Genomic DNA, 69,861 nt, shown 5'->3' on the forward strand with positions numbered 1-69,861 from the left:
CTTGCAAGGAAGCTTTGCTTGAGTGTGTATGTGTGCTGAGGACTCCAGAAAAGCCTTACAGTTGTAAAACTTCCTTATGGGAAATCTCCTTCTCCCAAGCAAAGGGAAGGACTAAGCAGGCAGGGTGTACCCAATATAGGAAGCTATACCACTTCCTGTAATGGTACTGGCCTTGTCTTAAAGGAATTCCTGGGGCCATGATCTAGAACCCACTGATGCATTACCAAAACAAATTATACCAATTCTTTAGGATCAACTTCAGAAGTAGGTGATTAAATCCCACTGGTTTATTATGGGGTAAAACTTCTCCAGCTGAGAGGGAAGAATAGGAAAAAACAAAAATCATGAAGAATGGGGAAATGTGGGTCTTTGGTTTTGGAAAGTTCACAGTATTACCATCTTGATGGCTTGCAAGGTTTTTACCTGGTTGTAGAAAGTTGACCACAGAAAGCCATCGTTTTTCTTTAGCTTTGTTTTTTTTTTCCTGGGGGAATTCTTTTTTCTTGGAGAGTAAACAGTGTCACTATATTCTGATGTGAGCAAATCTGACATTGTGAGAAAATCATCATTCGGTAACCATGTAAGAACTTTGCAAACTGTCAAGATGGTAACACGGTGAACTTTCCAGAACCAAAGACCCACATTTCCCCATCCTTTATGATTTTTGTTTTCCTTATAAAAAGTTCATCTCTCTTTTTTCCTATTCTTCCCTCTCAGCTGGAGAAGTTTTACCTCATAATAAACTAGTGGGATTTAATCACCTACCTCTGAAGTTGACCCTAAGGAATTGGATAATTTTTCTGGTGATTCAAATTATTTCTGGAGTCAGCAGCAGAACACTTGGGGGGGAAAAAATCTTAAAAGAATGGGAGATTGTGTTTGACAAACTATGTGCAATCTTATGAGGGAAAATTTTAAAAATAATGTCCAGAACAGGACAGTTCAATCCAATCTGAATGTGAAGGACCCAACAGCTGTCTAAAGTCTGCCTGTACTTAGCCTGCTTTGTACGCTGTAGGCCTGCTCGGCGTTATAACAAAACCATGCTATTTTTTTCAGTGTGAAATGAATTTTTGTGTAGTTTTACTCCCCTTTCTCCTCTGCCCATCCTCTCTACCCTCTTCCAAATCTATCCTGTTACATCAATCTCTGCAAACTAAATAACATAACCAATTTCTGTCCATCATTAACAAAACCTATTCACTTACTGCTCTCCTAACAACAAGAAGCCAGGCTAATATAAATAATAAATAAATAGTAACAAAACCCCATGCTAGCTCAGTCATTTTGAAAGACTAAAGAACAAAGAGTTTTCAATTATTCTCTTTAAAAAAAAAAAAATGTGGGGACACAAGTTGTTGATAAAGTATTTGGTGGCTCTAGTTTATTTGCCATTGATAGCATTTAAACATAAATTTGTGTGTGTGTATGTGTGCATACAGATATGCATCTGTGTGTGTGTGTGTGTGTGTGTGTGTGTGTGTGTGTGTGTATATGTATACTTAAAAATTGTAGGTAAAGAGTTTTGGTCTTGGGTACATGCTTTTCTTTCCTTTGCAAAGTATTGGTTGGTTAATGATGTTTGCGAAACAGTATAATGTTTTGAAAATGGTTTTTTCTATCTTTGACCAGAGATCACTTCTTTCCAAAATGTTTTAAGGCCCTGATCCTGCAACAACTTATGTACTTGCTTTACTTTAAGTAGTCCCATTAAGTTCAATGGGAACACTTACACACTTCATGCGTGAGAGCAACAGAGCCTAAATGTGCAAGCTACATTAATTTGGCTGCTGTGGGCCACCATAGCAGCATGTACACCCAGACGACATGCTCAGTGTTTAATCGTAAAGTAACCTTTGTTTTTAGCTTTGAAGTGTTTGAGTTCTCAGAGTAGTTAAAAATACTTTTAATTTTTTCTTGTCCACGGAAAAAGTGAGGGGTGAGGGAATGTGCAGGTTGTGAGAAAGGGATGGATATGTAGCGAAGAAATAAATTGTATGAGTGGTGGGAGTAGGGGAAAGTGATGTTGGTGAAGGCTGTGAACATTTTAAAACGTATTTTCTGTTCTGAAGATTGAGTCTCGGGGAGTAAAATATGGGTGATCTTTTAAAATGCTTTGGGTACATATCTGCCATAGTCTTTCCACTGTATGACAAAATATATTTGAAGGAGATTAAAATAACTGCCAGGTCTATTGTTATATCCTGTATTTTCAGTAGCAGGGATAATGATCAGTTTCGTCATGGCTTTTAAATCTGTTTTACTTTAGTGCATTTGAAATACTGTAGCTGTTTGAGACATTTTATGGACTAGCATATGCTAAATGAATTGTTGGGCTTGCTGAAAGAGGAGCTTAAGCGTTAAATGAAAGGCGTTCCCCTAGCCCAGCAGAACGACTAGTTTCTTTTTGATTTCATGCTGGTGGTGGGCATTCTCCCTCCCCTCCTCATCAACCAGATCTGTACAGCAGAACATGGTGGATTCATCCTAGCTATTCATCCTGCTAGATTCTGTTAGTTTGGGTGCAGCTGGCTGACTTCCTGTTTTAAATGTGGAGGCTTCGCTAGAATGATAGTCTGATGGCTGCCATCTCGACCAAGCCAACTCACTGGAGATTGAAGTGGGGATCTGCAGATTTAAAAGAATGAGCTGCTACAGCTTGAGCGAGAGCTCTCAAGCTGTGTTCCAGATTCATAAGGTGTACCAGATTCATATCCACCACAGATCAGGCATAGCGGGCACCTGTGAGGCACACTTACCAGTGGATAGCTGTCGGCGGGCGTTTCACGTCCAGTGCTGAAATATTCTCCTCCACTCCCGCCAGGAAGAGTTGTTAGAGCCAAGACTCTGAAACTGATAGCGCGAATGACTCCATCATAACCACTTGGCAAATAAGTGTGTGAACAGAACAGGTGCAGCCCCAATAACCAAGCTACTGTGCAGTCCACCTGGAAATGGGCTATGGATCAGACAGGACAGACTCTTGGGAATATATTGAAAGATTTCTCCATTTTTTCCCCAACCTCTTGGGCTAGTACCTCTTCACTGGTTCAATGCTGTAGATTTAGAGATGGGGTCAGGAGACTACTTTTCATCAGTTTCTGCTTGTGAATTATCTAACATGTTAAACCCTTGAGGGAAATCCTATATCTTTGTCCCTCCCAGGGGTTGTGTAAGAGGGAAAAGGAAGGTAGGCAGGCTAGGAAACGAAGCAGGGACAAACACCAGTCTCCCTGATTTAAGGAAATCCAACAGACACGGGGGGCATCAGCATTACAGCCATTTTAACAGAAATCTCCCCATCGCATGGGCCTAAAGTACTAGACGGTTGGTGATGTGACTATACAACAGCGAGGGCAAAGTTCCACTATGGGAGTTTCTGTGGTAGATGGGCCATTGGCCAATGTACTAAACAGTGTGTAGTGTGGAGGGGGGGAAAGGTGCATCTCTAGTTGACATATTTTTGGTGATCTCTGCTTTTCTTTTATTGCCCATGAAAATATCATGGGACCTGCAGGCTGGCATTTAGTCTGTGGGAACTTTTGCAAGGAGGGCAGGTCTCAGTTGATGAAGAAGAGTTGAGATTGCTGGTCAGTGTCAGGATTTATGACTGTGTCCTTCTGCACCATATTAATGGGAGTGTCTCTAATGCAAGTCAACTTGCTGGCTCTCTTTATGCGGGTAACTTTTGTCTCATTGATCTGGATGCATTTTAATTTAAAAGTTGAACTGCAGAGGAATAGAAGTAGTGCCCCTTTCTGCTTGTTTCTGAGTGAGAAACAAAACTAGGAAGTGTTCTTATTTCACCCCCCCCTTCCCTCCCAATTTTTTTTGGTCTTTACCCTGCATGGTGTTAATGTCAGAAATACCAGGTCTGGATTTCCCTGTTTTTGCTGTAGGACTGTAGAACTAGTGGGATTTTGACACCCCAAGAAACAAGACTGAGCAACTGAAAGGGGGAAGGAATTTTTAGTGATCTAAAATTCTTTGATTTGTTAGTAGCTATTTAACTCTAACTCCTAACACATGCTCTCTCCGAAAAATTCATCGGGCACATTCAACTGGTGAGTGACAGGATTCCAGTAAAAACAGGGAAGGCAAAACTGTTTTCTGGATTCCTGTTGTTTCTAAGGTTAAAAAGCAAGTCAAGGGGGAGGGGAAAATAACCTTTTGTTTTTTGGGGGGGGGGGAGTTTGGGGAGGAGGGGGACATTGAGACCATTTTTGTTTATATCATAGAGGGCACAAGTGGAAGGAAAAATGTTTTCCTGTTCAGTTCATCTTTGAAAGGGGATTATGGTTTGATTTCTAGGCTGGTAGTCTTTCAGAATGCAAAAACCTTAGCCTATAGCAGTGGTTCCCAAACTTCAACAACCTGTGAACCCCTTTCACTAAAATGTCAAGTCTCGCGAACCCCCTCCTAAAAATGAATATTTCCAGGGATTTTCTCCTTTATCTGAGTATAAATTATAAAAGCAGTGATCTGGGAAATATAAAATTTGTTTTTATGACATGCATATTACACACTATTTATTATTTATTATTATTTATCATTACAGTATTTTTATTACATTATGAAAATGGCGACACTCTTCCAATATCTCACTTTTGTAGCTTGTATCACTTTGAATAAGCCTGTTATAAGACAAGGCTCCTATGTTTCATCAAGGAGTATCAGATGTGAAACATCATGAAGGTATTTAAGAAGCCAACTCAAAGAGGTCCTCCTACACAAGCATTCAGGTCTTGAGCAGTCCAGGCAAACAATTCACATTACAACAAAGCTTAAACTTGTTCTTCATAATAATTAAAAAAAAAAAAAAAAAAAAACAATACTAGCTGCCTATTTAATTTTAAAAACAGCAAAAAATATCCACCTCCCTTTCCATTTCTTATAAGGAGTCTTGAAGTTTAAATCTCTTCAGTGTGATAGATATGCTTGCTTTGATCTGCTTAGCTCGTGGAAGTCCAGTGGCTCCAGGCTGCTGGCCCCATGCTGCCCGGGGTCCCTAGGGACAGCTCTGTCCGCCATTAGGGAATTTTTTTCCAAGAACCCCTTGTAACATTTCACGAACCCCCAGGGGTTCACGAACCCCAGTTTGGGAACCACTGGCCTATAGGGGAACTGAGAGCTAGACATTGATGGTGCAAATAACATTCCTACTACTGAAGGAAATTGGGCATTCTTGAGGATCCCAGTTCATTTCTCCTTTTAAACTAGAGCTCTTAAATAGGTTTACCAGATCCATTTTGTTGCAATTAACTATACAGAGAGATTCCTTTCTAACCAGTACCTACTGAATCACACATTCAATAACTAATCACCCTCAAGCTGCTTTACAGACTAACTAGCAAGAATGTGCTACAGGGAAGAGAGTGATGCACGCTTCTGAGTGTGCAATCTTCCCCTAATTTCCCCCCAACACACACCCCATCGAGTAAAAGATCAAAGCAAAATGCCCTCCACTTGTATCAGCCCAGGTGGTCTGTTTGCATAAGGATTTGTCCTGTTAAAGCTGGACTCATGCCCACTTGCAACTGATCCTGCATTACTGGGCTGGGCCTGAAGGGGCATATGTTGAAAGTTTTATGCCATGTGTTAGTGGAACACGGCTCATGCCCCATCTCCAAAGCAATCTGCTGAAAATATTACCCCTTAGGAACTGCCATTCTCTTCCCTTATGCCTCTCTCCATCCGCAATTATTTGTCTTAAGCATTCAAATTTCATTGCTCTTGATACCCCACCCCCATCCCTGCCTCCGTCTTGCCATCTCTGTCTTTGTCTCTGTCTTGCTCTGTGTGTTTCTTCCCTCCCTGCCAGGGCACGTGCTGATTTCTTGTATTCCCCTTCAGTGAAGGAGAGCTCTGTTGCCGTTACAGAGCCATTCCAGTGCAGTCACAAAGCAAAGGATTTCATTATGAAGAGGGAGAGGCAAAAAGTAATAATAAAATCTGAAAATCTTCGCCTAAGTCTCTCTTTCCCTCCTTTGCCCCATATGGGTTCAGTTGTGGGGTTTTTTTCTGTTTGTTTTTTTTGACCGCATGCTACCGTGTGCACCTGTTTGAACAAGGCTGGTATTACCAGGCAAGTCTTAGTAGGTGAGGAGTTATACGCTCCGTGACTACGAGCACTTTCTTGTTTTCCGTGGTCTAAGGTATCTAGCTCAGTTTGGGTGGCTCTGCAGCGTAAGAGAGGACGCCACAGGCTTACAGTGATAGAAACCCTGGCGCTCTGTTTGCTGGGAAGCTGCAACCTGATGCACCAGGGCTGAAGGATGGACAGTGGAAACCTGATTAGATTTGTAATGGGCTTCCTTTTTTCTGCGTGCTAGATTCTAGCTCCGAGGAAGAAGAGGAGGAAGAGGAAGAGGAGGAAGCAGAGGACTATGGGATGGACAGCAACGACAGGCTTTTGTCCCCGGCTCTGGATGAGAGCGGTTTGGGACTGCTAGCGAGGTTTGCTGCTAGTGCTATGCCGAGCCCCATTGTCCCCCCTCCTCTTTCCATCATCCAGCTGGAGGCCAAGCAAAAAGCGAAGAAGAAAGAAGAGCGGCAGAGTCTGATGGGTAAGTCCCATGGGGAGGGGGCTGTTGGGTACAAGATGAAGAGAACTCATGGGAGTGGAGGGTCCCCCCTGTGCTGAAGGTGCGGGGGGGGAGGGGGGGAGACCTGAGGAGCATGGATGGAAATATTGGTTCAAGGTTTTCATTCAGTGATGGCTTCTAAAGAGAGGGAGCAGAACCCCTCCTCCCACACACACACAACTCCCCACTCCTGCATCTCTCCCCCTATTTTAGGCCCATACTGAAGCACCCATGTTGAGGATACTGGGGTTGTCTTACAGGGCCACTGCCCCTGGAGAGGTGGGTGGGCTCCAGTCCATCTGGTGGTGGCTGCTGGGCCAGTGTGCCCAGACGTCATGGCTCTGCAGGGGGAGCACTAGCACAGAGGGATAGCAACCCACTGTGGTCAAGAGTAAACCTCACATTGCCTGGCAAAGTGCATCCAGTTGTTTGCTGCTGGTTGCCTGCATCAGTGGCTTTCCTTGGGGCTTCTAAACTGACACTGCCTGGCTTCTCTTTGTTGGGGCCCCAGGGTGTGTTGGATTGTCATCCTCTTCTCCCTCTTACCCCCCATCTCTGTGCTGAACACGTGAGTGAAATGGTGTTACATTCTGACAGCCCCTTGCCCCTTTGTATGACAGTGCGAGGGGCAGAGGAGGGGAAGCCCGTGTGGCTGTAATTAAGGATGGGTCGGTGAGGTTTCCTTCAGGGTGCACGTGGCAAGGAGCTGAGTTTGTGCCTGCTGGACAGGCCATGGTACCTTTGCTGTGTGCTGCAGTCTGCACCTGATCCACAGTCTACTGAAGTCAATGGAAAGGCTCCTCTTGACTTCCAGGGGTTGCGGAGAGCAGGTCCGCAGAGACAGGGCCCCCGGCGTGGCTGTGGGATCACTGGGATTCAGATGCACACATGCTACTCCACTAACTTTTGAGCCCAAAGTGCCACCTCCCTGGGCAAGCAGCAAAGGCAGCTGAAGGAAGCCCCATGGTGGCAGCAGACCTTCTAGGTAGCGTTTCGCTGCCTGGATAGTGGGTCCTTCAGGGTGCAAGACTGGTGCAGGGCAGAGGGGACATTGGAACAAGGAAAAGTGCTGAGCCACAGTTCACCTCCTCCCTGTTCCCGGGGAAGCTCTGAATGCAGTCAGCATGGGAGCAGCTCACGAATAATAGGACTGCGTCCCACCAGACAAAGGCTCTCTCCTCTTTTGCTTTTCGGCACCCAGCTCAGCCTTGAGAACGTGTGTTGCCCGTCTCCCTGAGCTCTCTCCTGTCACTTTCCTGTCCTGGGATGTAGGGAGGGAGAGCCACAAAACAAGAAAGGAGGGAGAGGGGGGGAAAAAAAACTAAAAAGAGAAAAATGAAACAAGGCCATTTTATAGATGAGGAAACTGAGGCAGAGAAGTTAGGTGATTTGTCCAAAGCCATAGAGGGAGTCGTTATCAGACTGGAACTCAGAAGCTCCTTACACTCTGTTGTGCACTCAGATTGGTGGACATGTGTCTCTCTGTCTGTCTGCTGCAGTCTCTGTCTTCCACGTTCGTCTTTTCCTCCCCATGCACCGTGCTGCCAAAGGTACCCCAGGGTGACATCTTTCTCAGGCAGCCAGATCTATAAAGGTTCCATTTATAAACTCTTTATTAATATTTATTAAATGATAATGGAATTTATGGCATGTTTCAGAATGGAAAATGATGTCTTCCCTGGGAGCCCCGCTTATTTTAGCACCATTTCCATGCTAGATTAGGCTTTTGCCAACTTGTTTCAGTAGCCTCCGTGAAGAATTTATCACAACTGCTTCTCGTAACCTGTCCCTCTTAAAACCCAGAGCGTCTAGAACTTGTTTAATCTGTATTAATAAAAAGGAGGGTTAATATCATAACTATGAATGGATCCTTCGTTTCAACCAGTGCCTGCTTTGACTGACTTTGCCTTGCACTCTTCCTAAGCATGTTTGGAATGTCTCATTGAGGGAGAGGGGGAAGCAAAACATTGGTTTTTAGCTAGTGAAGGAGAGAGAGAGAGAGAGAGTGTGCGTGTGACATTCTCTCACTCACACAAACATGGGGTAACTTTGATCCCAATTTCATGCCTTGGAGCATCTTCATTCATTGTTTGTGTGTTTGTCAGAGAAGGAGAACTGGAGGAATTGATGACACTTCACTTGGGACTAGAGGTAGGGTTGAACTGTTAATGTCAGGAAGGGGAGAAACGGTAGTCTCAAGGTTAGGATGTTATCTCAGGACTCAGGAAACCTGGGGTCAATTCCCTGCTCTGCCACAGCCTTCCTGTGTGACCTTGAGCCAGTCACCATAGTGTCTCCGTGCCTCAGTTCCCCATCTGTACAATGGGGATAATAGCACTGCCTTACGTCACAGGAGGATGAATGCCTCAAAGAGCATGAGCTGCTCGGATACTGCCGTAATGGGGGCCAGAAAGGACCTCAGCCAGATATTGTCTCAGATCTCTGCTGTGGTACAGGGAAGAGGACGGCGGGAGGGGATTTCCACTTGCTAAGTGCAAGAGATCATTTACCTCTTCTGAACTTTACAGTGAATACTGGAGCCAATAGAAGGGCCCCTCTGCTCTCACTGGCCAATCAGAAAGCATCGCTTGAAGCTGGGGGTTTTTAATTAATAAAACATTTCATCCTAACCCAACATAGCCAAGTGGATCTGTGTGAGGAGCCCGGCCATTAAGGGAGTCAGCCTTTGCCCCGCAGGAGGAGTTTCTGTTTTCTGTCAGCCGCCAAACCCTTTCATACTGGGCCCTGTCTGTAACTTGTTAAAATGAGTGCAGGCTTTTCTGTGACTGCGGGGAGAAGTTAGGGGTGGCGAGGCATACCCCACAGGCAGCAGGCTGGGAAATGTGGATTGATGTGGCTCTTGGGAGGTAAGGAAGGGGGAAGTGATGGGAATGGTCATTAATTCTGAGCGATGCTGCGTTGGTGGGTGCGGTGGGGGTTGTTCCTTACTCTTCGCTGCTCACAGCGCTCTCGGGGGAACGATGAGAAGGAGAGATCTCCTCTTGCCCCCTGTCCCCTCTGGGGAGTTCACTTCTATTTCCTGGTGTGGCTCTGTGCAATGAACTAGGGTGGATTTTCTTGGGGATTTTTGGCCATGCAAGTGTAAAGTCCGGCATCAAAGCCAGAGGACGCTGGGTCAGACCCAGCCCACCCTTATCAAAGTTGTGCATTGATGGTTTGACCTCCTTGTATTTAGGAACGGAGTTTGAATACACCGACTCGGAGAGTGAGATAAAGATCCGGAAGAAATCTCCCTCTGGGCTACTGCGTGGGAAAAAGGGGCTGATGGAACAAGGCAGCGCTACCCCCGTCCAGGCACCCAGCAGCATGGACCCCAGCCCCGGGAGCGCTGACAAAGCCAAAATGGGGGCAGAGAAAGGCCGGAAGCTGAAAAAATTCAAGTCCACCAAGGACCTGAGCTTCGAGTTCGGGCTGGAGGCGAGTGACGACGACCTGTGGAACCGGCGCCGGAGCGAGCGCATCTTCCTCCACGACGCCAACACTTCCTCATCCGTGCCAACGCCCAGCACGCCAACGAGCTCCACCCCTGTTTCCAAGCCCAGCCGCTGCGGGAAGGGGGCGCCGTTGAGCCCCAAAAAGGAGGGGAGCAAAGGGAAGGAAAGGAAAGAGCTGAGCAAGGTAGGAGCTGCTTTGCTGGGGTGGGGCACACAGCCGGGGGCATGACTGACTTGCAGGGGAGTGGGGCTAGGACGTTAATTCTGTTGATCCTGGCACCTGGAAGGAGGTGAGTTTAATGGCCATCTCATCTCAGCAGCCGGTCGCTGCTGCATGGAAACACCCTCCCCGCTGCCCAGAAAGGAGCTTCCTTTATCCACTACTGCCCAGTGTAACGTTGGAGCAGGCTAGCTGCTCTTGCCTGACTATACCGGACCTTGGTTTAGGGATTCTGGGGGAGGTCCTGTCCCTGCTGAAGTGGTGGTTAAACTCCCATTGACTTCAATGGGGCAGGATGTAACCCCCAGGCTAGCCGTGCAATCCTTTTTCTGCCCCATTGTAAAACTGGGGACTGGAAAATTTGCTCTGTCTCCACCACGGAAACCGTGTACTGCAGTCAGAGGGAAAACTCCTGTCTCGCCCCCAAGTCTTCCCCGGTCTGGTCCCCTCTGCCTCCCTCGCCCATCACATGGCCTTCGAGGCGCTTTGCCTTTAGCCCAGTGACGTCCTAGATCCTCACGTTCTCGGGGAATAGCTGTGCTCCCTTCCCAATCACGTGCTAACCAGTTTGCTGAAGCATTAGGTTCCTTTGGCTCCAATTTGGCCTATTTCCCGCTTACTGGGGAGATTGGCTTATGGGAAGAATTAGACAAGTTGTGACACGACATCAGGTGGGGTCCTTTTCCAGCCGTTCTGGAGGAAGAATTGGTCAGCGGGGGGGCGCAGGCTGGGGTAATGAAAAGCTCTCGCTGGAATGTCGATGTTGAACGCAGAGTGCCAGAGAGGCAGGGAGAGCCTCAATACAGTGCAAGAGTCTGGCAAGCTGCCCTCTTGGGCTCTGCCCCGTCGTGGCTGGAGTCTCTGTTTGAATACGAACTGCGGCTCTCCCCTTTGCGCCATCTTTCCCCTGTAACTGGCTAGTGAGCGTTACTGATCAAGCCTTTTTGTGGGCGGGGGTTGTTTTGTATTTGCTTTTAGCAGAGGAAGAAGGGTAAAGAGGCCCCTTGCTGCTCCTCCTCCTCTTCCATGTCTCCCCCTGGCATCTCCAGCTCCCCCTCCGATGCCCGGGTCAGCCTGGCCAACTCCCTGAGCGCCAACAAGAAGAGTAAAGCCAAGGTGAAAGCAAAGGAGGTGAAGAAAGAGGTGAGGGTTGACTCCACAGATTGAAGTCAGGTTGTAGCAAGACAGCTGGGTCTTTGCTTCCTTCCTGCCATATTGCATTGTGAGGGGGGAAGACAGACAGACACACCCTTTTGGGAGCTGGGACGTTGGTAGCACTATAAAGTGTTCTCGCTAACGAGGCTGGGGCAGGAAGGGTTGTACGGAAACACCCCTACAGGCAAGACAGACTTTATTTCTTTCAAGTTCTCCTCTTGCCAGGAAGCCTAAAGACTCAGATGAATGTAGAACACCACCATCTAGTGACTTTTCTCAGGCCCGAGGGAAGGTACATCCAGGTGACAGTTCAGGGAGCTCAGGACTGTGTGGGCTTGCCAACCAAATTCCACCTGTGCCCCGGAAGAACGTGGCCGCGTTAGGGCAGGGTTGAGGGGTATTGCTGGACCAGTGGGCAAGAGTTCAAGACTGAATGGGAGTGGTGACTGAACTGCCACCTTCCCCAGGGAGTCCCTCCTCACCAGTTCCAGGTTATAAGGGACCCCGTCGGACTCTGCCACAGCTGCCGAAACACTGTTCTTTCCGTTTCTCATCACAAGTATCTCAAGCCAGTCCTACGGCTGCCTGGTTCTGTTCGGACGGACCCTGCACGTCAACGTTTCTTTTAATGTCCAGGCAGGTCAAGAAATGCAGCTAGAATGTAGGAAAGGGCTCTCGGAGCCCTCATTCAGCTGACAACAGCAGTGGGGGATAAACACAGCAAATAAACAAAGCAAAGAACTCCGTGAGCTACCAAAAGGCAACTGTCATTTTGGGTACGGCATTGGCAGGGCCCGCTGACTGCGGTGGTTCACGCTGAGGCGGTCTGCGTCCTAATTACATTGTGTCCTGAATGGCCAGGTTACTTACCCCGGGAGGGAGAATGGCGGGCGTAGAGTCGGGGCTGGGGCAGGGATGTTGCATCTTGGCCTTCGGCATGGAACCTTCCACGTCTAATGGGGGTCACTTAGAAAGGAAACTGCAGAGCTGGGGAAGGAGGGTTTTTTAAATGGCTCCTGAGGCTCGATACCAGATGTGGCCGAGGTTTCTGATGTGCTCTTTTGTTTCCTTCTCCAGAACCGAGGGAAGGGCGGTGCAGTCAGCAAGCTGATGGAAAGCATGGCAGCCGAAGAGGACTTTGAGCCCAATCAAGACAGTAGCTTCTCGGAGGACGAGAATCTCCCCCTGAGCATGCTTGTAGAGCGGGCGCCTACCCCAGGTGAGAGCCGGAGGCTGTCGCTGTCGGGAGAGGGGAAGCTTTTCTAAACACGTCTGGTGTTTCGGCAGCAATGGATGGGGGAGTTGGATGAGCTTTTCCCAGCTGGATAAAGAGCAGCCTGCCCAGTGTTATACAGGGGATGCTGCTCCACTCTGATGAGGAGCACAGCTCTCATTCTATGTGCCCTGAATCCTCCACAGGCCAGACCTGCCTTGCCCAGCAGTCGCAGGAGCGCGCCCTCAGTCATTGGGGCGGGCTGTGCTTACAAGCAGTTGGAACAAAGGACTGGGTCCCAGGAGGGCTATGAGTTCTAATCCCCGTTTGAACCACTGACTAGTATTTTGGCCCCTAACAAGTCCCTTGACCTTCCTTGTGCCTCAGTCAGTGCAGCTGCAAAGCCGGCCCAATAGCAGGGCTGCCTGGAGAATCAGGCAGGGTCTCTGCGCTGCATTCACCTGGGAATGAGATGATCATAACTCAAAGAAAGGGGTTTGCATTATCTGCCTTTACCCTTCCCCCGACTAGAGCCCAGCGATGACTGGTTTTGTTCTGTGCGTTAGCCCCTAGTTAGGAACCATAAGCCAGTAAAGAGCCACCCACTTACTCCTTTAAAGCACCCCTACAGGTTTCTAGGTAAAGACCAATCTCTACGAGGTGCTGGGTTTTGGCTGGCCTATTGATATTATTACGGTATCACCGAAGTGCCTAGGGGCTCATTGTGCTAGGAGCTGTACAAAGAAAGACAGCCCTTGCCCCAAACAGCTGACAGTCTAACTGAGGCCAGTGGGAGTGGCGGGTGTTGTTGAAAGCTGTGGAATGGCCTATTTTGGTTCTTACCAGACCCTTGTCCCATGGGATCTGCCCCTTTCTGTTGTGTTGAATGGAGCCGCTCACTCCATGTCTTGCTCCGTGGTCCTGCAGCCCCCCGCTCCTGTATCATTGACAAAGATGAACTGAAGGACGGGCTGCGTGTCCTCATTCCCATGGATGACAAGCTGCTCTATGCCGGACACGTGAAGACCGTGCACTCACCTGACATGTGAGTAAAATGGCAGCCTCTCCCTGATGAACCCTGCTATGGCGGGGGGGACAGCGCATGCTTTGGGGGCTCCCCTGGACTGTATGTACGCACAGTATTGCTGCCCTGTCCTTCGGGCACAGTGGGGTTTTAGCCCTAGCTCCACCAGAGACCCAGCGGGGGGGTCTGCTCAGTGCTTTCTAGCACCTGGGGTGTGATCCAGCACAGCTGATTCTGCGCCAAGCAAGCTGGATACCGATGAGCTGCAGATGTTTCTTGAGAGCTGCAAAGCTGGGGGCAGTAGCTGTGTTTGGCTGGAAGGAGGAATTTTCCATAATGAGCTACCCTAGTTTACCAGTGAATTCCTCAAGCCTCCTGTTAAACAGCCTCGGCTAAACTGGGGATTTTGAGGTGGAAGATGATAGGGCTTGGAGAAGGCAGGACACTGGGGAAGGAACTAAGCCCAGGGAAGGGTTATTGGGGCACAGTGGGTCCTTCTTGTTAAGCTCTGATACCTTGTGATGCCATGGGGTCTTGTGCTTTCAGATACCGAGTCGTGGTGGAAGGAGAGAGGGGAAATCGTCCCCATATCTACTGTCTGGAGCAGCTTCTGCAGGAAGCAGTAAGTTGGGCCATTTTACTCGCCACATGTGCAATGTGATTTTCATATCAGGGATGGGGGAGGCAAAAGGAAAATCTCTCCTGGGCTGGTGGGTAGTTGCGGCTTGCAGCGGTGCCCCCAATCCTGCCCCGGGTGCCCCATCAGCATGCAGCAGGTGCCAGACAGATCGCTTTGTGTGCCTCGGCAAATGTAATTCCCTTCCCGGCATTGTGGATTCAGCTTCCCATCGCTGGCATTGGGCGAACACACACCAGGGCCTGTCCTGCCAGGGACTGTAAGACTTTGAGTCTTCCGCGCTGTCCTGCATTGTATCACATGGAGGAATGGGACCCTTTCCTATAGAGGCCACCCTTCTCCTGCTCTGCAGCCTTCAGCAGAGGCACCTTTGAATCCTGGTGGAGAAGGAAGTCCTCCCTGGGGAGGTCTTGGCAGTGTCCATTGACAGCCAGTCTCCTGAAACACTAGTGTGGAGGACAAAAGATCATGGAGGCCTGAGGCGGGTTAGTAACTTGCTGTCCCACCCCAAACAGATTATTGACGTGAAGCCGACCTCCGTGAGGTTCCTGCCTGAAGGAACAAGAATTGCCGCCTACTGGAGCCAGCAGTATCGCTGCCTCTACCCAGGGACCGTGGTCAGAGGTAAGAGCATATCATGGCTGTCCCTCTTATGCTCACAAGCCAGGAGTATTTTAGCACAAAACTTCAGGAGAATCAGTGGACTAGTACAGTGCAGCCCCAAAGCTTGTCGTGAAAGCCCTGCCAGGCCAGATTCCTTACTTGGCGTAGTGCCTGACTCTGCAAAGAGCCCCATTGTGGTATGTAATCATCACAGCTGCCTTGTGGGCCAATATTACTGTTCACTTATGCTGGGATTTTCAGAGGCCTAAAGGAGTTAGGTGCTTAAATACCATTGAAATTCAACAGAAGCCTAGGAGAGGGGGATAAAAAATTTCAAAAGCCCATAAGTGAGATAGGAGCCTAAGATCAGCTGACTTTCAATGGGGCATAGGCGCCTAAGTCACATAGGCACTTTTGAAAACTGTACCCTGAGTGCCTGACTCCATTCGGCCTCGGAAATCTTAGACGTAAAACGTGCCTGTAAAGAGAGCAGTAGGAAGGGCTGTGAGCTGACTGCAAAGCACTTCCTGCTTCCCCACAATGCCCTGGTCACGTGGTTTAATATTGACTGGCCTGGAAAGTGGCCACAAATGACAAAGTGGCCCTTGGAGTGCAAGGTGCACTAGCCGAAGGGAGCATAAGAGGGGATTGCACATGACTAACAGACTGGGGAGACTGATACAAGGAGAGAGGGATGAAACAGTGATTCTTTATCTGGGAGGGAAGATGAATAAGAGGTGGCCTACGATAGCCAAGGGTGGTGATAAAATCCAGTCCGAGATGGATCTGAGGCTATTGGACAGGCCATAACGAAGGGACATCAGTGCAAACGAAGAGTGAATAGGCGTGAGAAGCGATGGAATGGAATTGTGGGGTGGAATCATGTGGTTAAGCTATTGGGATGACTGTGTTGAAAGAGTAGTTTTGCGCTTGAGGGCGGGGTGTGTAATTGGATCACAGGTTGTTCGTCCCAAATGGGTCTGGCTTAGTAGCAGGTTCTGAAACTGGCCCTGCCTCCATCCGTCATAACTTCCAAGTGCCAGAGTCTGGTCCATTTCCTCTCTACTGCTCTAGCTGAGTGTGTTCCCAGTCCTCTCTTTCTAATCTCTTTCCCCTCAAACCACAGGGGCCCTTGATCTGGAGGAGGATGGGGATCTGATAACGGTGGAATTTGATGATGGGGACACTGGCCGGATCCCCCTGTCTCATATTCGGCTTCTACCACCTGACTACAAGATCCAGTGTAAGTCTGGACTCCTGAATTGTGTTCTTGCATGAGGTTTCCCCCAGAGCCCTGGTCTTTTTGCCCATGAGCAGCCTCCTTTTAAACCTGCTCAAAAGGGAGATTTCCCATGCTGGGGAACTATCCTGTAAGATTCCAGGGATAATTCACGACTGTTTTTGTTCCAGGATTGTGTCCTAAGCTCTGCGGATCAGGACTGAGTTTTCTAGGGCTGGGGTGTTGGAAGGGGTGATGGGGTGAATCCCTGTCTGCCTGGCGTTAGTAGGTGGCAGTTTCCCAATAGCACTTCATGTGCATCCCTCATAGGCATTGTGTGATGCCAGCGAAAATCTGGGGACAGCAACAAGCTCCTTTTTAATGGCTGCTGCTGAAAATTCAGACGTGCAGTTTTGGCGCGGTTTGGTTTTATTAGTGGGCAGGCATACACCAGGATTGCTCATCTGTGTGACTTGATGTTACAGGTGCGGAGCCCTCCCCTGCCCTCTTGGTGCCCAGCACCAAGCGCCGCAGCCGGAAGTCCAGCAAGGATGCTGGGGAAGGAAAAGAGGGCAGTACACTAGGGTCAGAGGAGCCAGTGGCCAAGGGCAAAGGTCGTGGGAGAAAGCCAAGCATCAAGCTGAAAGCTGGTATGTTGATTCACCCTGTTTTAACGTGCAATTCAGTGAGTCCTTGTGCCAACTGTTTAATCTGGTAATGTAGCATTTCTTTTCCTAGAGTAGCATCCCTTTGCCTAGGTGGTTCTGCAAACACCCAACCTGCACTAGTGCAGGTCTGCATCTGGTCTTTGCTGCTAAACTTCCTAATCCTTCCCTAGAAGACAGCTTCCATCCAGCACTGTAACCCAAAGTTCAGGAAAAGTCTTGAGCAGCTACTGAGTTTCTCTCCTTCTTGCAGGAGTTTGTTCATGGGATTTGGTTGGTTAGAGAGCTAGTTATTTACCAGCTGGGGTTCTTGAATTCAGTGCTGCAAACAAGATTTGGAAACTCCACTCCGTTTTCTCAGCGGCGCATCTGTGGGCATGAGTTGCAGACACGCTGGGAGGCTGCTCCCTTTCCTAGCTGCAGGGAGAGCGCTGCACCTGTAGGGAGGTGGAACAGGTCCAATGGCTGAGCTTGCAGAGGGAGGGAAAGGAGCTTCGACATTGCAGCTGCTCCACCACCCTATGGATGCAGCGCTCTGCCTACAGCTAGGAAAGCGAGCAGTCTGCAACTAGTGGCTGAGGTGAGGCCTCCAGAGGCTAAGGCTGCCCTCTCAGCACTGCTCCCAGGACATGGCTAGCATGAGAAGGGTCATGAGGTTGGCTCATGCTAAGTCTATTATGCTACTGAATGAGCCACCATCTCACCTTGTATTTCAAGGCACAGTATCTGGGCAGCGGTAAGTATCGCACAGAGCGGAGAGATCTAGATTGTGCTTTCTCAGCTTGGTTTGTGATAGAGGAAACTCATCGCGCGCCCTCTTTATAGCGGTCAGCAGTTCATGGGTGTTAGCCTCAGACATACTGGCCTGTATTATTTATTAAGTCCTCAAAAAGGGCCTTGCTAAGATGGTCGCTGGTTGGAGTGAACAGTATGGTAAAAAAGCAAGCCATGAAGGAAGAGCAGAAATCTTTCAATCACCCTCCCCACCCAGGGCCTCAGCTCCGGAGTTACGTGCAGGGAATATTCAGCAACTATTGTGACTTGAGGGAGTCCATCCTGGCTTACTGCAAATGTCATATGGGTGATATTTGCATCTCTCAGTCTATCTGCTTTCTGTTCCTTTCCAGAAGAAGCAGTCCTGCCGGAAGAGACAGACCAGGGAGATTCTTCAGCAAACCTCCCTTCTGCTCCAGAGAAGACCGTCTGCCTCGGCAAGCAAAGTGTGAAGGGGTCAAGGAAAAGCCAGCAGAATCCAGCAGGAGGATCTCCCCCACCTGCAGAGGAAAAACGGAATAAAGCCGGCAAAATGAAGATCTCTGCTAAACTCCATAGCCCACCTCCGCCTTCTTTTCAGCCTGCTGCGTTCAGCAATGTTCTTGGAACGGAACCCTACAGTGAGCTCCCGGGGGCGCTGGGGTCCTTCAGCTCCAACGACAACCCCTCTGGGAAAACCAAGGCCAAGAAGGGAAGGCCTGCCGAGGAGTCGCAGGAGTTTGGTTCGGCAGCCAAGGCTCAGAGAAAGCAATTGGACAATGAAATCCTCATCAAGCTGGACCATGAAGGGGTGATGTCTCCAAAGACCAAGAAAACAAAGGAGGCCATGAGGATGCTGGAGGGGTCCAACCTGACCAGCAGGAGGGACGGCAAGAGTGTCCTGGGGCTGGGCTACCCCGCTGCGTTGGGCAGTGAAGCCAAGCAGAAATCGTCAAGGGTTAAAGCAGCAGAGGGGGAATCTTCGACTTCTACTTTTGGAGGCAAGGATCAAGAAGTCAAAACCACCCCCGCGACGGCCGCGGAGGAGACTGAAAGCAACAGCAGCGGCAGCAGCTCGGAGTCCGAGGGCGAAGAGGAAGCCGAGAAGAACGGAGGTGAAGCTCAGGACAGCAGCTCAACCAGCTCCAGAGCTTCGACCCCTCTGTCTTCATCTAATTCCTCCTCCTCCTCCTCTTCCAGCAGTAGCAGCTCTTCTTCATCCTCTTCCTCCTCCTCGTCGTCAGCATCATCCACCTCATCTTCATCAAGCTCCAGTTCCTCCTCCTCTTCCACCACGGACGAAGACTCCTCGTGTAGCTCAGATGAGGAGGCGGCTGATGCCCAGCCAAGCTCCTCAGTCCAGCAGGCTGTCACTCCGAAGCAGACCAAGCAGGCAGGAAAATCCCGCGTGTCTTCTCACCCTCAAGGCCAGAAGCCGCCGCAGCAGCAGCAACAGCAGCAGAAGCAACCGCAGAGCAGCAACAAGAGCAGGCCCAAAAAGCGGGAGGGGATCCATCTGCCCACCACCAAGGAGCTTGCCAAACGGCAGAGGCTGCCTTCGGTAGAAAACAGACCCAAGATCGCTGCCTTCCTCCCTGCACGGCAGCTTTGGAAGTGGTTTGGCAAACCCACCCAGGTGAGCATAGCCCTCCGGCTCGTTCGTTTGGCCCTTGAGCTTTGTTTTCATAATCCCTGTCACCTTTCTATTCTGCCTCCTCCCCTGCCAAACCAGCCGTTTCATCCCCCCGCTCTTCCTGGCTGGCGAAGGCATCTCCCGGGGGTGAGGTTTGGTGCGTTCCCAACCTGGTTTGTTACCGGGGTTACTCCAGGCAGAAAGGAAGAAGATCAAAAACGTTTCAGGCAGATTTACAGCAGGACCCTCCCGGAGCAGTTGCAGTCCATCTGTTAGAACTGCCTGGCCCCTCTGTCCTGTACTGAAACCATAAACAGAGACACCATCTTTAGGTGCGTTGAGGCTTTTAGGTTTAGCGTTGTTGGTTTGTTTCTGGAGGAGCGGACACCCCACTGAAATCTGGTCACTCTATACTCCCCACTCCCTTCTCACTAAGGGGTTCTCCGTTCACCCTTTAACCATTCGATTTCTTTTGTGACATTTGCGGCTGTGTCACTGGCCCTCTGGACAGGAAGGGATAAATGCCTCCCATCAGTGCTGTTCTCTTCGTTAGCCAGCAGGGGGTGCTTAAAAGGGGCAACTCACCATATCTTCCAAGGTAACATGCTTTATCTGGACCCACTCACTGTTGAGATGTCCTCAGGTTGCTTTGCCATGCCATTGGGCTGACCCAACAAGAGAGCATAACTGTTGGTGCTCTAGTTATCCATAGTGGGATGCAGGCAGGGAGCACAAGCTATCCCAGAGTGGGGGGATGAGTGAGACTGGGTTTGTACGTAATATTCTGTTCACTCAGCTCTGCACTCCTAATTTCACAGAGACGAGGAATGAAAGGGAAGGCCAGGAAGCTGTTCTACAAGGCCATTGTCCGTGGCAAGGAGATCATCCGGATTGGAGACTGCGCGGTCTTCTTATCAGCTGGCCGGCCCAACCTACCCTACATCGGCCGGATCCAGAGTATGTGGGAGTCCTGGGGGAACAACATGGTTGTCAGGGTCAAGTGGTTTTACCACCCAGAAGAAACCAACCCTGGAAAAAAGCTCAACGAAGGCAAGGTATGTCGACCAAACGCTGCCCGCCCTGTTTAATGGCCACGCTGCAAAGCTTCCCTCACACCTTCATCCTGGCAGGGGAGGGGTGACTTTCATAGTTTTTGACTAAGTGCAAAATATAATTTGGTTCCATTTGTGACCAGTAAAGGGTGAACCTGGAGATTCTGTACGATCAAAGTCATTAGTGGGTAGACATGCCTGGGGTTTCTAAAGCCACTTGAGAGGGAGAGGTGGTTTTTATACTTCTAAGACACAACTTGGAAACACAACGAGCAGCCTTTTGCATGAGTCCATCAAACTTCTGTTTGTCCCCGGGGTGCACAGAGCAAAGTGATTTATTTCTGGCGTGTGAAGGGTGAGAGGAAGCCCTTGGTGTACGGGCAGGCTGTGTGGGCCTGATGTTCGGAGGTGCCGAGCACCCACAGCTCCCCTTGACATCACTGGGAGCTGCAGCTGCTTGGTCGCTCTAAAGATCGGGTTCTGTTTAAGCTGATGACTCAAGGTCAAGATGTAGGCTGTGGGAATGCACATCTTTATTTGGTGAGGGAGGCGCCTTTGAAAGGTACTAACTTGCCTGCTTTAACTTTTCTCCCTCTCCATTTTTCCTGGCTGACTGTTCTCGGCATAGCGTTGGGATCAGAAATCTGGGAGGAGCCTATCTACCACTCTGCAGGCATCCAACCAGAGGAAGGACTTCATGGAGGTAAGATGAGGGTGCGGATGGCAGAAGGCCAGGCCTTGGAGAAGGTTTTGTGATGTGTTGTTGACTGCTCTGATTTTATAAGCGGAGCAACAAATGTTAATGAGGTAAAGGCCATCTGATCTGGTTCAATTCTATGCTGAGATGAGTGTCAGCCCCAAGTCCATGGTTTTGGCAGAGCATCTTACAGGGGGGGAAGGTAGCCTGCAAAGATCCATATGTGAACATCCCCGGATTTCAGTGGTGTTTGGCACCAGCCCTGTCGTTCAGGCTCATCTTTGTTTTTACTTCATTTAAATTCTGGCAAAGTGTCGCCAGACTGATCCTGAGGTTCACAGAGAGGCTGAGAAACATGCAAGATGGCAACCGAGTCACCGGATTTGATTGAAACTGGGGGAAATATCAAACTGTAAAAGCCTTCACAAAGTTCCGTTTGATGGCCTGTCTCACTGTGGGGATGTAGCAAATAAACCTCAAGGTGTCACCTTCTCCATCCCACCATTTTCACTCCTTGTGTGTAGCTCTCAGGTCCTTCTGTGGCCTGGGGCACCTAACCTGTAGGGAAGGGGTGTGTTCTAAGTGGTGTGAAGTGTCCGCTAATGACTCGTTTCCTCTCTATCTTCCCCCCCCCCATTCCTCTAATACAGCGAGCACTGTACCAGTCCTCCCATGTGGATGAAAATGATGTCCAGACCATTTCTCATAAGTGTCTGGTGGTTGGTCTGGACCAGTACGAGCAGATGCTAAAGACTAAGAAATACCAGGACAGTGAGGATCTGTACTATCTAGCAGGGACGTACGAGCCCACGACAGGCATGATTTTCAATACAGATGGCGTCCCAGTCATCTGCTGACTGTCTAGGAAGAGGGAATTCAGGGACATGTGCCATCTACCTGGAGAGTTCCGATTTCCCTTCGGAAGAGGAGCGTGGCGAATCTGAGGACATGCTGTTCGGACAACATGATTTATTTCTTTCCTGCTCGTGACTTCTGTGTCGCACTACGGACAGGTCTTCAAAAGGAGAAGAGAGAAAGTTAGGGTGGGGAGGAAGCAACCATAGGACTTTCTGAAGATGCCTTTGGGATAGCATTGGAGATTGGACCCCATTGTTTTCTGGATGAACGGGGTGGTTTTAATTTAGACAAAATTAACCAGCTTCTTCCTTCCCCCTTCTGCTCTTGGAGCGTCGATGATTCTCAGATCCCTGCACCAGCAGAATAACATCAAAACAGAGGAGGCTTCTTTTGTGTTGCTTGACCCCCTGAAAAATTCAGAGGATGACCTTGTCTGGAAGAACACCTACTAGCCTTCAGGGTATCTGTACCTCCTTCCTTATAGCTCCTTCCTTGTTAACTGCACAGGACTTTCTGGAAAGTGTGAGGTGGAAGAGAAAGGAGCAGTGTCTCTCTAAGCGCCTCAGCTCAAGCAGTAGGTGCACCTTTAATCAGCTTCCCTTCCTCTAAGTCTGCTGTCTGGGACCTAATGGAGAGCTAATGCGAGTGGACAGCCAAGGAGGAATGGAGTCACTTGGACACAGAGACGTTGACTAATGTCCCTTCTGGGTTACGAGGAGTTGGGTAGAAGGAGAGAACAGAATCTCTCATTGAACAAATTGATTAACTCAGTAGATTCATCCAAAAAAAGAAAAAATGTCTGTGATGGGGGGGTAGGGAGGAAGGGAAAGGGGAGGGCTGTAATCCATGAGGGGGGGCACAGGGGTGGAGGGTAACGAACAAAAATCTCCCTTCAGGAGGTGAAATGAATGGGGAAGTTGCTGCAACCTGCTCACAAACAAGGAAGCCCCTTCTTGCGGCTCGAAGGAGGCCAAAGCCCATCACTGCTTTTTCACACAGGCGCAGCACCTCAGCTTTCCCATGGAGCTGAGGGGGGCTGCGCTCGCCCTGGGTGTGAGGCTCCTGCAGTTCAAGCAGAAGGACACACAGCTCCCTGAGATGAGAACTGCCCCCAGGAGTGTCCGTGCAGGAGACGCATGCTGCATATCCACAGTGGGAGCCAGAACCAAGCTGTCATCGGGAGCAGCCATTCAGCTTAATGGGTCCATGTGGACAGTCACCCCGGGGCTCATTGAGAGCAGTCAGTCTCCCTCCTCCAAGCAGCCGGCCCACCCATCTCGTTGATCTCTCACAGGCCTGAGCCTTCAGCTTTGGCCACTTGCCTTCAAGCAGCTGCTTCAGGAAGCCAGGTTTGCAACCCGGAACACCAATACACTCTCCGGGCAGCATGCAGGGAGCGTGGGGAGTGGAGCAGAACAAGGCCACGGCGCAATGTCCTTGCACTTAACTGAAATCTCACGAGATGCACTGATCTTTGCAGCTAACCGATTCGCACTACATATTTCTAGGGCACCGAGATTGTTCCAGCATGGATGGGAGCAGAGTGACCCACCCAAAGCTCCAGGGGAGAGATACTTACAAGGACAGATTTTTAGCTATCTGCCATGGTACTATCTGAGTACTAGAGACTTGCAGCCTCTATGGGAAGAGCAGAGGGGCACCCCCTAAAAGATGATCTCTCATACTTTAAAAGAACCACAATGGTGCTGAACCCCGGCCACCTCTGCTCCAGCCCGCGGCTCACCAAGACTTGGTGGATATTAATGTTTCTAAACTGTACAGTTTTAATGTACCAAAAGACTCTTTAAACCCTTCTGTATTATAAGTCTTTAAATGGATTCGACTTTTTAATTATAAATATAAATATATATATATAAAAATATAAACTTTTTAAAACTGTGAAAAAATTATGAAATTATAAAGAAGAACACAGTCTGACGTTTAGAATATTATTTTTTATTTCCAGTTGGATTGTGAATGTAAATGATCTGGGAACAGGCACACACAAACAGCCACACGCAAAGTGTACTGTACTTATAGAAGCAAATTGTGTGAGCAAATTTTAAAGAGAGAGAGAGAGAGATTTTATGCTAATGTTAAATAGAAAGCACTTACTGCCCAATGCCTTCTATGGAACACAAGGATTTTTCAGACAATCGAGAGGAAAGGAGAGCCAGGTTTTTGTCGTTTGTTTTCTGTTTTTGTTTTTAAATTTTTTTTTTTTTGGCATTATGTTTGTTGGAGAATTCCGTGTGACCGTTTTTCATAAAAAAGAAAAAAGTCTATTGGAAAAAACGAAGCATCTTTCTTTGTCCTGTTTTTTAGAGTTGTGTGTGGTTTGTTTGTTTTTTGTCGTCGTGGTCACCTATCGTCTGTGGATCAGCGACGCATACGGGGGGCATGTGAGGTCAAGTGCCTGCCTCCCTCTCCCCCGCCCCAAATGGCAGCCAGGCCCAGGCTGTGAGCGGAAGGGGTGGGACTGGCCACTGGGTCACTGCTCTGTTGCAGCAGGTACCTGAGAGAGCCTGGCTGGGGAGGTGGCAGCAGCGGGCCACCAAGTACATAAAAGGTTGTTAAAAGGATGGAGGAGAAAAATTGTTCTTCTTAACCTCTGAGGACAGGACAAGAAACAATGGGCTTAAATTGCAGCAAGGGTGGTTTAGGTTGGACATTAGGAAAAACTTCCTGACTGTCAAGGTGGTTAAACACTGGAATAAATTGCCTAGGGAGGTGGTGGAATCTCCATCATTGGGGATTTTTTAAGAGCAGGTTGGACAAATACCTGTCAGGGATGGTCTAGATAATACCTAGTCCTGCCTTGAGTGCAGAGGACTGGACTAGATGACCTCTCAAGGTCCCTTCCAGTTCTATGATCCCCGCCTGGCTGCCCGGGACCGGGGCAGAGCGAGCAAGAGTGCACCCTCCCTTTCCCCCCCCACCCCGCATGCTTGGCCCCTGTTCCCAGCAGCTGAGCCCAGGCAGGGAGCGGGTTGCTGCTGTCACCTCCCCAGCCAGGCTCTCTCAGGCAGCTGCTGTCCTGCACAGAGCAGCGACCCTGAGCAGACGGCTTGAGCCTGGGAGAGCAGCCGAACATGCGGCGGGGGTGGGGGGGCAGGCGCAGCAGGAGAAGGACAGAGCCCCTCCCCCTCCACAGGTAACATGGGGTGGGCAGAATGCGGCAGCCCCGGGCTGGGCACGGGGGGGTGTCACTGGGCAGAGGAGATACATGGGGCAGTCACGTGTCCTCCCCATTAGATTGTGCCCCCTCTACGCCCCCCCCCCCATGTGGGGAGGCAGGAGTTGTCTACTCTCTGCAATGCAGTGAAAGCCCTCCTACTCCAAACAGTCACTGTAAAAGTGGTACCCTCGGCCTGATTGCTTGTCTCTGACTTCTTGGTCCCATGTGCTCCGTTTGGTGCCACTCCAGGGAAGCGCGCACATATATTTGAATCCATCCCTGTTTAGGAAAATCCTTTATGTATGTGCTTAAGTCCCATGGGCTTCAATGAAAACTAAGCGCATGCTTAAGTGCTTTCCTGAGTCTTTGTGAACAGAGAGAGGGTCTCTTCCAACTGCAACCTCAGCCTCGGATCTCAGCCAAGCTGCACTCTTTCCTTCTCCTATAAACACCATTCATAAAGGTCCTGCAGGCCAAATCATGCCAAGAGTTACAGCCAGCCCACTCCTCTGCACAGGTGTGAATGACTCTGCATCAGTCTGACTGTTCCCTACATCTCAATATGGAATAGAATCCGCAGCTGGCGCCGAGCGGTGTTGGCTCGGCAGAGGTAAGAGGCAGCGAGCAGTTAGTTTATGCTCTGAATCAGTAAAGCAGGTGTCTTAACTGAGGCGTCAGTCCTATGTGCTGACTCTAATGCACACAGGAGGGCACGTCTGCTGAGTGAGAAGGTGCCGTTTTTACTGAGTCACTTGTCCGTGTAGACCTGTGCTTTTAACAGCTACTGAGGGACCAACACAGGTTGCTTTGCTTGATGGAGACGGCATTCTCATAAAGATGGCTAAAATTGTGCTCGTTGTCTTTGGGGAGATGGGGGTGTGGGCTCGACACAGAGTGTCTCCATGTCCGTGTATTTGCTTATACACTGAGATTTACCAAGGAGCAGCTGATAGACCAAGTGGTTCCTAAACACTGGTGTGTATACCTATATTGGGCCAGCTCAAGACCCGAAGGCACCCATGCTGTCTGCACTCTAACAGACAATGGAATTTGGGCTGCTCCCAACCTGGGCCCCATGTACTTGGACAGGGCCATGTTCTGGCAGCTACTGCCTGGTAAACGGGAATAGTTGTCCAGGACCCTTTGCCATTAGCTCCTCCTAGGGAGGATTTTTGCTCTGCCGTTGGCATTCCATCCCCATCCCTTACTCCCCATGCCAAGTGTTGGCTGCTTGCCGCAGGCGGCTGCCACCAGCTGGGTCATCACCATCAGGCACCTCTCGCTGGACTCAGCCATCTCAAACACCTCTGGGTGAAAATAGGACCATAGAGAACCCGTGAGGCCAGGCTCTCGGTTGGCTTCCTCTCTCCTCTGCATCTCCAAATGCTGCTGGGCAAGCTACCAGGCTTCACCCCCTTGCCATGAGCAGTGTCTTGATGGCAGTGGCACATGGAAATCTGTAGCAACTTGCCAAATTGGATATTTTTTTCTGTACATGGAAAACCAGCTTTGCCAATGTGTTGTGTGTGTAATTTATGGGGGAGGGGAGAGAACACTATGGATTCCATCCCCCCCCACACTATTACTTCACCCCCAGCATTCTCAAAGATGAGAGGTTGCTCTTAGCAACTGTTCTGCAGCACTAGCTTGTTGGAGAGGAGGGCTGGATTTTCCCTGTCATCTCCCTGTGTCTCAGCACAGACCAGGGTGTCCAACTCTGTTGGGGCTTGGGGGATGAAGTGAAAGTTGTCCTTCTGTTGCAGACCTCCACCAACGATCCTTCTTCAATATCTTATGGTCCTAATGCAAGTTCCTCCCCCCCGTCGTCCTGCCACTGTTCATCAGGTCCCACCTGCAGCACCTCGAGGTAGCCTCTTGGGTTCTGTCACCATTGCCAGAGGTGAAAGGTGGTACATGGAAGTTTAATGAACTAGCCCTGTTTCCACCACAGCCCTTGTTCAGCAGCTGGTGAGTCCCAATAGAACAGGGGCGGTGTTCTGCTATTCTGCTCTTTCCAACACTGAGGATAGGCCAATGGACAGTGGCTTCTGGGACTCGGAATGAATGTTTTCTAGAAGCAGTAAGACACACCACACTGACCTCCTCCCGTTCCCCTGGGCTCCCAGAAGCCACCCTATCAAGGAGCTGCACTAGCAAGTGAGATACCCAGAGGGCAATGTACCTTCAAGGGTGCAGCATAGCCCAAGGGTGGACACAGGGCAGAACCGCCCCTACTATGACATGGTTAGGATACTATCCCACACGGTGCTGTTACTCCGTACGTTGCTATCCTACTGCTTCAGTTGCCAATGGCTCAGGTGTCTAGGAGAGATGCAGTCTTAGTGCTAATGGTCCTGGGTTCAGTCCACGCTGTCTATTAAGTGTGCCGTCAAGCTTTGGTACACCCTTATGCTGGGTTAGCTGAGAGCGGCCAAACAGATCCGTTGTGGATTTGTGACAGCCAGACTTAGGTGATTGAGTTTGACACCCTCTCTGAGTGGCCCTCCCTAGGGCATCCATAGGGGTGCAATGGTCTAATTACACAGCACCCAACAAACCTGGCTCCGAGCACAAGTCTGATGAATACTCTGCCCTGCGTCTGGAGCACTCATTGCTCCCAGGGTGGGGAGCAGAGAGGAGGCACGTGCAGGTTTTGGGGGCGGCAGGTAGATGCCTGCAATGCAGCGGAAGGAGCAGTGCAATGAATGGGGTGTGGGCCACTGCAGGAGCATCAGTGCTAGGCTCCTGATGGGGGGAGGGATCGCACAGTGGTTTGAGCATTGGCCTGCTAAACCCAGGGTTGTGAGTTCAATCCTTGAGGGGGCCATTTAGGGAGCTGGGGCAAAAATCTGCTTTGAGCAGGGGGTTGGACTAGATGACCTTCTGAGGTCTTTTCCAACCCTGATATTCTATGATTCTATGGAACCATCTTCCTTGGTTGTTCTCAGCCAGAGGAGTAATCCAGGGCACCTCTGTAGCCAAGGAGATGGTGGCTGGAGCAAAGGGAACAAGAGTGACCTTCAGGCCTGGCTGCTTTGACCCCAGGTGGGGAAAGGAGTGAGTTAGCCTGGACATGTTGAGCCCCCCAAGCTAATATTTGGCTTGCTTGGAGCCTCTGCACTGGGCCGGGGGAACAAGGTGAAAGGGGTATTGGGGGAAATGTGCATCGGTCCTGCACTGCCCCCAGTCTGGGTTGGGGTGTCTGCTGCCTGGGCTGTTCCTGCAGAAACTGCAAGGCTGGATTGTGCTGGATGCTCTTCTACCAGAAAGCTGGGGAAAGCAGCGGTGCTGATGGAGAGCCATGCACCCCTGCTGAGCCCAACGACCTCCTGGCCAAGGCACATGTATTTTCAGTACCTGTGATGACACAGGGTGGCTGCACCTCACTGTCTCCTGGCTTTCCCAGTTCAGCATTGGAAAAGAACCATTAGCACAGTAACTTCCTAACAGGAGCCAGACATAGCCGTCTCTCAGAAGCTGCAAGTAACAGCCAGCGCTGCATGGATAGGGCGAGTCTGCCATTGGGAGCACGCAGCCTAGAATGAGACAGGACAGGGCACGGCCGAGGCGAGGCGGGGCGGGGCGGGGGGGGGGGCAGAGACAAGGACAGGAGACGTCTGTTAAAATGAGACTGGCCAGAAGGGAGGCAGTGGCTTTCCAATGTTGGCTGCCTGCAGCATGTAAGCAGCCCTGATTCCCACCCCAGCTGCTCTGGCCAGCTCAGCTAAGCTATGGCGTTTCACTCGCAGTCTCCCACGTCCCAGGGAATTCCCATCAGCTTGGCTAAGACGCCTGTTCCTATTTCAGGGGATTCGGGATTCAAACAAGCTAACCCAGCTGAGCCAGGAACCTGTCCACCTGGAGTTTAACCTCAAGCCCTTGTCTCCCAGCACTAGGTTTTTCTCTCGGGTCAGGTAAGCTTCCAAACAAATCCATCACTGGCCTCCGAGGTCCTGCTGGAGACAACTTAAAAAGGGCCTCTAATTAGGGCTGCCTTGGACGTTGAATGACCGACGCTAGAGACCTGCCTTTCAGGATGGCCATGCACCCACAGTGCCCATTGATTTTGACTTTGGATTGTAGCAACTAGCGAAGGCAGTAGACCATCTGTGGTTCTACGGTGCACTATGCTGCAACTTATTCCCTGCCTGGCCGCCTTCCCACACGTGAGCAGCCTGAGCTTTGAGCCAATGAGAAAATTGCACCATTAAATTGATTTAGTTACACTGGTGCAAAGCCCGTGTGTGGACACACCTAATCTGGTTTATTTTAACTAAATGGGGAAGAGGTATAAACTCAACCACGCTAGACTGCTCTTAGAGCGAAATGAGGTTCCTGCAGATCTAACTAGATCAGTTTAAATTCACACTGTTGCATTTGTCTCCGAGAGCTTAACCAACACGGCCAGGCTTACACAAAGGCGCTGAGTTAGAACTCAGCAGAGTGAGGTCAAGGCTCCCATTTTCCTTGCGCCACGACCCCACCTCCCCCCTTCAGGCCTGGGCACTGCAGAAGGAGACTTGGTTATTTAGTGTTTGAGTGTGTCTTGGCACTTGGCTTTGACAGGAGACGGCCTAATAACCATTTACCTCCTGCCCAGGCCTGGTTGTGCGGCGGGTGTGCAGCTGCCCCATGGCACTGGCGCTGAATGCCGGCTGAGGTGCTAGTTTTCAGATGGTGACTTCCTAGGGGCATCCTCTACCTTTTTCTCCAGCTTCCAGGCATCCCGTGGACTCAATGGGCCAGCACAACCTGTGGCGTGCCCGAGGCGCGTGCCTGTAATGGCAGGGCGGGGCTGCCGCTGCGTCGTGGATGGCTTTTATTGTTGGTGAACGCCAAAGGAAAGCAATTTCCCTCCTCTCTCGAGGCTGAGCCCATTTGTGGTGGCACTAGCCGTGGAAGGCTATTTTAGAGGCATATTTAGGCTTCTAGCAAGCTGCTAACAGCCCTCAAGGTGGCAAAGTCTGGCTGGCCCCAGCTATGATGTAGCAAAGAAGCAGGAGGCTTCTGCCCAGAGCCTCATGGTGGGCGCATGCAGAGGGAGCCTTTGCCTGACATCCCACCAGATGGGGGAGGAGGTTTTTTCCCAAGCCGTGACAAGGACTGCTCCCTTTGCCCCACTGACGGGCCTGACCCCACAATCCAATGCTCCTGTTCTTTTGGGAGCAAAGGCTCACAGGTTTAATTGTCTAATGGTGGGGCGTGAGTTACTGTTTTACTTTGTGATCTAAGCTGAATAAAATGTATTCCTAAACTGGGCTTTAAAAGCTTGAGTAGGGCAGTGTGAGTTAGGGCCATGCACGCAGGGCCAGGAGGCAGAAACTCTTGCGGTCTAGGCCCATCTCTGCCCTGACTCACACCCCCAGCCCCGTGAGGTAGGGCAGTGCTATTATCCCCATTTTACAGGTGGGGAAACTGAGGGACTGTAATAACAGACCCGAGGCTGCCCCAGGTCCACTGACTGGGGCTGGGGCTGTGGGGCTACCAAAGGGCTGTACAGACTGTGCTGGAAGGGATGGTGGGGCGAGGGCGGCACCCTGCTTTTGCCCTCTAGTCCCAGAGGGGCAAAACTATTCAGGTGCCTAACTCCCACTAAAATCAATAGGTGGTGGGCACCTAAATACCGCTGAGGCTCAGTGACTAGCAAATGGCTGCTGGCTGGCTGCTGACTGTCCCCTCTGGCCAGACCTCCCCCAGCAGAGAAAGGAAGTGACCCGGGGCCTGCTCTCTGGTGCCTTTTACAAAAAACAGAGTTTATTCATCAGCAAACACACAACAGCAAAGTGACAACTAAGACAGCGACACAGAGACTGGACGAGGCCTGAAACCCCTCCTGAGAGAGACGCGCATTAGAGTCTTTAGCTTAGCCCGGCCCGCAGCCCACGGCGCTACTGCCCTGTGGATGCAAACAAAGATGTTTCAGCAGCACTCTGGGATAAGGAGGCCGGCACATACGCACCCGCACGCCAAGAGGGGAGCCAACTCCAGAGCAAGCCAGGCTCCCTCACAAACCACCCTGTGTGTTCAAGGGAACCTGACAGCAGCTGGGCTGAGACATGATGCTGCTTCCATCCTGCTATGTAGTGAGTAGCCCCTTAATTGCCCGTCTAGCTGGGCCTGGGGGTATTTTCAGGGGCAGAAAAGAACATACTGAAAGGTGCCAACCTCGAAGTGTGGCTTGCAGTTAATGTTGCCCTAAGTTTATGGACACACACACTGGACAAGCTTAGATGGGAGGCTGCACGTGCCACTAAACAGTCATATTACACCTGTAAACCCTGCCGGTCAAACACACGTGATTTGGCTTTGATAAGCTGGTACAGGCTATAAAATGGCCCTGCTCAGCCGGCCCATACGATGTTTGCTTAGTCGCAAACCGCATGCTCGTGAATCAGCTTGTATTTGTCACACGACTGGCTCCTTCACACAATGCCACTTGATTTGTCTTTTCTGCAATTCCCAACGCTTCTGGGGGGAGCGGCTACGGAAATGGAGTGCCCAGTTCCCCTCGCTGACTGCAATTTTCAACCTGCTCTTGCAGGCGGCATCATGGACTTTAAATGCACCGCTGAGCTCAGTCGTAAAGCATTTTTTTATAATGGGTGTTGGTGTGGCGGACAGGCATAAATTGCACGCTAGGATTTTCCTGGAGGACTCTTTTAGCTGACCAGGGCCCATCATAGGGTGACCAGACAGCAAATGTGAAAAATCAGGACAGGGAGTGCAGGGTAATAGGAACCTATATAAGAAAAAGAACCCAAAATTGGGCCTGTCCCTATAAAATCGGGACATCTGATCACCCTAGCCCATCATCACTGAAAAGCTCACATGAGAGACCCAGACAGGTTCTACCACAGTTTAGGCTCCCTTCCATCAATGGGCCAAGCACTGAGCAAATCTCTCCAGACGTGACCAGTCACCCCAATTAAAAAAGAACAAAACAAAACTGGCATTTGCTTTGCCCATGCTCAGGCTGTGTTTTCCAGCTGCTTTCCATGCCACCCTAGCCAAGGAGTTTGCTGGCAGGCACATTTGTGTGGCCAGCCACTTTAAATCAAATGTTGGAGGCTAGTCAAAGGCAGTGGCTTTTTGAATGGGAAATGTGAGGATTGGACCCAAGTCATTCTCATCCCGGGGGGGGGGGGGGGACACCACAAACAATATCGTCTCCCTGGGTTGGCCAATCAGAATGAACCAAGATTACCACCCCTTCCCCCCCCCAATGTCACATACACACCAGCAATGGCTGCTGGACAAGCTACAGGACAGAGTGACTAATTTACAGTAGTGAATTGGTTTGAGAAAATGGCAGCAGGCGGCGAGGGTGGATGGCCCGATTAGCTCCTACCCACTCAGCTCTAGTTAGACCCATGCTCGCATTCTGTAACGACCCAGCACTGGCCAGGGTGAGCGCGCGGCCCACTGACATCTATGGTGTTGTAAGCGCTCCGCTGCCGTGACGGTACCTGCAGCGTAGGCGGGAACAAAGCCTGCCCGGACGCATGTCCAACAAGCCGTGTGTGTGGGTCCCGCCATTTGGAGTGACGCAAAGAGCTGAGGCTGGACGCCTGTGCTCATCGAGTATGGCCTTTCCCCAGGAAGAGGCAAGGGAAACCAGCAAGCCATTGGTCTCCAAATGTGGGGGGTGTGTGCAAGCAGTTTGACACAGGCTTGAACCTGCTGTGTGCAAATAAGGCTCTAGTACATGAGGCCTGGCCAAGCGCATCTTCAAAACTGTGGTCTAGCTCCGTTCCCGACCCGGGGTAGAGTATGGTGGCTCCGCCACAGTTTGGCCCCATCCACCCTGGCCACAAGATCAGCAGCCCATGTTGCCATGGCAGTTTAGGCTGTGCGCCAGCCTGTTGTTACAGCGCTGCAGCCACAGGTGTGTGTCACCTCCTGCCACCCATTAAAGCCCACGCCAGGTCCATAACTAGATTTCTTCTTTGTTGTGCCATAGGCGTCAGCTACGCTGTGCTGGCGCTCTTGTGTGCTGTGGTCACACCATAATTAAATCCCAGGTAGGTCGGGAAAGGCAGCTGGGAAAGCACAGGGGGCAACCAGCTTTGGCGTCGGCATGGCTTGGAGTTGTGCCACGTGGGCTGGCTGGCAGCAGATCTGTACAGTGGACGTTAACGGCTCAGAGGCCAGTAGCTGGCACTCAAGCTTACACAGCACCGGTCCTGGGGTTTGGCAAAACATGTTCGGCAAATACTTCCTCTGTCCAGGTCTTTAAGTAACACTCTTAGCAGCGAGCCCAGTTAAAATGCGTACTAGGCTTCTCTGCATTGCAAAAAAGCACCATGATGGGCATTAAACCTGCTATAACTGTGGCCTCTGTGTACGGTGGGGTGCAGACCTTCGGGTCCCTATACACCACAGTTGAACCTATGCTTAGCAACTACCCACGCTGTTCAATCCAAGCCGGTGCTTGCAGGTTCCCTGATCAGTGTACATCAACCCAGCCAACTGGGCTCCTCCCCATCGGACCTTCCACACGGTTGTGCACCAGAAGAGGAGCACATATTTCTGCACCCGTTCCCGCTAAGCACTAAGTGATGATTGGCCAATACTAACCTCCCTCTGCCACCAGCGTTCACAATCGTCTCAGCCAGTGCCCCTGAACAGCCCTGTGGATGAGCTCTTAAACCAGGGGTGGCCAACCTGAGCAGGAGCCAGACTTTACCAATGTACATTGCCAAAGAGCCAGTGGAATACGTCAGCAGCACCCTATCAGCTCCCCCGCACCCAACTTCCAACAACTCCTGCCCACCGGCAGCCCCACCGATCAGTGCCTCCTCCTCCCTCCCCCACCTCCTGATCAGCTGTTTCGTGGTGTGCAGGAGGCTCTGGGTGGGTGGGGGGAGGAGCGAGGGCATGGCAGGCTTGGGGGTGGGGAGGGGTGGAGTGGGGGCAGGACCTGTGGCCAAGCCAGGGGTTGAGCAGTGAGCACCCCCTGGCCCATTGGAAAGTTGGCACCTGTAGCTCCAGCCCCGGAGTCGGTGCCTATACAAGGAGCCGCATATTAACTTCTGACGAGCCGCATGTGGCTCCGGAGCTACAGGTGGGCCACCCCTGTAATTAAGCTATAGCCTTGGTGTCACGGCCCCCGCTCTTGCTGCTGACTGATGGAGCGTCGGCTTTGACGCCAACGGTTTGGAAGAAGGGAGATCTGGCGCCTCTCCCTGCTGTTGCTGTGAAGGGCTGATTGGCCAGGACCAGCAACCAAGATGTGTTGCCGGGGTCACGGATGTGCTACACTATTAAATCGCTCTCTCCATTGATATAAACCTGGTCCCACTGCATGGGGCAAGGACACACTGGCGGGAGCTAGGCACTTTCTGAAAGGGTTAGGTAGCACATGTAACTGCTCCTAATCAGGAGGGGTGGGATGGACGGGGCAGAATTAAGTAGTTGGGGTGCTCCCCCCCCCCCCGATCCTGAATAAAATCTGGTGGTGAGGGCTTCGTCACTGAGGCAAGCAACCACGTGATCCTGAACCCTTCACAAACACTGGTCCCATCACGTCTTCCCACGCACCAACCAGCAGGCCGTGGCCCTCACTGAGCTTGCCTTGGCCGGTGCAAGCGTCTGGGGGAGCTGTGGATGCTGAAGGCCACCGCTCTCGCTGACGTGCTATCAACACGGAACCCCAGCAGCAGGTATCGGCGCAGGGCAGATGATGGGGCCAGTGCCATGGGTGGGGCAGTGCCGCCTCCTCTCCTGCCCTGCCCTTCCTCAGCCATCTGCACAGAGCTCTGAAACCAGAGGGGCACATCCACATGCCGGCCCACTTGAGCTGATCTCCCAGAAATGGCTCCAAACTGCCTGGCCCTGGCAGACGAGGCCTAGCCCTGTTCTAGCTCGAGGCTGGTCAGCCCTGGCTTGGGAAGCTGTGCTAATCATGCTCTTGGCCCCTACAGCACCATCCAGCTGACGCTCTCAATGTGCTTTACAAATACTTCTGTGAATGACCCACCCCATCCCCAGTGAACGTACTATCATCAGCTCCGTTTTGCCCAGGGGACCAGTGGCAGAGCTGGGAAGGCCTCTGAGCTGACCATCCTCTGATGGCTAGACTGCTTTCCCTCTCCATCAGCCCCTTCCTGGGAAGAACGGTTTAAAACCAGCCCCGGCGAATTCATTTCCCTACTTACTTAGCCTGACTCCAACTCTCAGCTCCTCTGATTCACCAGCTGTCCCTGCAACAAAGCTGGGCCATTGGGAGTGCGAGGGAGTGTGTTTGGTGCCCTGTCCCTCCACTCAGCTTGTCTGCCCTGCTCTAGCGCACAGGCTGCCATGAGCCAACGTTCTTTTACAGCACGCCACTCTCCCGCCCAGGCCCAGCAGCGAAGCGGGTGATGGCGGGCGAGGCGGGAGATGGAGCCATGTGCTCGTATTCCCTACAAAGCCACGTACTTTTTGGCCGCATCGCTTCCCGTGTCGCTGCCTCTAGACAATTTACACTAGCTGAACTAGCTCTCCCAAATACTTTATTAATTCTTTAAAATGGATTGATTTCCTTCGCAGCACATAGGACAGCAAATGAGTCTGGAATGGCTGACACACAACTCTAGAGCTATTGGGGGCGGTACATTTGACAGCTCGGCCTTTCCTGTACCGTTTTCGGGGGCTAGCCTACAAAGTGACCTTATGTAGCAACCACTCCAGACCCAGCTGTGAAGTCTGGCTCCAGAGCCAAACTCCCTCAGCGTGTGGGGAAGGTGGCTTGGTTTGGGAGGCTCTCTGAAGACAAGCTAGGCCTCATCAATCCACTCTTCAGAGCACAACTCTCTTAAAACAAGGCAAGCACAGTCTGTGGCTGTTTTGCCACTAGCGCTCTTTTTAAAAACCATTCCTCCTCACTCATTGGCTCAGGGATAGTTGGCATAAAGTGCCTAGCTATAGCTCAGCAGTTTGAGCATTACCCTGTTAAACCCAGGGTTGTGAGTTCAATCCTTGAGGGGGCCATTTAGGGATCTGGGGCAAAAAAATTGGTCCTGGTAGTGAAGGCAGGGGACTGGACTTGATGACCTTTCAAGGTCCCTTCCAGCTCTATGAGATAGGTATATCTCCATATATTATATTATTATAAGGCAGCCTGGCTCCTGACCATGCCCCCGCCAGCTCACCCCAACAAAGCATCGAGCGGTTGGCTGGGAGGCAGTGTCGTCACTGCATTAGGAGTGGTTGACACGGCTCGTTTTCTGTCCATCAGCCAACTCAGCGCTGAGGACGTGTGTTCAATGTAGTGCTAGATTCTGTGTGAGCACACGATGCTGGCAGAAAAGTGTTGCTAGGTTACACAGAAGGGAGGACTAGGCCCCTCCACTGCAGGCGAAATTCTCTGGCCTGTGCTATGCAGCAGGTTGGCCGCCCAAGAATATGATGTTAATCCCCTCTGGCCTTACACTCTGTGACTCTGCATAGAAAGCAGGAAAGAGGCCAGGGAAGGATGGCAAGGAACCATTAGCTGAAGTGGTGCATGGAGCATTGTGCTGCAAAGGAAAAGGCTTTGTGCCATGACTAAAGTCACATGGCTTTGAGACTGCAGGCCCTGGCCACTTAGGGTATGTCTACACAGCAACTGCAATCCTACAGCTGCCCCATGCCAGCCGAAATGGGCTCGCAGGGCTCGGGCTGTGGGGCTGTTTAATTGGAGTGTAGACATCCACGTTTGGCCTGGAGCCCAGTCTCTAGGGACCTACAAAGTGGCAGGATCCCAGAGCTTGGAGTGCAGGATGAGCTGGAACGTCTACACTGCAATTAACCAGCCCCGCAGCCAGGGGCGGCTCTATGTTTTTTGCCGCCCCAAGCATGGCAGTCAGGCTGGTAACGCGGATTCAGCAGCGTTTCTGCGGGTGATCTGCCGGTCCCGCGCCTTCAGCGTACCCGCCGCCGAAGCTGCGGGCCGGCGGACCTCCCGCAGGTATGCCGCCAAAGGCTACCTGACTGCCGCCCCCCGCGGCTTGTCGCCCCAGGCACGCGCTTGCTGCGCTGGTGCCTGGCGCCGCCCCTGCCCGCAGGCCAAGCCCGTGAGCCCATGTCAGCTGGCAGGGGCCAGCCTCACGGTATGTCTAACTGCAGTGTACACCAGGGATCAGCAACCTTTGGCACGCAGCTCGCCAGGGTAAGTACCCTGGTGGGCCGGGCCGGTTTGTTTACCTGCCGCGTCCGCAGGTTCAGCCGATCGCGGCTCCCAGTGTTCGTGGTTTGCCGCTTCAGGCCAATGGGGGCTGCGGGAAGGGCGGCCAGCACATCTCTCGGCCCGCGTCGCTTCCCGCAGCCCCCATTGGCCTGGAGCAGCGAACCGCGGGCAGTGGGAGCCGCAATCAGCCAAAACTGCGGCCACGGCAGGTAAACAAACCGGCCCGGCCCGCCACGGTGCTTACCCTGGCGAGCCGCGTGCCATAGGTTGCAGATCCCTGGTGTAGACAGATGCAAATGCAGCCCGTGACCACCCTTGCACTGTAACTGCAGGGAATGGCCAAAGCTCACCACCATGACTGGATGACTTTGTTTAATCGTTGGTTTCACTGCCAGTGACAACTGATCAGGTATTTCTAGTCAACTGGCAGGATGACCCAGGTGCAAGCAGACACACCTGTGCTTGGTTTGATTCCCCTGAGGAAAAATCTATTGATTTCCCCATAAATAGCTTAGACAGCTGCTCTGTATTACAAAAAAAAAAAAAAAGGGGAAAAAAGAATATGACGTCCCCTAAAATATAGTTAAAATATTACAAAATGAGCTACGTGCACATATAAAATTTATGGAGCAAGCAGCTCGTCTCAGTATTTGTTATCATGTACTTTACGATCTAGTCCAAAGATCATAAAACTGGCCAGTGTCTCTCTACTTGATACAGTCATGCCTGTACTTTGCGGCTCTGTGCAATACATGCTCATCACGCAGATAAAAGAAACCAGTGGCACATACTATGCTCCCCCTGGACTCAGTGATACGTCACTGAAAGAGGAGACGGGGCACATCTGCAGCACCACTGAGCGTTTAAAACTCACGGCTCAGGCTCCTGAAACTCATGAGAAAGGTTTACAAATCATGAGATTTTTAAAAATATAGTAAGACTTGGGTGTTTTTTATTTGCCTTCAGGGATTTGGGGGTTCAGGTTTGTCTCTAGAACCAGGAGGGCTGGAAACGTATATTGTTTGAATTAAAGCTGAGGTTTTTAACTCCAGGCGCTGGGGCTTATGGAAAACGCCAACGACCAGGAGACTTGCAAGAGTATGCAACATGGAGCTGCAATTTACAAGGGGAAAAAAACCTACCCCCATGTCAAGTCACCTTAGTGGCTTATGCAGGACTGAAGCAAGCCTTGATTGTGGCACAACCTCTGGGCCTCTCTCTAGGGCCCTGCACATTCAATAGAGAGGCAGTTGTAGTTACTGGGATGTTCTTTTATGGGGAGGTGTCAACAGTGGGACTTGGGCATGTGGGCCCCACATGAGCTCTGTGCTAGCTGAGCTGAAGAAGCCGCTCCGTCCTACTCTCCAGTGATTGTTCTATTCTCCACCCCACCCTCCTTAACGCCTGCCACTGTCCCGGGGACCAGAGTGGAATGGTCACTGATCACGTGCCCTGCTCTGGGGGTGGACCGAAGAGGGGAATGGGAAAGCTAATCCCTTGGGTCTTTCAGGGTGGGTGACTGGTGGAGCTGCTGTGTCTCCACGGGCAGGAATTCCTAGTACAGCATCACTCTGGGGAGGCTGGAAAAGGAAGAACTGAACTTTCGAGAAGGCTCAGTCTGCACTAGCAAACTGCATAACCATCAATCCCTCCCCAGAGGTGATGGCAGTGGTGGAAGCTGCAGTGTGGAGAGGACACTGGGGCTTTTGCCTGCTTGTCACCCACCCCTACTTCAGCATTTGCCAGTGTAGACAAATCCCCGAGGCCAGCAGAGCAGCTGCTCCTAGGTTCCATTCAGCTCAGCTCACGACCCATTCTCTTGGGAAGGGGCACACCCCCTACAGCGTTACACTCCCAGGGCCACAGTAACAAACACCGGGCAGACCAGTTGTGGTGCCTGCTATTGATAACTCCTTCCCCACTCCTACCCCATCGAGGCCAGTGGGGGTTTGGCCAGTGATTACAATACAGTGTCTCATTCTAACGCCGCATCTTTCTGTCGCCGCAGGTCTTTTCCCCTCCTCCTGCCCTCTGTCAGGCTCTCTCTATCTCTCCCTCCCTCCTGCTTTCTTCCGCCCCTCTATCACTGCCCCCTCACCTTGCAATGTCTCCCCACTTTCCCATCATCTCCTCTTTGCATCTTCCCTGGCACGCACACTCAGTCTTGGGTTTACACCTGCCACGTGTCAGGAGCGCTCTGGGGAGCTGTGATAGTCGTGACGCAGCAGGACGGTGCTGGGCGGTAACGTGTACTGCAAAGCGGCTGCGTGCGGGTCTGACGACCAAGAGGCTGGACGGTAGGATGGTGGTGGGATATGCAGAGGTGGTATAGCCAAGGGGTCCATTTTATCTCAGAGCCAAAGAGCACCACAAACATCTGACACAAACGCCATCACATTCCCACCAGTCTCAGCACCCTGTCCTTTGTGTGCACACGCTCTCTGGGTCAGGGTGGGTGGGGACACCCCACGCCCTTGTACAAAATCGGGAAACTACACCTCAGGAGTCTCCTCCCCGCTCTCCCCTGCGGGGTGAAATGCTAAGGCAAGGGGTGCAGCGGATGGGCAAGCCCCACTGCTCTATCCCCCAAGGAGTGGAGTCATGAGAAACGGCTCCATGGCGGTGGCACATATCAGCTGGACTTCCACGATTCACCCGCCCCCTCACCTTTGTTTTTAATTTGTCACCTGGGAACAGCCAAGTGTCGATAGAGGATAACACCTCAGCCTAGACCCACAGCTGGCTGGGAAATCCCTGAGCCAAGCTTATCCCTGGTTTAACACCTTGGACTTCAGTGGCGTTACACCAGGCATGCGCTAGACCCACTATATCCCCTAATGGGTATCCAGCGTCTGTAAAGTTCTGCTCCACTAATCCAGCCCCCGCGAGGACCTGGCAGGGGTGGGGTGTGGGGGGGGGCGGGGAGATGAGGTCAGCCTAGAAGCACTGAGCTCGCCCACAAGAGCAAGCAGAGAGGAGGCTAAGTCGGGGATGGCCATTTCAGGGCGACACCCACTGTCATCCCCAAACTTCTGTGCCATTGCTGAAGCCAGTGACGACTCACTGCAAACACCTCTTGGCCCTGCCTGTAGCCAGCTCGCAGGCCTGAGGATCGGCTCCATCCTTTCAGTCCATCAGGCCAGGGGCCTGGAAGGGGGATTAATATTTCAGGGATCAGATTTTGGCGAGGGTGGGAACTGATTAATAAATACAGGACAGATCATTCCCATTCTCCTTGCCTCCCCAGCCCAACCCACCTGCCCCCTTCTCCTGCACCCCGTCCCGGCACAGAGCTTCTGCAGCCTCAGCCGCATCGCCCACTCAGTACCCCGCCGTGAAAGAGCTGTTGTAGGTTTCAGTGTGGAAACAGGTACTGTGAGACGTACTGGTGAGGCTATAGGCAAAGTAGGCCACGGCGGAGCCCAGCGTCAATCCAGTCATATAGGACACAGTCATGGTGTTACCTGCAGGAGAAGGGGAATGGGGAAGAGAAGCCAGGAGGTTAACCCTCATCTGCCAGACATGCGCTGATGGCTCAGACCCTAACAGGGTGCCAGGAGGTGTCTCCACTCATGCTCCTGGGCCCCGCTGGATTTGGGACAGAGTTGCCTGCTCTAGCTCTAATCCGTAACATACCCCCCAGAGCACATTGCTGGCAACCCAGCGCCAGTGGCGATGCTACCAGGCCAAGGGAGAGTGAGGGTGCGTCCGGTCACTGGTTTGTGCCCTGCAGTGGATAGGGGCGCATCACTCTGGCTCCACAGTGGTGTGAGCTGGGGTGGGGAGCCTTAGAGCAGGAATTGGATCAGCATGGGCAGGAGGCAGCCACCAGGAGGGGAGCTCTACTGGGGCCAAAATGGTGCCACCCTCCCCAAAGGGACAGCAGGATCCTCACACCTGCATTGATCTCCTGCCCCTCCGGTGGACCCCAAGCATAGGTGCTCTTAGAAATCGGGCTTCTGGGGAAGGACTCCCATACTGGGCTGGCACCACTGGGTAAGTCATGATCGGCGCCAGCGCTGCTTGCAAAACGACATGCAGGGCAGCCGGCACGTCGGTGCATAGCCAGGCTTCGGGCGGAGGCAGCACTCTCTGGCCTGCAGCCCTCTGAGCCTGGAGGCTATTGCCGGGATAACAAGGAACAGGAGAGGGACTCGACCACCCATCGAGGCCTGCTTCCCACCAGCACCCGTTTAATATTTGGGAGTGATCCAACCTCTTGCTCTCTCCCCACCTAGGCACAGCTGGTCTCTCCCTACTGCAGTAAGGGTCTCTCCACACTACAGAGAGCTGTGGAACATGTAACCAGGATGGGACCTGGTTCCATGCACACGGCATCTTTTCCTCCATTGGCCTGCCCACATCTACCACATCCCACAGCAATGTCTGCCGCAATGCATTCTGGGTACATCTGGGCAATCTCCCACCTGCTCAACTGCTGCTTCCAGGTGCACGTGGGAAGTTGAAACGCAGGTGCAGGTGCCAATAATGTTATAGGGTCATGAGCAATGGCAAACCACAGCGCATTATCTGGTTAGGAGCCACCTGCTAGCCATGGGGTGTGTGGCCATGTGTTAAGCCAGCTAAGAACTCGGCAGCACCTGTAGTGCAGATGGGCCCGAAGGCGGGAGCAGTGACAAGGGTGTGGCAGTACAGCCTGGTCCCCTTCTAACCGTGGGAAACACAAATGGAACTTGTGACGCTGTGGGTCCAGCCAGCACTGTCCCTGCCTCCCTACACGGCTCCTGTGAGCGGCTGGCATGTGTCAACACTTTATTCCTCCTACCTGCCAGTTCCCGCTGCTCCGGGCTCACTTTGCCAGCAGCCAGGATCATGGGTACGCTGCCAAAGTACCCATTGGTGATCCCCATGAGGAGGGAGAAGATGCAAGGCCAAGCGGGGTGGTTGAAGGTGGGTTTCCCACTGGGGTACACGCACATTATAAAGAGGGGAATGAAAATCACTCGCAGACAGGAGTAGATGAGAAGGTGGGTCCCTCTCCAGTCATAAGGCAAGGCAGCCAGGATCTAAAACACAGAGGTCACATTGTGTTGCAAAGTAAAGCGATTTTTGGAGTAAAATCTAGATCAATAAAACGCGGGGCTGTTCAGGAGGCCGGCCTAGACTCAGTGGTAGTTTCAGAGCAAAAAAGCCACTGGAAACAAACAGGTCTCTAATGTGGGATCTGAAGGAATCCAAATTTAGCCCATCCTCAGTAACAATCCAACCCCATTTAGACCAGACCCTCAGCCCAAACACACACCAACCACATCCTTAATAACACACCAGATCAGCAGACAACCCGGTTTTATCGGATTGGTTTTCTAATAGGAGAAGAGGGAAGACAAAGTCTGTAAAAATATGCACTGCAGGAAGTCACAAGACACTCCAAGCCCATGGCCTGAACCTGGGCAACTGACTCCCAGTTCTCTTCCACAGCAGGGTAGACTGGCCATCAGACGAGACCTGTTCCTTAGTAATCTACTGCCCATCTGGCACCTTAACGGCTACCCACCCTCCCCAAGGAAGCCTGCACAGGAAGTCTAGCCAGGACCCCTCCTACCTTGCCTACAAAGTCCGAGAGGTTGAAGACAGCCATGATTAAGATGGGGAGCCACTCCCCAAGAGTGCAGTTGCGGATCTCCGACTCCAGCCCAGGAAAGAGGCACAGTGTGATGAAGTAGGTCATGGCTATGGAAAGCATGTAGGCCCAGATCACCCTGGAGACAACGTAGCGATGGAGCATCATGTCTGGAGGAGGACACCAAAGCAACTCGTCAGCTTATTACTAAACCCACGCTCTTGCCCCCGCAGAGCCATGGCAGTGAGAGGTTCACCTCCACCAGCCTTCGCCCGGGTCTAGAGGCGCTCACAAAGGCGCTGATTAGTTCTGCACGTGAACGGATGCTTTCCCAGCATGTGGCAGAGACGTATCAATCCAGAAGACCACACTGGCTTCTGCCCTCAGAACTCTGACCCCATCTCCCACATTGGAAACCCATTTGCCCTTGCCAGACTCCATTCCTTGAACTGTGGCCCAGGTTCAGGACTGTAAGCAGGTGCTGTTCAAATGACTTCAGCAGAACTCAGGGCTGAATCCAGCAGGCTACCTAAGCAGTCTCTCTGATTTCCATCGGACACTAGAGCTGTATGAATGCTGTAATTCCAACTCCAGGGAATAGCTAATTTACACTAGCTGTGACCTCCCTTTCCTCCCCTGCCCCCTGTGAGGGCAAAAAAGTGAGAGAGACTGCGATAGCTGGCAGTGTTGTTTTATGTCCAGTGCTTGGCAGAAATGTTGCCTCAGACTCCCTGTGATGTGCATCATGAGATTACCTCACTTTGGCCTAAAAGTTTCTCTGTCTCTACTGCTGTTCAGCGCGATGTGTTGGATAGATTCCACCTCCCACACCAGAGGCAGCTGCATCTCAGAGATGCTGTGTGTATCTAGAGGGCGACGCATTTAGGGGTGGAAGGTCTATCCTAGGGATAGACGTCTATGGCTGCCATCACAGTAACCTCTGAGTGCCTCGCAGATATTGATGAACTAGGAGTGTGTTTTCATCCCCTTTGTGCAGATGGGGAGCCGAGGCATACAGAGAATAAGTGACTTGCCCAAGGTCACATGAAAATGCTGTGGCAAAGGAGGAGCTGACCCCAGATGTCCTGAGCCTTCAGTAAGGGAATATCCTTCCTCCCCCAACGGCACGACAGAAATGCTCAAGCAGACGCAGGACTATAAAAAGGGGACAGTTCCACTTTAAATGGCAGCCTCCGAAAGCCCCTTTAAGTGAGCGTGTTGTCCCTGCCAGCTAGAGCAAAAGACAAGCGCGCACGTCACAGCGAGTGCCGGGGAGGGTCTGGACAGCCCGGCTAGCGGGTCCCTGCAGCTGGACGCTGGTGTCCTACCTCGGAAGCTGGGCCAGCTCCTTTTGATTCTTGGTCGAGGGACGCCAAACCTGACGTAGGTGCCGCTGCCAGCCAGCTCAGCTTCATGCCCCAGGCTGCCCGGAGGGGAGCCCACCTGCCCACAAGGCCGATTTTCCTGGGGAAAACACAAGAGGGATCAGGGTAGCGTTGAGCCAGGGGGTATTTTGCAAAGAAAAGCTCAGTGGGAGGAGGGGGAAAGACTCCGGGAACTTATCCGGCTTGATGGAAGACCGTCCTGCTGTCACTAGCAAAGCCAGAATGGATGAGGTCAGTGGCTCTAATACACTCCATCCAGGAAGGGCAGAGGGAAATATGGGTTAGATTGAGCTATCAGTTTATGTGCCATGCTAGGACACCCACCTTTATTGTAGAGATTTATATACAATACTTCAGTTCTCTCTGCACCAATGCACCAGTAGAGGGCGCCACATACCTCCTAAAAGAGGGGCTCTCGCATTTTTCCACAGTGTGCACAACAATGGAAAGCAGGTTGTCTTGTAGGCCCATCTCCTCTCCCATTCCGGGCTGCACAGCCCACCTCCCCTCCCAGGCCCAATCGCGTACCGTCCCTATGGCAACCTCAGCAATTGTTTGCACAGGATAGTAATGGTAGGAAAATCTTAAAGGTCTAATGTCACAGCTACAAGCAAAGAGCAGGGGCCAGCGTGCAGAGATCTGGCGGCCTACCAGAAAGGGCTGAACCGGCGACAGGGTAGCAACCCTTGTCCTACAGCCAATGAGATGCAGGCCAATTATCACACTCATTCATGAACATCGTCTGTGAGGGGCTGGAGCGCGGAGCATTGCATTTCTAGCCCACCACTCTGCCTGCGAAGCTGAAGGAGCAGCCCTGCTAATGCCCTTCGGCAGGGACTTATGTGGCAGACAGACCGTGATGAGAAGCAAAGCATGGTTCTCATGCCAAACAACTGACACCACTGGTTGGAGCTGCTCCCATGGGCCCAGCTTGCCGCCTTCCTGGGTCTGGGGGCAGATGCTGTGCTCCAAGTTCTAACCCAACTCTGGGTTCTGCGCCAAAAGGCTGCCTGGACCAAACCGGTGCATCTTTGTACACCTTTGTCGGTCCTTCCCATTTTCCTAGGAGATAGCTTCCCCAGCACATCAGCCTCAGGCCAGCATCAGGAGGCCCAGGTCAGAGGCAGCAGAACCCCAGCGGGATCTAAAAGCTCTGGCACACCCGCCCACATAACACAGAAAGGGAGACTTACGAATCTGACGTCCTCTGCAGTGACGTCGTGGTGAACCCTGTATCCGGTGCCGTGGTCTGGGACCCCTTTGCCCTCAAGTGCGCCCTCCCGGGAGCAGGCGGTGTAGTACCGGACGAAATGGGTGCGCTTCACCAGCAGGTGGAGAATGAAGCACATGAGCTCGATGCCGATGGAGATGAAGAAGAAGATGATGGTGTTCTCCTTCTCGTCCGACAGGAGGAGTTTGGTGAAAATGCGGCTGAGGGAGATGATCACCCCCGCGGTGCCTGAGGGGAAGAGAGCACAAGAAGGCCCGTCGGCACAGGGGGTCCAGGGACAGCACGCCGCTTAATGGCCGGGGCTGCAGAGCCATTCTGGAGCGGGTTTGAAACCCATTGACAAGGACAGAACCCAAGATATGACTCGGTGGCCAGCCCGGGCCTGTCTTGGCCTGGCCCCAGAGAGGGGCACTACCACGTAGTGAGTGGGCTGGATGGAATGAGAACTGAGAACTGCTGTGAGCCAGTGGCTACTCTGTGAGCTGAGATGATTTCTGTCAGTAAAGCTGATTCCCTAGTACTTCCCCCAGCAACACAGGAGAACAGGCACCTGGTCCCGGCCTTGTTTGCTTTGGAGTTAGCTGCAATGGGGGAAAGTGAGTGGAGAAGCCAGTGGCGCAGCACTTTTATCTCCTCGACAAAGGGATGAGGCACAGGAACTGTCTGTTCTCTCTCCCTGCTGTGAGACGGCTCATCTCCTGCTGGGGGAAATACAGGGGAATCGGCTCACACCACACAGACCTGGCGCTGCCCCGTCGGCTGGCAGTCCCTGGCAATGCTCGTGCTTTGCTCTCTTGGGGGTTAGCAGCAGCCGCATACGTGCAGAGCAAAGGGAAACCGCGTCAGATCAGCGCATGCACCCCTCTGCCAGTCAGTGTATTTCCCCGAGGAACCCAGGAGCTAGCACTAGGCAGAGTTACAATGCCAGAGTTTTCATGCCCCTCCGTGTAAGCGGGACAGGCCAACCACACTGAGTTCTGTTCATTACCCCAGCCCATGGGAGGGGGCAGCCTTTCTTTCTGGCCTGCATGCCCACTATAATTACAGTTTTTCTCTGTCTGGCGTAGGGACATCTGGCCACTGACTGATGAAAACACCAACCAAAGACCAACGAATTTCCCCATCAGTCAAAATATCAGTGAGAGCACCCCAGCTGTCGTCAGTTAGCGCATCTGCCAATGGTAGGTGGTGAGCGTGCCCACCACCTGCTAGTGTGTGCCAAGGCCAACGGGTCTGAGCACAGCAGGATGTCAAATCCATTATCCCGGCCAATGGCTGTTGACTTTACCAGGAAAAGACTAACGCCTCTTCTGGACAGCAGCACCTGCGGAGTGAGCAGCATGCCGGTCAGTTTCCAGCGAGCCATCTCAGGGAGCAGGGCTGGAGACTGAGCGATTGCTGGGCTGGCTGGGCCAACGTACGCTGGCAATGGGGGATGGAGCGGTCTTCTAAAGAAGACTCAGCTAATAATGAATGAAGGCCTTTGCTGTGTACATTGAAAGATGGGCTGCAATCTAACTGGGATGGAGGTGACCCCTACCCCTGGTCACGGCAGAGACTCTATCCTCTGTTCTACTCGCTGTAAAATGCCCTGGGACATGAGTGTGCTGTCTGCATGCTGCTCATGCTGTCCTCCCCTCTACAGAGCCAGAGAGACAGCTGTAGAAACACGGCGGGTACATCAACACTGCAACAGTGACTGCAGCACGTGGAGACATACCCGAGCTAGCTACCAACCGCAGTGAAGCACAGGCTTCAGCATGGACTAGTCACCCGAGTAAGTGCCCCGGGTCCCAGGCGGGCTTGTACAGGCCGCACTGAAGTCCAGGCCACCACAGCTTCACAGCTATGAGCACTCGGGTGAGCTAGACTCCAGCTAGCTCAGGTATGTCTACATACGCTGCAATCACACCTCTGACCTCAGCGACTTTGCTCTGGGCGTAACGTTACCAGATTGCTAAAGGCGGGCTCTGCCTAGACCTCTTAGTGTGTAGAAGTCACATCTCTCAGCAGCATCTTCCCCAAGAACCTGACATTGTGGTGGATGGACCATTGCAACCCGCCTCTGCCTAGGTCTACCCTGTCAGCTAGGGATGCTTCCAGCTCCCGCAGCCAAACCCGTGTGAGCTTGAGAGCACGGGTAGCAGCAGCACGAGCTAGCCACTCCAAGCACAAACCGCCTGAACCCTGTGGGTATGTACTCAGGGGGGCCAGCCCATGACGCTGATCACGGCTGCCCGTGCTACCGTGGCTAGCACAGTAGCTTGATGAGAGCTAGCATGAGTATGTCTGCGCGAGCTGGGAATCACATCTGAGCTCCAAGCGTAGACGTCGTCTCTGTGTCAAGCCGGGGGTCTTTATTACACGTGCCAACTAATGATTACATCCAGGAGAATGGGCCAACTAAGGACGCACTGGCCAATGTGCCAGCCAGCAGCTGGCTAATGAGCCTATTATCTAATCCGAACTGCGAGTCGCTCTGCCAGCTAGCAAGCTTTGAGACTCCAGGGTTAGGAGGATACTCACTCTCGCCAGTCATCACCCCCTGGGTGTACCGCTTGGGCAGCATCCCGGTGTAGCCGTAGAAACTGGATTGCTGCACTTAAAGAGAGAGGCGCGCCGAAAAAAGAGAGGAGAAGAGGTATTATTCCCTACCCACAATTCCGCGGGGATCTAGCCCAAATATATTGCTAGGAGTCCTACCGAGGCCCCTGGAGCGGTTGAAGCAGGAGAGGTTGGTGCAGTTCTGATTCAAGAAAGCACATGCTTAACTTTAAGCTCATTGTAGCTGGGGAAGGACTCAAGCAGGTCTAAGTGCTTTCACGAATCAGAACCGCCTTCTTCACTCTTGCCAACACTATAAGAAGACAATACTGTGGAAAGGCACCAGCTCTCGGTCCTGGATACCTCCGGCACATGAGAGCCCTAGGTACTAAAAGCCAAACTGTAACAGGGTGCTGGGGGGGTGAGGGTGCAGATTGAATCCGGTTGTTTACAGATGTGAAGCATCACGCCAACAACTCGTGTTCCAGAGTGTTAAACAGCATCATAAAGAAAATCATAAAAAGGCTGTAAACACACCTGGGCTAGCTGGTGCTAATTAGCTGCAGAAGGCTGGGTTTTTACGGGATGAAATATGGTCGGCGAATAAAAATCACCCACTTGGGGATTGCCCTGGGATTAACAAGTCCCGCTGCCCAGCAGCTGCACGGGGCCCTGGAATTTCATTATTCCAAAGCATTCAGTCACAAGGGAAAAGGCTTTGGTTAGCACTGTAACAACTGGACTTGATGGCTTTGGGTTACTAATATTTTCAAAATGAACCAGAAACTCAGCAGCTGGAACAGCAAGCAGTGATTCAAAAATCATAAATGTGTCTCCTTAGCTCAAAAACGGGCACTTCACAGAGCCCAAAATGGGAGGAGGAACCCCGTCCCTCCCCACCCCCCGCCCCACACACTTTTTTCACCAAACAAGAGGTGGGGTTCAATTCACGTTCTTTTCTAGCTAATCCATCTGCCTGGTACTCGTATGCCCCACCCCATCAGCACTTCCCAACACAACTAACAAACCAGCCAGGCCAGCTGGCAAAGCAAGGAGCAGCGGTGGCTCTGCTGGGATCTGGCCCCATTGACTGACGTGGTGATGCTAGGGATGCATGTTTGGTTGATGATGGGCTGGGTGGGTACGGAGTTTGGTATTTGGGGATTCCAGGAGAAGCTGAAAGCCCCCCAGGCCATCAGGCAGCACTTTATGCAAATCAGGGTAATTTTATGCAAATATATGCCATTTTATGCAAACCAGATATCTCCTGGTTTTCGCTGGCAGGTGTGCATGCTGCTTCATGTGCTATGGGTTACAGGGTGTTCCCAGGATCTGAGAAGAGCAGATGTAAGTGACTGAACAAATCTACTTCAGAAGAAGAGCGGGGAGATGGTTCAGGGAGGTGGTTCAGGGAGCAGGGATCTGGAGTTTCAGGCAGCAGCAGGTGGCCCATCAGGGGCTGCAAACCGCTGAGTTATATGGACCCAACAGAAATGTCAGAAGGTTTGTTCCTGCTTTTCCTTGCAAGGAAATAGGATCTTTGAGGGGAGGGGCAGTTTCCCCCTTCCAGATACTCCCCTCTCTATTTTCAAGCAGGCCTTGTACCCTGAAACAAGACTCTGCTCTCCCCAAAACCACCTGGCCTGTCCTCCTTGTGCCAGTCTTCACATACCTGTGCAGCCGAAGGCCACGACCCCTACGGCTATCAGGTTAATAGCATACGCTTGCCTGTGGGTGAAGAGCTCCAACCAGACATCACAGATACTGACGAAGAGAAGGGGACCCAGAGCAAACAGGTATCCTGCAGCGAACAAGATGGACACGGGAGTCAGGGGGCAGAGAGCAGAGCTGGAAGCCAGCCTTTGGACTGGCTCCAGACAGCGATGTGATGAGTTCGGCAGCCTGCGGAATCCCAGTGAAAACCCAATGGGCCAAGCGCCAGAGCCACTGGAACAGCCTAGAGGTAGAGTGTGTCCCTGCACTGAGGAGGCGGAGATGGAGTTACAGAGCAGATGAACAAGGGGCCAGAGAAACCCCCTGTTTCTTTCCATCTACGCCAAGATGGCTTTAGTTATTTAACTGCTTATGGGGCGGAATGGAAGCCTAGGCATCGACATGTGGGTTCCTCATGATGTTTGAGTTTCTAGGCAGCCAGATGTTTGGGTGTCCAAATGTCTGCCTGATCGTATTTCTGGTGTCCAGCTAATGGTGTGTCTGATTGACCGCGTGGCTGGAAGTTTGGGTGTTTAATTTAATATATGGAGATATCCTATCTCCTAGAACTGGAAGGGACCCTGAAAGGTCATCGAGTCCAGCCCCCTGCCTTCACTAGCAGGACCAAGTACTGATTTTTGCCCCAGATCCCTAAGTGGCCCCCTCAAGGATTGAACTCACAACCCTGGGTTTAGCAGGCCAATGCTCAAACCACTGAGCTATCCCTCCCCTCCAGTTTACACTGAATGCTGGGCTAAATCTAAGTGACTGGGTGGCCTGAGGCTTGGGTGAATGGAATATGCTTACACTGCTTTGCACATGACCAGCCCGGATCTCCCAACCCCTTTCCCCCTGGAAACTGAACAGAAGGTATCTGCACACACAACACGCATCTCGTCCTCACTGCTGGGAGATCAGGCGGGGAGCAGAAGTGACACTCCGGTACTCTGAAGGGGCCACGGACTGGCAATGATATCTCAGTGCTTGCAGCCTTTTCCCAGGTCAGTTGGTGGAGACGCGCTGGAGACGGGAGTAGAGTCCACCCTTCTGGCAAACGCTAGCCTGACCGCTTGCACCGATGGGATGGGAAAATAGCCAAGGAAATATGGTAGCCCCAGAATGCGGGGGTAGGCTTGGGTCCTGTCTGGATCCCTGGGGCAGGGGAAGGAATTGAAGAGACCTACCCACAGAGATCCTGGTGTGCAAACTCAGCAGCTCCACCAGGGCGTTGTTCAAGATGACGGCTACCAAGGCTACCAGGATGTAGGTGAGGCTCATATCAAACACAATGGAGGTCCCTGCAGAGCAACAGAAGAGGTGAGGACGGTCAGCAACACTCCAAGAGCAGCGTCGGACTGAGTGCGTTGAGTTCAGCGGGGAGAGCAGGGTGCTGTCAAGCTACTGCTGACCATGGGTCTGTGTTGGCACCTTGGTGAACAGAATTTGGGGTCTGGTGGCTGTTCTGTATTTCCCCCAGCCCACCTGTCTGGTTTATCCGAGGGCTGAACCGGGCTCAGTGTTTATAGTGCCATTGTTTGGGTAACTCAGCTGCGGCCTCAAAGAACAATTTCAGGGTTGCCTTGTCTAGGGATATCCAGGAACAGGAAACATTTTCCAGGCTGTGGAAATAGGCAGCCAGGGCTGTCTGAAATAGAAGGCTGTGGAATGATAGAAAGTGGGGTGAGGGTCTGGGGAGATACCCCACGGGCAACACAGGAGATGCCCGTGGGGCAGCTGCACATTTTTTATAGCTTCACTTTGCACTCAGGATACAAACACCCCTGGGTGATACTGCTGTCATTCATTGGGCTACATTTGTGAGTTCAGGCTGGTAGACATCCAGCACCTGTAAATATTTGCATCCAGAAGAACTGGGAGACCAGGACAAGTCCTATTTCAAAACCAGACCCCCACCAAATACACAGACACTCACTTCGGCAGCCTCTGTCTTTTCAACATCCTAGCACCAGCTTCTAGGATCTTCTGTCACTAAATTTGACTGTGTTTGCAATTGGCATTTAACATCAGGAATCCGGACTGCTGGCTTTCAAAGGTTAAATGTGAATTGGAAATCAGCGGCCTGTCCGGGCTGATTCCCCTCTGCCTGTCAGACTAGCATTCTCCTGCTAATGAGGACTCTGACATGACAGCTTCCATGTCATGTCCTGGCTCAGTGTGAATGAAATCCAGGGAGCAGAGCCTGGGACATGCCAAACCACCATCGCCGGGAAGGACCCACCTGGATATTTGTGATGCAAATAGTCCACATCTGTGATAAAGCTGTTGTACGGCAGGAGAAATCCAACCCCTGCTAGCAGCATGGCAAAGTAAATCCCATGGTATCGATCCTGGGGTTCGGGGTCTTCCGAGGCTACACGCCAAAATATGACAGAACAGGTGACAGTTATGCTGATGGGCCTCTTAGAACCCAACACAGAGTCCTACAGACAGGCTGGGAAATATATCGAGAGGCAACAGATTTATTGTTCACTGAGATGAGGTACAGAACATTCCCAAATGACAGGCTCTGTCTGTGTCTTGCAGCTTTAGTAAAGAATCCCCATTATATTCATTCCAACTCTCTTCTCTCCCATGAGACACTGCAGTGCCATTATTCTACTCGATCACCCACACAGGAATAACCAGACTAGACCAGTGGTCCAACTCGTCTGGGACCCTGTCTCTAACAATGGCCAGCATTAGCTGCTTCAGCGGAAGGGGCAAGAAACCCACATATCGGACATCTGTGTAGTACCAGCCAACGGGGGAAGTATCTTCCTAAAGACACTCGTATGTATGGATCTGTGTACACATGCCTCTAGTTCCCAGCCTTCCATACCGGGAGCAAAGAGGGAGGTTTTTCTATCACAGAATTAAATGGTCCCTGTACTAGAAGAAGTTATTTATCTCCACAGCCAGACATATTTTCACAGAATCACTGACCACAGCCCAGCCACACTTCTGCACGTGAACCCCCCCCCCCCCCCCCCCCCCCCCCCGCCCCACCCCCGCACCCCCCCCCCCCCCCCCCCCCCCCCCCCCGGAAAGAGCAAAGCAGAGACACCTGCTTGTTATCTCAGGTGGGCTCACAAGGGAACATCTGGGGGCCCCAAAAGAGCAACAGCTGTATTAAATCTCAGCCTTTCCCAAAGGGCCACCTAATGGCCATGGAGCGAGTGCGCCACAAGGCCACGTGGGAAAGCAGCTCCCAAGCCCTAGCCCCTCATTACAGGGTCGGAGAGCTCCAAGACGGATTAAACAGCAGGGTCAGCCTCTTTATAACAAACTGTAAATGGCGGGATTCATGTTTGATAGCTGTATTGCAGGGTTCCCATAATGTGCCCAACACCAGGCTCACCTATGGTGCTCCACAAATAAACACCAGCCTGGCTAAACTGCACCCTGTGAATAGAGGCATTTCAACAGTGACTCTGGCTGTATAAGAATACCAGGCCTTTGATGTGCAATGGACGGCAGTAATCTGATATGAAGCAGTCCCGTGCCAACCAAATGTACGTACAGGGAGTGATTGGCAGAGGTTCAAACCTAGGGCCAGAGCCGCAGCTGGTGCAAATGCAACTAGCCCCAGTGGAGGTAAGGTAAGGGTCTGTCCTACAGCTGGCACCTGCTCACGTGACTCAGCCTGTGAGATGTTTGGAGTAAACTCTCGAATAAGATCATCTTGGCCAGGGGAGCGACTGCTTGTTAATTGCTTTCCTGTCATCTGGGAACACACCGCAGTTACGACATGTCGGAGTCTGCACTGTTCAAATACCGGCGGCTCTGCACAGGGAAGTGGTAATGTGTGTGCCTTGCAAATAGCACGGGCCCCCAGGCTCCCCACTGCCCCGGCATCAGACGGAGAGGAACGAAACCACGGCAGGAGCCACAGAGAGGCCTGGCAGTGAAGGGGGAGTGGTTAAGAGCAGAGGGAGGAGCCATGATACATCGCACGCTTCCTCATCCCAGCCCCAAGAATGGCCTTTCTTACCCAACCCTGCTGGGATGTCAAAGCCTGCACGCCTCCTCCGAGGGAGCGTGGCCAGCCAATAGCCACGCAGTTGCTGGCCCAGTCATGTTCCCCTGGCTAGCGAGCAGAGAAGCGTCCTGCGTGCTGCCTCGGACCCACGCAGTTGGGGAATTCCCTGCTTGTTTTGGTGGGTCCTGGCTGCAGCACCCCCTGCCCGTCCTGGGTTTGTGGGAGGGTTACAAAGCCACAAAGCTTTGGGATTAGCTTGTTCTCCCTGCAGGCTGTTTGGACGCAGGAGAACGTCCGGGCCATGGCAATGGCTCAGGGGCTGCCTGGACAGCAGGCTCCACTCACAGTAGTTATGCTTAAGGACTGGGCCAAATGGCTCCTGTACAATAAGAACCAGCCCCAGACGCTGGCCAAGATTTGAACCGAACCTTCTGGAGGCCTGGGAAAAGTTCCCCGAACGTACCGTTGTTATTATTTCCACCCTGTCCGGTGGTCTCTGTGCTTCCGGGTCTCATTTGGGCCTGAAGCGTTACCACAATGAGGTAATGGCTGCTCAAGGGGCGCGTCTGGCCTGGCCAGAAGACCTTGCAAGAAAGCCCACCCCTGTGAGATCTCCCGACCCAAGGAGCCAGGATAATCTGAACACCTGGCCAAAGTCTGGGGGGGGGGGGGGGCAAAGCAGGGTTTGCCCATCGCTCTGGGATACGTGGAGCGTTCTGCTGGTTGGTGGAGCACTGGCTACGACAACGCTCTCTCTCCCCACTCCTCTCCCTGCACCCAGGGAGCCACCTCAGCAGTCTGTCACTGCCATCGCTAGGTGCCCCGTCCGGCCCTTCCTCCACGCTCCCTCCTTGCGAGCCAGGAGAGATGCGAAGCCCAGCCACCAAGCCCTACCTGGCTCCATGAAGGTGAGGACTCCCTTGGCCTGATTCCCTTTCGCCTGCAGCTCCTCCTCCTCCAGCTGGTAGCTGTCAAAGCTGAAGCTCATCACCACGTTCCCCTCGGGGGTCACCACGGGGCTGATGTCCTTGAAGTGATCTCCTCTGACGGAGCCCATTGTTGCTGACCTAAAGCAAGAGAGGGCAGCAACACACCATCAGCTCAGCTCCAGCGTGGTCCTCAGGGGATACCCCCCAGGGGCTTATTCCCAACGGGGCCAAGGGCTCAGCTAACGTAATACGTAGTAGGGAAAACATTAAACGCTCCATAGCACAGTAGCTAGTGAGGGAAAAGAGCTGTGAGATCATCTGGCCCTTCCCCCTGCCAGAGCCAGAATGACCACAGCATCTCAAGTGCTTTGCCCTGTCTAGTTTTAACTGCCCCAAGCGACGGGGCTCCCACTGGCCTCAGTCCTGGAAGGCTTTAGTGTAATTCACCTCACTGGCAGGACGGCTCTCCTGATAATCAGCCATTTCCTTTGCTCAGTCTCATCCTGTTTCTCCTCGTTACACCCCCAGGGCTTCTGCATCATTTCTCACAGCAGCTCACACTAGCTGAACGTTTGGGACCGGAGGGATGTGCATAGTTTCATTTTCAGCCCAGACCCAGAGCGTTGCTCTTAGCAGCTGGCACTGGAGAGAAACAGTATTCTTAGTGGACCAAATCCTGAGGGCCTTATTGAAGCAAAAGCCCACCGAAGCTAATGGGCCCAATCCACTGCAGTCAATGGGAGCTGTAGGTGCTCGGCAACTCAGAGGTTTGGCCTGATGGATGCTAGGACTGAGTCAAACCTGAGCAAGGCCCGGGGGATCTGGCCCCGAGTGAGACTGACTCTCCTAGTGCAGAGACATCACAGAGGACAGTGCCAGGATCCCACGCACAGGCAAAGGGGCTCTGTAAGGAGTGCAGGTTGGAGACTGCAGACTGGTCTCAGGTTATTTTGTTGCAGGGCCACAAGGAAATCCAATTGCTCCTTCGCTCCCTCTTGCTCCTTCGTCCACTGCCTCTGGAGACCTAGCTCAGGGATGGCTATTTCGGCAGAGACCTTTAGGCCTGCCGTCATATAGCCTTGCATTCTTTGCACAGGTGCATTCCTGCCACAGACACTCCTTAAAGGGCACTGCATTACTGTATGCAATTCAGCACCTCGTGTGGTGCACCGAAGCGAGCCCCCTTTGGCTGACCCCTTCCTCCGGCAGCTCAGGGTTCTGCCCAGGCTGCAGAACAGATCTTTGCTCCCCAGGTCCAGTCACTGTCTCGTCCATCTCAGTAGCTTCTACTGCACTGGCACCAAATGCAAGAGCAGAGACAGCAGCTTTGAGCTGGGCTATCTGGAGAGCTTATCTCAAGCTTTGAGGGATGGTGTTAAGGTTTATCGCCGCTGCAAATCCCTCACTGAAAGCCTCCAAACCCGATAAGCCGGCAGGACGGGGCTGCTGCTACTCAGTGGGGTTTTCACACTGACAGCCAGGGGTTTTCCTGCCTTGGGTGTCAGGGTGACAGCAACGGCTGTCAGAGGTTTGCTTTGGTGCTGGGGCTTTAATGTCCCCATGCTCCTGCTCTGCAGCAGCCTGTCACATGCTTCAGTTTCAATAAATAAACCCAAGGAGGTTTTTTTTAATCCTCCGTCTTGCCAGGAACAACAATATGAAAAACCCCAAGTCAGGGGCCAGAATAGACCAACCAGGGCGGCTTTGGCTCCAGACCAGGCAGTCAGCTGGGTTAAAGAGGACTTGGGACTGGCCACGAGACGGCATCGCTGGCTGATTAACGACCAAGAGCGAAGTGCCATGGGAGAGGCAATGCTGTCTGTGGTTAGAGCGTGGGCAGGGTTCTATTCCTGGCTTGGATGCTGACTCATTGTATGCCCTTGGGAGAGTTGTTTAACCTCTGCGCCTCAGTTTACCTTTCTGTAATATGAAGATAATACCTTCCTCACAGGCGTTAGAAAATGTTTGTAAAGGCATTTGAGAGCCTCATCTGAAGGCAAAGGGCAAACTATTGTAACAAACTGGTGGCCCTCCTACAACTTTGTGCATGCCTCTATGCTGTCCGTGTGATCAAGGAGCACTTCAACACGGGGAGAGAACCCAACGCCTCCTGGTCTGAAAGCAGAGGCCCTACTCCTTGAGCTGAAGGAGACTCTCTGTGAGCAGCATAAAAGAGTTCTGCTAAGAGTTGGAGATTCCCATTCCCTCCAGTAGAGGGCGGTGTAGATACATAACCTTCCCAGCAGGGCAGGTTGGAAGGCTGGTGTGATGTTTACTGTTCGTGCCCCAGGGCTGCCTGATGTGGAACATCAGCTGCTTCACACTGTCTGAGAGCTCGGTAATCAGTGGGACAATAACCTGAGGCTGCTGGACACTCAGGACATCTCCCCCTTATCCTGGCCCTGGCTGGTGCTCTGGATTTCTGCAGCAGGCCTGGGAGAGAATCTGCGCTTCTCAGTAGGGGATCCCCAAGCGAACGGCTTTGCAGGGAGACCCAGATTTGCTTGAACCGGCCCTAGCTCCACCATTCCCAGGGCTGTAATTTCCAACCCAAATCGGGGGCTCCAAACCCCAAACCTGTGAGCCCAGCAGAGAGCAGCAGGAACCGCTTTAACCGATCCTTGCTGTCATGAGGGGCCACTTACAAAGAACCCCATTAAACTTAACTGGGGCTGTGTTGCAGGGACCTAGCTCTGCCTCTAGGTGGTGCTCTAGGCCACCTCAGGCAGGAACATGCCTCCCAGAGTTGGGAGTCTTTTGGATTTGATTTGTTTTCTGTTGTGGTGAGCACCATGTGTCTGGCTACCACAATGAACGATGGCTCTGAAGAGGGGAAAAATCTACCTGCATATCTGGAATCCCAACAGGAACACAGTGATTCCATTAGGGGTCTGATCAATTAAGTCTCCAACCCGACCCCAAGAAGCCTGGCAGGGAAGCTAGAGTTTGCAAAACTCCAAGAGGCTCCTGTGGAATCAGACAGCGCCAACTGATACCTTGAATATTTGTTCTTAATGCAGGAACAGTTCATGTATATAGGTCCTCAGTGCACAGTTCTTTGCATGGTCAAAATCCTTTTAGATGATCCCCAGCTTCATTTCATTCCAAACAACATCAGAGGGTAGATCCTTATTTATAGTTATGTCTACTGTGTATTACCCCAACCGCCCACTGGATGTCAATGGTGCTCCACCAAAACACAGCTTTAGGTACACTCATCGGGGGAATAAAATGCTCTAAAAACAGACTCACAGGGGTGTGGGGGGGGGAATTCAATTTCAGTCATTTCCTGTCGCATTATGAGATGTGATGTTTGCTAGGATATAAAAGTTTACATGGAGTCTTAGCCATGATAAGCCGACGAACCACATATTGGATAAACAGGGATAGAAACCTAATGCCGTAGTTAATTGGGTTGCAGTCCCAATGTCACACAAGCTAATGAAAGTTATATTGACCCCTTAGAATCTAGACCTTCCAAACTTTGATTGCTTCCTTGAGCCATAAACGTATTTACTTATTCCAGGAACGTGCCACAGCATCCTCTGAATCTGTGTGATAGGCCAGTCAGTACCATTATGCTAATAGCATAATCCACTGTCTCTGCCTCTGACATGTGAATGTTGTTCTTTCAGAGACTAAAGGTCAAAGTAGCAACAACAGGTCCTATACTCCAGCCACAATCTAAGGGGAATGTGCCCTCTCCAACGAGCAGCCTGGCAATGCAACAAGAGCAAAGCAGCTACACTACTCAAGGTAACTGCAACCCAAAATTGATCCAAATCGAGCATCTTGATCATGGGCCTGGAATTTTTTGCCTGAACTTCCATTGAATGGAAAGAGGGTGAGGGTAAAAATCTCGCTACCTGCTCCTACATGGAACAAACGTAGGCCTTATGCATTGGGTCCACGCGCTGGACGAAGCTTGCAAGGTTGGCAATACACAGCGACCTTGGAGTGTCACATTTTGAAGAAAATGAAATTACAACAGAAAACTGACCCCTAAGGCTCAGTCACCTTGAAGCACCAGAATTGACTCCTGGTCTGTTTCACAGGTTATTTCTTTAAATGGGCTTCACTCCCTTTTAAAGGTGGGATAAAACAGTTGTTGACGCTATCTGCTAGGAATCTGCTTACAGAACTGAGTTTGGAATTAGCACCTTTTTGTCTACTGTCAGGTCAATGCTTTGTTATTCTCTGTGAGAGATGCAAGACCATCCAACAAGGAACAGAGCTTTGACTGGCTCAGACAGGACTGGGAATGAATACAGATCCTTTCTGTATTATTTTTTGTTGAGAAAGTCATGCTTCATTAACCTTTTCTTAACACCCTACAGCAGAGTAATGAGAGCAGCTAAAATTATTAAAAACAAACACAGCAAAAACCACTTACCAAACACCTGATGCTAAAAGAAACAAATCAGATAAGACTAGACAGGAAATGGTCTCCAGACCCACTGTAAAGCCTGTGGTAGATTTTTTTAAATAGAAAACCTATTATAAAAGCCTCTTATCACAACTTAAATGTCTTACTGATTATACTAGACCAATAAAGCTGGGAAGCATGGATGAACCTTTGCTGTTCTGCAGTCAATGCGATTCCTTAATAACACCCGGCCCGATTCTGCACTCACAGTGGGTTTACACTGGTGTGCATCCATTGACACCGGTGCAGTTACTGCTCGCTTACACCTCTATCAGCGAGAGAAGAATTGGGCCTTAGGCGAGTGACATCCACAGTCCCTTTCCCGGGCTCAGAACGGAGAGGATGGGGAGGATGAATCAATTCTCATCAGGAAGATTTTTGTGGGTTTTTTAAATATTTTCAGTAGCAAATATCTAGTGAATCCTGGGTGGCTGGGTGTGGACAGTGGCTCTCCTCTAGCAGGTCCGGCTCCCTCTCCTAGGCAAGATGTATTCCCTTATCACTAAAAGCAGCCTGGATTGTTAAACCCCAGCCCTGGGCTGCCCCACAATCGCTGATGCTCTCTGTCCCCAAAGCAACTTCTTTCCTCTCTCTAGCTCCTTCCCTTCTCTGCCATCTCCTAGCCCAGCTGTCCTGCTGCCAAGGTGGGCTCCTTACAGGGCTGTGAGCGGAGGAGAGGGTGAGAAAAGCCGGGCTGGAAGGGAGCTCAACACTGCGGCTCGCTCGGGGCTCTGCTCTCCTGCGGCTGTCGAAAGAGGGGCCCGGCGAGATGCCTGTCCCATTTCATGCCAGCAACAGCAACAAGGCAAAGACAGATGATTTCTCCACCTTCCATCTGCTCCCCATTCACCCCCATGCCATGAGCCGGGCTCCCGGCTCCCTCCCCTGCCTGGGATGCCCCCTCCTGGGGGCGCTGCGCAAACACCCACGTTGCACGAAGGCAGAGATTTGAAAAGCCCTGATTTAATTACAGTGCTATGAAAGGGGGGGGGGGGGGGGAATCCCCCAGCGACGAACCACCCGCCGCGCGGGCCCCCCCGGGGATTTTTTTTGGGGGGGGGGACGATGCCTCCCGGCAGGTTCAAAGCCCGGGTGCATCTGGGGCGGATGGGGTGTGTGGCTGTGTCTCCCCCTCACTGAAATCTCAGGCGAGGATTTACCCAGCTCCGTGCAATGTGCAACCTGCGCTGCTCGGGGTCTTTGTCCCCCGCCCCCCGGGCCGCAGCCTGAGCCGGGCTGGGCGGCCCAAGCCCCGGAGCCGGGCTCCAGCCGTGCCCAACAGGTTAGCCCCGTCCTCCCTCCCTTACCTCTGCCCGGGCTGGCTCCGCCGCCGCCTCAGCGCTCCTGCCCGGCCGCCTTCAGCCCGGCCGCCCGAGCCAGCCCGCTGCCTCCCGTCGCCCGGCCGCCGGCTCCATCCAGCCTCTGCCCGCTCCGCTCCGCGCCGGCCCGCGCCTGGGGGGAGCCGCCGCGGGGAGGCGGAGAGTGTGTGCGCGGCGGCCCAGCCCCAGCCCCCCGCTCCCTCCTCCTCCTGCAGCAGCCAACCCGTCTCCTCCGTCCTCTCCCCGCGGCGCCCGGCGAGCCCCCGGGGGATCCGCGCCTGCCCAGGGCTAGCTAAGGGGTGATGCCCGGGCCTCTGGTGCCAGCCCCAGGCGGGTCTCCAGCCCGCGGCTGGGGAGCTTAGGTGAACCTGGGTGGCTTTAGCAGCCCGCCCCTGGGTGCCCGGTCACCCTCTAGTCTGCCCCCCTCCAGGCCAAGGGTCCAGCTGTGCCAGGCACAAAGGCAGCAGCCTTGGCAGTTTGGCCTGGGGGGAGCTGGGCTGGGCGGGCGCAGCCAGGCGCACAAGGGGGGCTGTCAGCCCTGCAGGAGGTGGCAGCTTCCCCCAGGCCGGTCTGAGCCAGCGCCTGGGCACCAGGCTGGGGGCCACTGGCTGGCAGACAGGGCAAATGGGCCTTGCTGCTTGTGGTTACCCAAGGCCTTGTGGGGACTTTTCACCATCGGAGCAGGAGTATTGCACCCCCCCTTCCTCAAAAACGACCTGGGCGTGGGGCCCACGCACTGCCCTGCCCCACGCAGATGGGCAGCTGAGATGGCTGTTTGCTTTACTGTAACCTCCTCCTCCCACCCCACCCCCATGGTCTGTTTGGTCCATCCTGTCCCACATCTAGATTGGCAGCTCTGCAGGTCAGGGACCTCTTTGTTACTTTTCTGTACAGCGCTGCACTGTGGGGCCCTGAGCCTTGATCGGAGAAGGTCCTGCACATCATCAATAATAATATTAAGAGATGGGCTAATGCGGGTGGTCACATTCTGCCTACCTAAACTCCCCCATTGTTTCAATTGGAGCCAGGATTCTTCTTCGCTGACGGACCCACAGTGTTGCTGTGCACGGTTAAATAGCTGCTGTATCTCACCCCAGAGGTGGCCGCATTCCAGGATGAACTGATAAATGTATACATTGAACCAAGCCCTTTGGAAGGAAAGGAGCTACATACATGTAATCTGTTGTTACTCTCATTAATAAATAGCGCCAAACCCTGGCCTCCGTGTGGACCGTTTGGGAACAACACACAATGAATGGGATTTGTTGGTGTCTCAGGTCCACAGCCTGAGGCTGAAGGCTGAGTGATACCGAGCACCCAAGCTGTGTGGGTACCTGATTCAGGGTGTTAATGTTACTCCTATGGGAGCTTGACTTAAATGGGAGCAGGCCAGTGTGTGACACTTTGCCTGGTTTTCCCCTGCCTTGCAAAGTGCTATCCTAGCCGAGTGGCAGCATTTTCCACCCATTGCACTTTGCACAGGTGTGAATGACTGACAGTGAGGAATCGGGCCCATCGAGTCACTGCATGTATCCAGCAGCTGAATGGCAACATGTACAGGTGCATTCTCCTCTAGCAGTTTAAACGCTGACTGCCAGTGCCCAGAGTTGGAGCATCTAACCTGCTCTCCCTCCCACATACCAAACAGAAACACTGACAAGACAAGACAAACAAATAGAGCAGAAAAACAGTTTCACACACCTTCTTCTCGACTAGCTTTTGCTTGTGATCCCCACTAGAAAATGACTCCAACTGCCCGCCTTCTCCCCCACTCTCCTCCTGAATAAAACTGGCAGAACACATTCTGCGCCAAAGCCACTTAACTAAATAAGAAAATTTTACATTTCTTTTGCACCTTGAGGATCTCAAAGGCATATGACAAACTCAGCAAACTGCCGTACAAATCATACAGGAAGTTCATGCTAGACATCACTGAAATGCTGCCACTTCTGGGGTGGAATGCGGCAGCTGTTTAATAACGCACAGAATCCATACTCAATAGGTCAGGGAAGTAAGAAAAATACCATCCCCCAATGGAAACACCTGATGTAATTTTGGCAAGCAGAACCAAAGAAATTTAAATGGAAAAGACTTATTAGATCATCTATATCCATATTCCAAGGCAGTGCATGATTGTTTCCAGAGACAGTGTATGAGAGCCAGACAGGAGTCAAACCTACACTCCTATAATTCACAGTCAAATATGCATTGTGCCCCTGGTATTGGAGAGAATGTATTTACCCAACATGGAGTGCCAGGGACAGTCACAGACTGGGCCTCCTCCCTTCTGGCTTTTTGTCAGGGGACAAGCTCTGAGGTGATTGCCAATGAGTTTTAGTGATTCTGCATGATGGATTCATGACCCAGCAGTCTGAGTATATGGCAAGCCCTAGTCATTGTCAGGGTGCGTTGGTGCTCACTGACAGGACCTTCCCACCATGTGGATTCGCTTCATGCAGCTCCCTTGGTCTGTTAAGACAGCAGATGGGAGTGGAATGGGGCATGAGGAGCTGGAGCCCCCAGGGAGGACACAGGGAAACTGGGGACAGGCATGCAGAAGTGGGACAGGAAACAGGGCGAGGCATGCAAAAATGGGACAGAGCACCCGGAAAGGAGGTACAGAGGCCGGTGATGGGGTGAACAAAGCTCAAACTGGACCAGAGCAGGAAGGGGTTAATGGCTAGACCTGGAAAAAGAGGCAGAAACCAGCTCCACCCTGCAACATCTGCCACTAATATCAAGCTAGGAGGAGCCTCCTCCAGCAGGACTGCGTTAAAAGGGACTTTGAGATGCTTGATTTTATTTCTTACGCTGCTAAAAACGGCAATACATGTCACCTTCCGGCTGACCCCGGGCACGGCAGGAAGAGGTGTCAGGCAGCAGCCCTGATGCACCAACCCCTTCTCATGGTGTAGAAGGATTGGCTATTGACTAATAAGTTCTTGCAAACTTCCCTGGGGGAAAGACAGAGCAGTCCTGAGGATTAAAACCATTGGAGCCCACCAAGTTACGCCTACCCTACTCTCTGCACTTTGATGCTTGTGGCTGACCGCGCCCAAGGCCTGGGTGTCACAAACTCCTCACCTGGTGTCTTGCTGGAGGCATTGCTGCTTTTCCATTAACGGCCCTCTTCCTTTAATTACAGATCTGCACACGTTTGGCCTGGCTGCCAGCTTTCTGGGGCACTTCATCCTCAGACAACGGCCCCCATCTCTCGGCATGAGGTAATTATACTGCAATAAAAGGGTTGATTATGGTTTAATAATGTTCAGCTAAGCTGCAGTGCAGAAGGCTCTGCTCACTTGCTTGGAGAAGGCATGGGAACTGGGATCCTGGAGGGACCCTTTCAAACACCGGCAAAACGGTGCAGGCCCACCAACGGTGGAGCTATCAGAGAGCACTTCATGCACTCCCCAATGGGACCGTCCCACTCTCCTGCAGGGGAGAAAGTATGTCTGTAGGTGGGGAATCTTCACCCTCCACCATTCTCTCCTATGCGGGGGCAGGACACAATCTGGTCAGGGTTAAAGTAACGGACAGGCAGGTTTATTGGCTACATCCCTAATGGCCAGTTGTCTACCCGAAACGAAGCCTCCCAAAGAGACTGTCCCAGCCTGGGTCCTTGGGGCGCTGGCTCTACTTTGGCTGCTCCAAATCCCTGGTGGAGGGCATGGAGGCGGGTCCTTCCAGGGGGGATATTACACATAGACACTCATTGGTTTCAACCTACTGTAGCAAACAACACACATTAGAGCCACACCCAAGATCTGCTGGTATCGCTCAGCAGAACCTGTCTCCATCCCTCTAGCTCCTAAAGAGGGACAGAGCAGGGAGGACGAGTCTTTTTGCCTCTAGTCCCCACAGTGCCCGTTAACCCATGCTCAAGAGCCGTCTCTGTCCCTCTAGCCCTGCCGAGCTCCCTCTGCCCCACACTGACTTGCATCAATTTCAGCTGGAAAGTTTGGGCTCCAGAGCAGATTTGGATATTAGTCCTCCAAAGTGTTGCCTTAGGCAAAGGCTAAGCAAAGGGGACACGTCTCCAAACTGAGGATACAACTGGAATAGTACCAGGACCATGGCAGGCCAGTACCAAACTGTTCTCCAGCTCTGGATTTTCCACCCATTCAAATCCTGGCTTTGCTCATTCATTTGCAGTTGACACCTTTGGGTCTCCTCATTCCTAGCCCTGCCATCCCAAAGGACCCAGATACGTAAACCCCAGAACTATATTAATGTCAGACTAAGTAGCCCATGTTTGAAAGAAGCAATGTTTGAGCCCATTAGGGGAAGGAGAGGGGGAGGTGAAATTTTCTTTACTTTCTGATTAGCAAGGGGCTTGCCTGGAACCAGAACAGATAAAGCAGGTAGGAGCAGAGGAGGGGAATGACAACAGCAGTCCCGATTCCCACCTCACATGCATCGGCTGCAACTTTGAAGAGCCTCATTATGAATTACAATCTTCTGGTAGTCAGGAAGTGCCACCTTCCATAAATCAGCTCACAGGTCCTGGGGGACGCAGTGCTGGCTGTGATGCCGGAGGAAATTAGAGAGACACAGTAGGCAACAGTTCCTCAGCATCCTCTTCATTCGGAATAGAACCGAGTGAAAATCCAAAACAAATAATTTACCCAAGGAATTTGCCTCTTTTTTCCTTTGTGGGACAATCCTGGGCAGGTGGCAATTTCCTCCCATTTTATTTTCCGTCAACAAAAGTGTTTGGTGACTTTTGCAGTGTTCTGTAGATCACAAATAGGATTCATTACTCACTAGTCAAACTATCTTGGTAAATTATGATTGGTCAGAATAGTCAGGTGTGATTACCTTTTTGCTCCTTGCTTGGATGAGCGTGCAAGCACATCCCACACAAATACGCACGTGCAACTTTGGCGTTCACTAGCATTTGACCGGATTGCATGAATGTTTGTGGGAAGGCACGAAGGGGGAAGGAGAAAGAACACAGCCAACGTGGATTCCATTTAAAGTTAAGAGCAAATAGTAGTGGAATCTTTTTTTGCTGTATTTGTCCAGCTGTAATTTGGTAAGAAAGAAAGAAAGAAAGAAAGAAAGAAAGAAAGAAAGAAAGAAAGAAAGAAAGAAAGAAAGAAAGAAAGAAAGAAAGAAAGAAAGAAAGAAAGAAAGAAAGAAAGAAAGAAAGAAGGATTGTTTAAAGCAGGGAATTTTAAAATCTCATCCATGGCAGCTGAACTCTTTAGTGTAATTTCCTAGTTAGACCAAGGCCTGTGTGCGTGTATATGTCTCTGTTTCCATGTGTATGCCTGTTTAGACATAACCTAGAGATCTCCTGCCATCCCCCCAAAACCTGTCTCCATCCCCCTCGAACTCCTAAAGAGGGAGGCCTCCCTCTGTTCCATAGTAGGAAGGGAGGGTCTCTTTGCCTCTAGCCCCATGAGCTCTCTCAGCCCCACAGTGAATGGGAGTTTTCTCCACACGTCCCAAGATCTCATGTCTAGCGGGCAGGAACTAGTGTTTGCCAAGCTGAGGAGCGGGGAGCGTGGGGGACGCTTTCACCAAGCAGATAGTGAAGGAGACGCTGTCAAGACCGGGAAGCCTGACAGAGTGAACTGCGTTGGTTCAGTTTCCAAGCATCTTTTCTCTGCCTGTAAGCTGGCAAAGCCCAGAGATATCCAAGAACCCCCTTCTGTGAGCACCCCCGGGAGTGGGATCCTGGTCTGTTCCAATAACACAGCTGCTCAGAGGAAGGAGCAAGCCGGCAGGTTGGGCCAGTAGGACTGTGTGCCATGTACACTCGCTCCTGCCCTCGCAAGTGAAGCTCAAAGCCCTGGGGTAGGTAGAGACAAGTGGCATTTCTCTTCTGTTGCAGAAAGGACATTGTGGACCTGACTTTCCCATCACTCTGATCTAGTAACGTTTTATACCCACGGATGTAAATGACACACGCAGGGCAGGCAGTGGTGAATCAGGCCCTATGAAGGTAGGTGAAATTCTGCAAGCTGCCCAACCTATCGACTCCCCTTCATATTCCTGTTAACTACATTCTAGCTCCCCCTCCTTCAGTGGAACGAGCCACTGAGCTCAGGCAAGTGGCAGAAACCACAGCAGCTGACAGTGAGAGCAGGACGGCAGCTTTTCTAGCTGTAGCCTTGTGCCTGTGTCCCAGACAGCCTGGGATTCCCCAGCCACTACCCATTCTCCCTGAGAGCTATTAGGCAGTGCTTGGTTACAGCGGTTTCTATTTATTATTGTGAGATTATTTCCCCTTTGCTGGTTTATAACTTTGCTAAACAACATCGGTTTGCTTCCCTTTCACACAACTCACAAAATAACAGTGAGGTATTAAGTGACAGTCAGGGCAGATGCAAATGCAGACTCTCACCTTCGCACAGGTTGCAGAGCCAGGGATCACACCCCAAGAAATAAATCCATCCCAGCGATTAACCTAACTAGCTTCTGTTCCACTTTCAATAAGAACCAGGGCCTGTGGCACCGGCCAGCCAGCCTTCTGGGCAAGAGAGCTGGTTGAAAAATGAAGAGGCCAAAATTGCAGGGAAAACTTGGAAATCGCAACGTCGTTTCTATTTCACAAGGTTAAAAGACAACGGTGGCAGAAAATTTTCAATCAAAATCGTTATCAAAAGGGTTGTCAACATTTTTCATTTACCAGAAAACCAGAGTTTGGTAAGCGCGACATTTTGATAACAATTGCAATCATGGTTTTGTTGACAAAAATGTCGTGAACGTTTTGTAAAGACTGGAACAGTTGGGGGGAAAAAAATCTCAACGGTTCTTCTTGAAAAAAGCCATTTTTTAACAATAACAAGTTTCGTTTAAAAAATGCGGCCCGGTTCGAAGAGGCATGCGGCTAGGGTGACCAAACAGGAAGTGTGAAAAATCGGGATGGGGTGGGGGATAATAGGAGCCTATATAAGAAAAAGACCCAAAAATCGGGACTGTCCCTATAAAATCAGGACATCTGGTCACCCTACATGCAGCGTACGTCCTAGGAGGGAGCAAGCAGCAACTATAAGGCAGAGGACTGGGATTCTATTGCTGGCTCTGTCACTGATCTGCTGTGTCACCTTGGGCAGGTCCCTTCACCCTTCTGTGTCTCACTTTCCCCATCTGTTAAACGGGGGCTAATGACACTTAGCTGTTTTTGTAAAGCGCTCCATGATCCTGGGATGAAAGGGGGTGTACACATGCAAAGTCATTTTTATTCTCCTTCTCAGAAGCCTGGCTCACGTATGTCCTTAAAGATAACGCAGGACTTTGATTGCCACGTGTTTTTGCACCACAGAGTTCAGTTCATGGAACAAGCCTGTCTCAGGGGTGGGCTCAGCTCCCAGGGCTTTTCCAAAGCTGGCAGACTCATTTCTGCAAATATATTTGCACTGTTTTTAAAATATTATTGCTGATGCACAGGTCAGCATAGCAGAACCTCAATATCCTCGGGAGGTGCGCGCTGGAGGAGAAACCCATGAATATGGAAGGTGGAAAAAATGAATGTTTAATAACTGCTGACCAAAGGCAGTCCAGCAGAACATCGCCTTTCCCTGATGCGCTGAGGATTAAGTTTGGGATGTAGCTCGCTTTTCTCCATTAGCTACGTACTGTCTCGCAGAAATGCCATCTGCCAGTATGAAAAATGAAGCCAATTAGGAACCAGCAGACTGCATGGGCCAACAAGCACTTCAGCAGCTCCTGAGTTTGTGAATAACAGCAACAGCCATTTATCTTACTAGTCGCATGGCATTTTTCGCCTTTCTATGGCATGGATCCAGTCGGGCAACAGGCAGTAGCATGGAATAAACAGTAGCAGGATTAACTCTGGTATGGGATGGGAAATTTATCATGGAATGTAGCATATGCCCTCCCCTACACTAGGGGACAGCGTAACCAGCATCTAGGTAACATGAGCCAGTGCTGCAGTCGATGAGGCTATGTTCAAAAATATGCCCCAAAGTTGATTTTCCTGTTGGTTTGCAATTGTATAGACCCTGTCCATAATATTTTTTGCCTTTGATTTTAACCAAAAGGATTTGCTTCCTTGAAAAGAGCAGGTTCTGGTAAAGCAGGTGTGGTTGACTTTTCTAGGCTTGTTGGCTACATTTGCAATCATGTCACAGGTCAGGGAAATTGCACCTGTATTCCCCCTTCCTGGTCCAGCAAGGCATCCACTCCTACCGTCAGAGAGAGGATTGCAGCAGATGGGCCCGAGCTAGTGTGAATAACAGTAACAATGAAGTCATGGCAGCCCACCAGGACCCTGGGTACGTACTTAAGTGGCTAGCCCACGCTGACATGGCTTCACTGCTTTTGAGCTGGCTAAATCAAAGTTAGCACGTGCTGCAGTCACACCGCTGACTGCAGTGTAGATGTACCCTGAGCTCCACTGTGTCGGCTGACACGCACACTCACAATTTTATAGCGAGGCTCGCGATATTTAGTGGTTTTCTTGAAGCCCCAGATCCTGGAGCCAGGACTCTGCACGAGAATCTTGGCTTTCATTTTTTTAAAAAGTACGTTTCTAGCCTTCATGGTTGTGGAGAAAAGTTTGAAAACATGACCCGAGTGCGCCCTAAAGCCTCTGAAACCAGAAGGCAAAGAAAAAGAGATAGATAGATAGATCTCATGATTTTCAAGGCAATCTCATGATTTTTGGAGCTCGACTCGTGATTTGTTCAGTTTTGGGGTTGGCATTACGCCCTCTGTCACAGGACTACAGTATGTCCTGCCTCCCCAGGGAAGACTGACTCAATGATCTAAGAGGTGTTTTCCCTCACTAACCACAGTTGGCATAGCAGGCAGTAAAGTTCTTGGGTCCCATTGCAGTCCCTGTGTGTTGTTCTGATGACGAGGGGTATTTAATAACAGAGCGTGCTAGTGATCTTTGAATGTGTTAGACACGATGACTCTTGGTTAGGAAAGGCCCAGAATCGGAACTGTATGCTTTATATTAAAAATCACAAAACCTGTCCAGGTTTTTCCAAGTGTAATGTGCGCTTTACCCCGAGGAAGTATTTTGGATTCACCAGTAAATAAACAAATAAGCCCGTCTCTAATGGAGCATTCTCTGTAACGACATCATCATGCCATCTGGCTCCTGTGGAGACGAAACCTAATTTATCCTGAACTTATTCAGTTAAAACCTATTAGTCTCATTTACATCAATCTGTACAGGACAAAGGAACCGCCTCTCATGGAGAAGCCCAAAGAGACGGTTCAGAGGGGCAGCTGGTGGCTGCTATAACAATGCCGACATCACCATAAAGAAAGACACGTCACTGTTCGAAACAGATGAGGAACTCCCCATGAACGTGGATGCTTCACTCCCTGGATTTCTGCAGAGAAAGGTCCCAGGCCCCAGATCCTGAAAGGCACAGACTGGGCTGGGTGAGATCTCCACCAATGACGTCTCCAGGCCCGACCTGGGAGAGCTTTAGCAGAGAAAAGGGAAATGGTTCACTCTGTGCCAGCGGTAGGGTTTTGGGAAAACTATGAAAAACGTCCTCTCCACCCAGCCTGTCACATGCAATAGCCTGATGCCCTAGGACAGTGGCTTTCAATCTTTCCAGACTACTGTACCCCTGTCAGGGTCTGATTTGTCTTGCGTAACCCCAAGTTTCACCTCACTTAAAAACTACTTGGCTTACAAAATCAGACATAAAAATACAGAAGTGT

At 51.6% G+C, this 69,861-nt stretch overlaps 2 protein-coding genes across 12 annotated transcripts in view; one reads left to right on the forward strand and one right to left on the reverse strand.

Moving 5' to 3' along the window:
* Positions 1-22,581, forward strand: part of TNRC18 (trinucleotide repeat containing 18) — an 88,809-nt gene extending 66,228 nt beyond the window's left edge. For 6 of the 9 annotated variants that reach the window (XM_026650589.2, XM_026650587.1, XM_026650593.1 and 3 more), the window contains 13 exons: positions 6,333-6,566; positions 9,781-10,223; positions 11,238-11,402; positions 12,492-12,633; positions 13,555-13,672; positions 14,198-14,273; positions 14,804-14,912; positions 16,018-16,134; positions 16,596-16,760; positions 17,903-19,164; positions 19,980-20,216; positions 20,842-20,916; positions 21,561-22,581. In XM_026650589.2, coding sequence (XP_026506374.1) covers positions 6,333-6,566; positions 9,781-10,223; positions 11,238-11,402; positions 12,492-12,633; positions 13,555-13,672; positions 14,198-14,273; positions 14,804-14,912; positions 16,018-16,134; positions 16,596-16,760; positions 17,903-19,164; positions 19,980-20,216; positions 20,842-20,916; positions 21,561-21,767 — 3,350 coding nt within the window. In that variant the 3' untranslated portion in view covers positions 21,768-22,581. The remainder of the gene's footprint in view (positions 1-6,332; positions 6,567-9,780; positions 10,224-11,237; positions 11,403-12,491; positions 12,634-13,554; positions 13,673-14,197; positions 14,274-14,803; positions 14,913-16,017; positions 16,135-16,595; positions 16,761-17,902; positions 19,165-19,979; positions 20,217-20,841; positions 20,917-21,560) is intronic. The other 3 variants (XM_026650590.1, XM_026650592.1, XM_026650595.1) reach the window with 2 other exon arrangements.
* Positions 22,582-30,694: 8,113 nt separating this feature from the next.
* SLC29A4 (solute carrier family 29 member 4) lies at positions 30,695-60,211 on the reverse strand. Of its 3 annotated transcripts, XM_029911300.1 has the most exons (12): positions 60,190-60,211; positions 54,422-54,594; positions 51,788-51,919; positions 50,733-50,846; positions 49,508-49,636; positions 47,818-47,892; positions 45,254-45,519; positions 44,004-44,139; positions 42,658-42,845; positions 41,881-42,121; positions 40,481-40,558; positions 30,695-30,842 (listed from the first exon to the last, which is right to left on the reverse strand). In XM_029911300.1, the coding sequence occupies exons 2-12, from the start codon at positions 54,582-54,584 to the stop codon at positions 30,835-30,837; spliced, it is 1,530 nt and encodes a 509-aa protein (XP_029767160.1). In that variant the 5' UTR covers positions 54,585-54,594; positions 60,190-60,211; the 3' UTR covers positions 30,695-30,834. The 3 variants fall into 3 exon arrangements, with proteins under 3 accessions (XP_029767160.1, XP_024061035.2, XP_029767161.1); XM_024205267.3 differs by lacking the exon at positions 30,695-30,842 and having other exon boundaries at positions 40,041-40,558; XM_029911301.1 differs by lacking the exons at positions 30,695-30,842; positions 49,508-49,636 and having other exon boundaries at positions 40,041-40,558.
* Positions 60,212-69,861: the final 9,650 nt, after the last annotated feature.

Source organism: Terrapene carolina, unplaced genomic scaffold, assembly GCF_002925995.2.
Source record: "Terrapene carolina triunguis isolate 2854851 unplaced genomic scaffold, T_m_triunguis-2.0 Scaffold93, whole genome shotgun sequence".
In the NCBI taxonomy this organism is placed as follows: domain Eukaryota; kingdom Metazoa; phylum Chordata; order Testudines; family Emydidae; genus Terrapene; species Terrapene triunguis.

Bases quoted from the DNA above. Each gene is read 5' to 3' on its own strand.
- SLC29A4 (XM_024205267.3), bottom strand. From the start codon at position 54,584: ATGGGCTCCGTCAGAGGAGATCACTTCAAGGACATCAGCCCCGTGGTG. The intron at 49,637-50,732 runs GTAGGTCTCTTC...TGTTCGCTGCAG, and splicing joins GCACACCAGGATCTCTGTGG to GATACCTGTTTGCTCTGGGT. The intron at 45,520-47,817 runs GTGAGTATCCTC...TCTTCCCCTCAG, and splicing joins GGGGGTGATGACTGGCGAGA to GCACCGCGGGGGTGATCATC.